The sequence below is a fragment of the Adiantum capillus-veneris genome, chromosome 16 (genome assembly GCF_014529385.1).
Source record: "Adiantum capillus-veneris isolate H3 chromosome 16, ASM1452938v2, whole genome shotgun sequence".
NCBI lineage: Eukaryota > Viridiplantae > Streptophyta > Polypodiopsida > Polypodiales > Pteridaceae > Adiantum > Adiantum capillus-veneris.
This window is the reverse complement of record NC_140946.1, coordinates 31,181,474-31,253,562: the sequence shown is the minus strand read 5'-3', so window position 1 is coordinate 31,253,562 and position 72,089 is coordinate 31,181,474. Positions and strand designations below refer to the sequence as shown.

The 72,089-nt window shown below is 41.9% G+C and overlaps 1 protein-coding gene and 1 pseudogene across 2 annotated transcripts; one reads left to right on the top strand and one right to left on the bottom strand.

Moving 5' to 3' along the window:
• Positions 1-41,893: 41,893 nt before the first annotated feature.
• LOC147438808 (uncharacterized) lies at positions 41,894-51,336 on the bottom strand. Of its 2 annotated transcripts, XM_086484780.1 has the most exons (14): positions 50,910-51,336; positions 50,603-50,715; positions 50,469-50,525; positions 50,300-50,395; positions 50,143-50,213; positions 46,652-46,694; positions 46,466-46,546; positions 46,288-46,347; positions 46,114-46,194; positions 43,755-43,852; positions 43,367-43,415; positions 43,244-43,288; positions 42,508-42,822; positions 41,894-42,437 (listed from the first exon to the last, which is right to left on the bottom strand). In XM_086484780.1, the coding sequence occupies exons 1-14, from the start codon at positions 51,271-51,273 to the stop codon at positions 42,216-42,218; spliced, it is 1,695 nt and encodes a 564-aa protein (XP_086340906.1). In that variant the 5' UTR covers positions 51,274-51,336; the 3' UTR covers positions 41,894-42,215. The 2 variants fall into 2 exon arrangements, with proteins under 2 accessions (XP_086340906.1, XP_086340905.1); XM_086484779.1 differs by having other exon boundaries at positions 42,337-42,822; positions 50,300-50,355; positions 50,456-50,525.
• Positions 51,337-70,031: 18,695 nt separating this feature from the next.
• LOC147438807 (uncharacterized) lies at positions 70,032-71,357 on the top strand (annotated as a pseudogene).
• The last annotated feature ends 732 nt before the right edge of the window (positions 71,358-72,089 follow it).

Genomic DNA, 72,089 nt, shown 5'->3' with positions numbered 1-72,089 from the left:
CCTTGAGAAAACATTGCATCATGGCAGATGTCCTCTCTTTGCATCTACTGAAACAGCCTAGAGCGTATGCGATTGCATCTGGGAAGACATCCTCGCTTTGCATCCGCTGAAAAATGCCCAGATCTCCTTGGCCTTGCCCAAATTGGGCATATCCTACAATCAATGCACTCCTTGAGACAACATTACATCCTGAGATATGCCCTCTCTTTGCATCAACTGAAAATAGCCTAGAGCATATGCGATTGCATTTGGATAGACACCCTTGCTTTGCATTCGCTGAAAAATGCCCAAATCTCCTTGGCCCTAACTAAGTTGGGGCATATCTCGCAATTAAGAATGAGAAGCAGAGACTAAAACTATCATTGTAAATTCTATAGCCCCTTGAGAAAACAATGCAACATGGAAGATGCCCTCTCTTTGCATCAGCTAAAAACAGTCAAGAACATATGTGATTGAATTTAGGTAGACACCCTCACCTTGCATCCGCTAAGAAATGCTTAGATCTCTTAGGCCTTGCCCAAGTTTTGCATATCCTACAATCTATGCACTCAATCCTTGAGACAACATCTCATCATGAGAGATTCCCTCTCTTTGCATCAGTTGAAAATAGCCTAGAGCGTATGCAATTGCATTTGGATGGACACCCTTGCTTCGCATCCGTTGGAAAACACCCAAAGCTCCTTGGCCCTTCCCAAGTTGGGCATATCATGCAATGAGGCATGAGAATCAGAGACTAACAATATCATTATAAATTCCATTTCCCCTTTATAAAACATTGCATCATGGTAGATGCCCTCTCTTTGCATCAGCTAAAAATAGCCTAGAACGTATGTGATTGCATCCAGGAAGACACCCTTGCTTTGACTGCACTGAAAAACGCTCAGAGCTCCTTGGCCTCGCCCAAGTTGGTCATATCCTCCAATCAATGCACTCCTTGAGACAACATTGCATCATGAGAGATGCCCTCTCTTTGCATCAGCTGAAAACAGCCTAGAGCATATGCGATTGCATTTGGATAGACACCCTTGCTTCACATTTGCTGAAAAACACCCAAATTTCCTTGGGCCTACCCGCATATCCCGCAGTCAGGCATGACAATTCAAGATCCTCAAATGCAACCACCACATTCAAAAGGGAAAATAAAAAAAGCAGAGATGTACAAGTGGGAACTACAAAGTTTATTGGCCATGAATCTGCTGAAAATAGCCCAGAGCTTCTTTGCCTTTCCCAAGCTAGGCATATCCCACAATCAATGCATATCAACAGATGTCATCCTGGACACGAATCTCCTACAATACTTTTTGTGCTTTATGAAATGCACCACATTAGGCATACATGTCAACCAAGGTAGTGCCAAGCACAACGTTTTGTTTCGCCAACCACTGTTTATTGAGGATGCATTCCCTTGATACGTTCAAGTCAAATCCATCTACTAGTTCATGTGGATAAGGAGACACATATATATCGAGTAGTGTATGCACAATGGATGTTATTTCTTGAAAGGTTTTTCAAAACTCTCAAAGATTTTGTGCAACTTGGACCCAACTAGAGGCATGCATGGCTAAAGGATGTATTGTGGAAGAGACATTTGTATATATCTCAGAGTATTTGGCTTCTATTGATCTCTCTATGCCTTGGATGTGGTCAGATGAGGAGGATACAAGAATGACTTCACACTTGTCAAGTGGCAAGGAAAAATTAATTGTCATTGGTCACCAAGTGGGTGGACTTCTGGACAATGGAAAAGGCAACACATTTTCAAGAGAAGGAGTCATAGAAGCAAGATTATGGAGGCAAAAGGACACCCCTGATTTCTCAACACCTTGCATGTTTTTCAGATCTCAACAAAGGTAGTGTTAAGTATGGAGCCTGATTTACCCTTGTAATTTTTTGTGGTAAAAGCGCACATTTGTAAGGCCCCCATTATGAGGAGAAGCCATTGTGCGTGAAGGAAAATCACTCACCGGAAACCAAAATTTTCACGGACAAGAATTAGGGGCAACTTTAGAGGCCCCTGAGACTTTTTTTCGCCGGAATATTCCTTTTCGTCGGAATATTATGGCCGGACGGCGGCCGGAAAGTGGTCGGAAAACAGCAGGTCGGTTGGCCGGTGGCCGGTAGTCAATGGCCGATGGCCGGTGGTCGGAAGTCAATGACCGGTGGCCGAATTCAAAATCGGACTTGTCTTCTCAAGGGCGGCCACACATGGGCGGATTGGAGGGTCCGATTTGGACTTATTCGCACAAGGGCGGCTACACATGGCTGTCTCTCATAAGAGAGGGCAGCCCTTTTGGCTTATAAAAGGAGGCCATTTCTACACACATTTCATAGTGTGAAGTTGATGCAACAAGGTGAGTGTGAGGTGGTGAGAGTGAAGCAAGGCGGGAGCTCCATTAAGGGTATAATCCCTTTGTAAACTACTTCTTGTTTTGAAGTACTAAAGCCATTGAGTGGCTGCTTTCCCGTGGAGGTAGCCCACATTGGGTGAACCACGTATATCGTGTGTACTCTCTCTCTCTCTCTCTCTCTCTCTCTCTCTCTCTCTACTCTATAATCTCGTGTATGTAAATCTGTCTCTCTCCATTAAGTAATCTACTCAATTATCTATTTAGCTACGTCTTATTTCCTAACAACTGGTATCAGAGCAAGGTTTGCTCGTAGCTAAATTATCTCAAGGAAAGGATTCCTTGAATTGAGTGGGAGTTATGGCGGAGGAAGGGAAGCTCAAGATTGAGAAGTTCAACGGCAAAAACTACCAACATTGGAAGATGCAGATTGAAGACTATCTCTACCAGAAGGACCTCTATTTGCCACTAGGCGGTCTTGCAAAGAAGCCCGCAACGATGGCAGATGAAGCATGGATTGTCCTTGATCGAAAGGCCCTGGGAACAATCCGGTTAAGCTTGGCGTCAACGGTGGCCTTCAATGTTTCCGAGATGAAGACCACGGAGGACTTGATGAAGTCACTTGACGACTTCTACGAGAAACCATCGGCATCCAATAAGGTATTTCTTATGAAGCGCTTGTTCAATCTAAAGATGGCAGAGAATGGTTCAGTTGCAGAACACCTAAATGACTTTAACACAAACATAAGTCAACTTCGATCGGTGAAAATCAATTTCGATGACGAAGTGCGAGCTCTCCTTATATTATCATCTCTACCGGATAGTTGGGACAGCCTTGTGATGGCTGTAAGTAATTCTATCTCTGGTATAAAAACTCTTAAGTTTGATGATGTTGTGGGTGTTCTCCTAAGCGAGGAAATACGAAGGAGAAGCACAGGAGAATCATCAAGTGTTGCATTGTCAGTGGAAACAAGAGGAAGGCCTAAGGAGAGGTTCAAAATCCAAAAGGGTTGTGATCGCTCAAGACGGAGCAAGTCACGAACAAAGTCAGTTCTTGAATGTTGGAACTGCGGCAAGAAGGGCCACGTCAAGAAGGATTGCTGGTCCAAGAAGAAGAAGGAGATAGAGCCTCAAGACAACAAGCCAACATCGGAGGCCAATGTGGCAGGTAAAGTAGAGTAAGATGCTCTAATTCTCTCATTAGACAATGTGTCTAATTCTTGGATAGTAGATTCCGGGGCTTCATTCCATGCGACACCACACAAGAAACATTTCCAAGACTACACCAAAGGTAATTTTGGGTATGTATACTTGGGAGATGATGAAGCTTGTGAGATTGTCGGCAAAGGTACAGTTTCTGTCAAAACTGCTAACGGAAATGAATGGAAGCTTAAAGATGTTAGGCATGTTCCTTCTCTTCGAAAAAATTTAATCTCTAGAGGACAATTGGACGATGAAGGTCACAACATTGCATTCGGAAATAAACGGTGGAAGATCTCAAAGGGATCTTTGGTGGTTGCCAAGGGAGAAAAGGTCGGTACACTTTACTTGTGTACTGTTAGCACGCAACCTTCAGCTTGTGCAGCAACTACAAAAGTTGATAGTGCAGTGTGGCACTATCGACTTGGGCATATGAGTGCCAAAGGAATGCAAATCCTTCAAACAAAGAAGCTTCTACCAGGTTTGAAAGAAGTGGACTTAGAGTTCTGTGAAGATTGTGTTTATGGTAAACAAAAGAGGGTAAAATTTCAAAAATCAGGAAATGAAAGAAAAAATAAAAAACTTGAGTTGGTTCATTCTGATGTTTGGGGTCCTGCAAGTACACCATCACTTGGTGGCTCATTATACTATGTAACATTCATAGACGATGCGACTAGAAAAACATGGGTTTATGTCATGAAGAATAAATCCGATGTATTTTCCATATTTCAAAGGTGGAAAGCCTTTATGGAGAATGAAACAGGTACCAAGGTTAAATGCCTCAGATCCGACAATGGAGGCGAATATTGCAGCCAAGCTTTTGAAAGCTTTTGTGCTAGCAATGGCATTCGGAGGCAAAGGACAACCCCAAGGACACCTCAACAAAATGGGATTTCGGAAAGGATGAAGAGGACAATCATGGAACGAGCACGAAGCATGCGGCTACATGCAGGCCTACCGCTTGAGATTTGGGCGGAAGCTGTAAGTACGTCTGTGTACTTAATCAATTGGTCACCCTCAACGGCTTTGGATGGAGGAGTTCCAGAAGAGGCATGGATAGGTAAACCGGTGAATTATGCATTTCTCAAAGTGTTTGGGTGTGAGGCTTTCATGCACATAGATAGAAGCCTAAGATCAAAGCTAGATGCAAAGTCCAAAAAGTGTTTCTTCATTGGCTATGGAGAAGGAGACTTTGGGTATCGCCTATGGAATCCTGAAGATGGTAAAATCTTAAGGAGTAGGGATGTAATTTTTAACGAACAAAATATGTACAAAGATTACTTGGAAAGAAAACAAACAAAAGAAATAGGTGATGAGTACATGGAGCTTGAGGACGTTGAAGACTCAAGGACTGCAAACGGTGACAATGTGCAACAACGTCAACCAAATGAGGAGCCTCAACCTATTCCCCGAAGATCTACAAGAGCAAGTAGACCTCCAGAAAGGTTTGTTCCTTCCTTCAACCATCTCTTGATCTCAGATTCTGGAGAGCCGGAATCATACGAAGAAGCTATGCAACATGAATCCAAAGAAGAATGAACTAAGAGCATGCAAGTGGAGATGGACTCACTACATCGCAACCAAACATGGGAGTTGGTTGAGTTGCCTAAAGGTAAGCGGGCACTTCAAAACAAATGGGTGTACAAGGTGAAGGAAGAAGAAGGTGGGAAGAAAAGGTACAAGTCTAGGCTTGTGGTAAAAGGGTTTTCTCAAAAGAAAGGTATTGACTTCAATGAAATATTTTCTCCTGTTGTAAAAATGAACTCAATTAGGCTTGTCTTAAGCCTTGTGGCTGCTCATGATCTAAATCTCGAGCAAATGGATGTAAATACGGCATTCCCTCACGGCGACTTAGAGGAGGAAATCTACATGCTTCAACCAAAGGGGTATGAAGTAAAAGGTAAGGAGAAAATGGTTTGCAGATTAAAGAAGAGCTTGTATGGTTTAAAGCAAGCATCAAGACAATGGTACTTGAAGTTTGATCGATGGATGTTGGATCATGGATTCACAAGATGCAACTCCGATCACTGCGTCTACACGAAGAATTTGGGAGATGGGAAATTCATCATCCTAATGTTGTATGTTGATGACATGTTGATTGCAAGTGATAACATGCAAGACATCAAAGACCTAAAAGAGGAGCTATCTAAATCTTTTTCAATGAAAGATTTAGGTGCTGCAAAGAGGATACTTGGTATGAAAATATCAAGGGACAGGACGAAGAATACAATAAAGCTATCTCAAGAAGATTACATCAAGAAGGTACTAGAAAAGTTTGCAATGCCAAATGCAAAACCAGTTTCTACACCTTTGGCTGGTCATTTTAAACTAACGAAGGATATGTGTCCAAAGACACAAGAGGAGATAGCCTATATGTCTAAAGTTCCATATGCTGCAGCGGTAGGTTCTCTAATGTATGCTATGGTCTGGACAAGGCAAGACATTGCACATGCAGTGGGAGTTGTGAGTAGGTTCATGGACAACCCAGGTAAAGAGCATTGGCAAGCTGTGAAGTGGATACTTAGGTATCTAAAAGGGATAACAACAAATGCTTTGTATTTTGGAGGAACTGATATTTTTCTAGAAGGGTATGCTGATGCAGATATGGCAGGTGACAAAGATACTCGAAGGAGCACTACTGGCTATGTGTTCACGGTTGGAGGCACAGCAGTAAGCTGGGCTTCAAAGCTGCAAAAAGTGGTTTCACTTTCTACCACGGAAGCAGAGTATGTAGCAATGACGGAGGCAAGCAAAGAAATTATGTGGCTTCACAGATTCTTAGAAGAGCTTGGATTCAAACAAGACAATTGTGTCTTGTACAATGATAGCCAAAGCGCTATCCATCTTGCGAAGAACTCAGCCTTTCATTCAAGGACAAAGCACATTGAGGTGAGAAATCACTTCATACGCACTCTTTTGGAAGAGGGACAACTAAAGCTAGGAAAGGTGCATACAAGTGAAAATCCTACAGACATGTTTACAAAGGTGGTCAACAAGGAGAAGTTGAGCTTTTTCTTATCTTTAATCGGCATTCAAGGATAAGAAGCCAGAATGGAAAGCAGTCACAGGTTTGGTTTGGAGATCAGTCTCCAAGTGGGAGATTGTTAAGTATGGAGCCTGATTTACCCTTGTAATTTTCTGTGGTAAAAGCGCACATTTGTAAGGCCCCCATTATGAGGAGAAGCCATCGTGCGTGAAGGAAAATCACTCACCGAAAACCAAAATTTTCACAGACAAGAATCAGGGGCAACTTTAGAGGCCTCGGGGCAACTCACCAACCAAGATTTTGATTCATAGTTCAAGTAACACCTTGAGCAAGGACCATTTTTGTCTCTAATGAAGTGGAGACCATCTTTGACCCTCTCCACCTACTACTTTGGATGACGAGAAGACGAAGGAGAGAGAGATCGATGAATCAAGTTTAACCGTCAATCTTAGTGAGGAGGATGATTTGTCATGATAATGATGATGAGATGGGAAATGATGAATTCAAAGATGAGGAAACCAGCACATCTACAAATGATGATTCTGTTTCTCCCTATGTTGATTTAAAAGCCATTGGTTTAGATTTCGATGATACCACTTGTAAAGTTCTTTTTGAAGATGATTTATAAATATATTTTTAGTTTAATCTATGAGTATTTTTTGTCATGTTGGCTCTCTCTCTCTCTCTCTCTCTCTCTCTCTCTCTCTCTCTCTCTCTCTCTCTCTCTCTCTCTCTCTCTTATTTTATCAAACATGTTAATATACATTGTTTCTCTTAGTTTGATAAAGAGTGATGTTTCTAAATGTAAATTTTATACTATGTATGTAGTTAATTCAATGATCAAATGTCTATCACTTTCTCTGTCCCTTTTTTATGAAAATATCATGCTCTATAAACAGTAATGGTAGAGGTAATAGTTGTAGATAAAGACACGATAATAACACCGATAATAATCGCAATACTAGATGCAAAAATGTTTAATTTACAAAAAACCTCCATCTCTTCTCTTTGGCCACTCTATTTTGAACTATCTTACTAAAATACACAGTAAATGACCGTGGCAAACTCTTCATTCTCTTATAGTGGATCTCTAGGATAGACCGTGTAGATAACATGCTTTAACAGACAGTTGAGGATGAGTGCTTGACTAGGAATACCCACATCTTTCACATCATATTATTACCCCATGTATCTCCTCCATTGTCATAATAGGTCCTCATTACACGTCTAGGAATCCACTAAGAAATATGTAAGATCGCACGTGCAAATGGTGGACCCCTACGTGCAAAAGAAAACGACCATGGACTTGGAAGTAAAAATCAATAGAATATGCATTCTTCACAATCCAATGAGACTACAATACAAGACGTGCTTAAGGCTTGTGCCAGCCTTAGCGATGAAAATACACGGGGATATTTTTATCCTCGGTGTTTCTATGAGTGTCACAATGAAACCATTGCTCTGAGCATCACTATGTAGGTCACTATAAGAATCTCTATATAGTGTTGCCCATAGTGACTCTATAGGTGCATAAGATAGAGATGTTGATAGCAACACTACAAATCTCAAACTAGCGACGCTGATAGCGATGCTTGAGGATAAAAAAATTTGGTGGTAGGTCATTGTGCCAGAAAATGTTATGTTAAAATTTGAGATTACAAATATCCAAAACTACTAAACCTAGAGAGCAATGCAATAACACTTACAAAGTTGGCCTCAAAGGATTCCCATCGGTCGTTGTCCAAGTGATGCGAGCTTCGTGCCTCTACTCGCACTCTGGCCGTCTCCCTTTGTTGCTTCCACTTTTCAGGATTCTCGCGTGCTTCTTGATTTGCAATCATCCAATCTTCTTTAGACAACCAAGCTGTCCTAGTCCGCCCATGCTTTATTGATTTTTGAAAAGCGCTTGTACTTGTAGTACCCATGCATTTGCGCCCTCATTAAGTCTTCATTGAAGCGCTCTTCTCAATTTTCCACAAGAAACTCAACATGCATCATACTGACAACGCTTTCTTTTGAGTTATTGGGCACTTCACTCCAGGTATTTAATATGTAGTGCCAAAAAAGCTGAGATCATAGGCCACGCATGCACAAAATCACATTCTTGCCATCCTCATACAAGATCAAGTTGCCATTGATGTCGATCGAGTATAGCAAGCCCTCTCACTTGGTGCTGTTGAACCTAGGTTTCACTGCAAGCATCTCCACAGGGGTCTTGAGTGGTGTCTTGATAGGGATCGCAGTTGCAGGTGTTTCAAGAGTTTGGGCTCCAAAGCCAAGAGTGTTGAGTGGGGTGAGTCATGATGGAGTAGCTAGTGGTATGTAGCCACAGTGTCAAATAGGCGCGCAAAAGCTGGAGTAGAGGGTGACACCGTGGCCTTTGTGGGGGCGGGCAAAGAAGGGGGAGGTAAGGAGTCTCAACGACTATGAGGTGGTGTGAAAGCGTCAGTGGCGCCTCCGCCACTAGATCATTAATGCCTAGAGTAGTGTGTGGCCCTTCTAGTTTACATGGATCTCTTGGACCACGCTGATCACTTCAAAGTAGACGGAGATTCCAAAGGAGTGGAACAAAGCGCCTCTGAGCCATTTCCGGGGTGAACATCATACCACCTTCTCTGCTCGGGGTCTTTTTGACAGTGATGCTCATTTCTATGTTTTTTCATAGTATAAGTCATACATAGTAGTGTGGTATTAAATCTATCACTTTAGGGTAGAACGGACTGACACAAACCGTTGATTGCAAAATCATGGCAAAAATTGAGGAATCTAGCCGATGATGATCTTTCAAATATTAATTCGATTGTAGCTATCGATGACAATCTACCGATGTAGATTCAATTGTAGTAGAACTCATGTATTCCAAAATGTTATATGAAATTTTGAGGATGATTTACAGTGAATTCAAGATGGAATTGTTTAGCATGCAATGATTTGAAGTAAACATGGAGGGTCATGCTACTGTCTTGCATAGACGGGAGTTTGGGTTTCTTAAGGTGGACTCAAGAAAAAGATGGATTGATCCTCCAAACACATCCGTACTAACTGAGCATTGCAAACAAGTAGGTCAATTATCTATGCAACCTTTTGTTACATCAGTTTCTCATGCAACATGCTTTCTCTTTATTTAGGTGATTTTATATCTGAAGGCTTCGCAACCAAGCTGGTGGTATGTCAATGAAGTAATTTGTATTTACCAAATTCCAATATGAATAACACAGCACACATAGTAAGGGTTTTGGCCTTTTAGCCTATGCATGTGTGTAACACCTCTAGTCTACTAAGATGCATAAGTGACATAGAAACATGTGGTCACATTTAGAAAAGGCACCCAAGATATGACACCGTCAATGATGCCAAATAAGAAACTTGCACTACCTCTATATAATGAACCTTTTTGTACACACTTGTAACACAATTAATCAACCTAGTATTGCGTCCATATTCTACTCTATTTCATTGTGTAATTAATATCATCATTAGTATACAAACACCATGAATGCTTCTCTTTCATATCCTCCCTAGTATTAACATAGTCGAAGATTTCTAGGCATTTTTTCAACTTCCCCAACTCTCTCTTTGCTATAACAATCGCTAATCATACTTCTAATAATACTCTAAGTAGATCTTGGTCATTTTATTGAGGACACATCCATGGGCTACTATCCTCATGAGACAATTGTAGCTAATTAAGACGTAAGATTGAACTTTGTTAATTATTATGTGTGTCTTTCTCGCATAATAAGTAGCTTTTTTGATCTCTCCTATCGGCATTGACATTCACAATTCATGTGTGGCTATAGCGCTCATCAAAAGCTATTCATAACATCTTTCGAGGCTCAATTTGGCCCATGATTGCCATCTTAATTGTTTGATGAAAATCGAAATTTTTGGTTCTTCTTGCAGCACCAAAGTGCATGTGTGTGTACGCGTGCGCGTGCGCGCGCACGCCCACTTGATGGTATTTAATGCCAGGAGTACCATTGGGAGGGCAAGAGGTCCAAATCATTCAATTATCTTCAAAAATGTAGGAAAGGTACCTATTCTATGGGTCCTTTTTTTACTTTTGAAGGGGCAACACCACCTAAGAGCCATTGCCCTAAGCTTGCATTCACATAGTTTTTTGGCCATCAAAGGCATATACACCTCATAAGGGTAGAGCCAACCTTTGTCGAGCAAAAGAGCCCATAGGCAAGCCTAGGCAACATAAGCTCGACAAAAGCTTATTTTTAAGGGCATAATCGAACGAGAATCCACATCATTCCAAGAAAATAAAAAATAAAAAGGAAAAAAAATAAGCTTATTGTGAAGAGTGACTTCAGTGTCATTGATGAAGGGTACTTCACATAGGAGCATCGAAGGAAATTTGTTTTCTTTCCCTCTCAAAAAAAAACTTTACAATTTTGTTCTCCTAAGCACAACAAATGTTTTGAAAAGATCACCCATTGATATTAAGTGTTTGTGAGGAGTTCAGACACTGGCCTTGGTATCAAAATCCAAGTGCTAAGACCGCTGCAAGGCACAATGGAAGAGAAAGGGCTTAGAAAATTGAACGGGGAGGGCTTTCATACTTGGCAGGCCAAGTTAAAAGGGTACTTAATAAAAAAGGGGATGTAGGGAATAGTCAAGCCGACCATCAATGACACATCTAGTGATGGAGCGTATGTATAGACTCGACCCTCAGGTTATGAGTGCACAGAACCTAGCCAAAGACGAGCAGTCTCATTAGGAATCATAATCACTGCACTACATGACAATTATGTACAGTTTACTGATGATTGTGAAACCTCATCAGTTGCATGGAAAGAACTGAAAAAGAATTTTGGGCTAGGAAAAAGAAGAGAAAAGTGAGCTTAAAGAAGAATCTATACAAATTAAAAATGGAGCCTAACAAAGATATTGCAAGCCTGGTTAATGTCTTAAAAGCATGACCACACAACTAGCCTATGTGTACCAGAGGAGGACAAAATTGCAGTTCTTCTAGCATCCTTACCACCTAGCTTTGAATTGATAGTGACCATCATCGAGGAAAAGGATCCGACACCATAGTTCAGAGATGTAATCAACTCTTTAATGTTTGAGGAAACGAAGCAAGGGAGGAATGTTACTTCACGAGGAGCAGCTTTTGCGATTAGTTCAAATAATAAAACTTTTTTCAAGTGTGTCAAAGAAGCGCACATAGCAAAGGATTGTTTAGCATCCAAAACTTGTAGCATTTGCGAAAAGAAGGGTCATCTTCCTTCCAAATATCTCGAGAAAGATAAAGGAAACACCAACAGAAAGATGAAGATGAAGAAGAAGACGGTACCAATCTTCTAATCTATGAAGACATTCTCTAGCTTCTGTTTTGCATTTACCTCTTAGTTGTATTTGTTTGGCGATAGCTTGGATTAGCTTGGTCTCAGTTTTATACATTTATTTGAGGGGAGGTGTTCAATGTCTTTTGGATTAGAGATAGTTTGTCTCTTGGATTGGCAATGGTATCCTGGATTGGAGATGTTGGGGTATAAAGCCCAATGTGGTCGCCCAGGTAAGTGGGCGGGCCGCCAGGTATATACACATATTCTTTTGTAAAAACCTAATAAGAACTCACTATGCTCTACACATTACAACAGAGCGAGTTCACCATATCGTCGTGCTCTTCTTCTCGCACTCTCTCTCGCGTCACACTTCCGCTCATACTCCTTCAACTGGTATCAGAGCTCAGATCGAGACTCGTGGCAGCATTTGCAGGTAGCCAGAGTCACTTGCTCAGATTGGAGTGAGATTCGACAGGCGAAGACACGGCATCTCGGCCACCGTTCGGCTTCGACAAAGTTCTGCGCAGGCCATTTTCGACTACGTGGTCTCAACAGGTGCAGATCCGACTCTGCAAATTTGGGGATTCTGCCTACGACTGCAGGTGCGAGGATATCGGCACTCCCAGAGTGTTGATTTGTGGTTGTCTACACATCGAAGGATGGCTCACAGTTCTTGGAGGCGTGTCACATACGACACGGGCGCATCTACACACAGACTGTAGGCGACATCCACTAGTTCATCAGGTAGCTTGTGTTTGCTGCTTGATATTCCAGATTTCATCCTGACATTGCAGGTACTTCCACATGGGATGTATTGTCAGAGATGATGTATGTCTGTCGAGGGTTTGCTGGCTGTGAGTCACGCAGCAAACAACCGCTGCAGCGGTTACAGCATATAGTGGGAAATTTGTGGATGTATGATTTTGTGGGAAGTCTATGTATTGTCAGATTTACTGCATCCTTTGTTGAGGGTTGAGTGAGGTTTTATTGAGCTGGGGGATTCTCGAATGTTGAGATCCTTTCGGTGATAGAGGTCTTGGAGAGATCCCACCAGCACCCTTAGATAGGCAGCTAGGATGTATTGATTGTGAGTTAGACAGTTGGGATTGCATCTTTGCTTTACTGCCGTTGAGGCATTGTCGCAGTCTATGCTTACAGGACAGTGAGAGACAGTACAGGTGCAGGATAGGTTTACCCACAGCTTACAGTGTCAGAGAGACAGTGTTTTTTGAGCTGTTTTTTGGTCAGTTTTTTGAGTACACCATAGCCATTTTACAAAGGAGACTCTGCCAAAATTTATGCAGAATCTGAAGCTTTCTTGGTTCATTTGACAGGTTGATATTGGTTCAGAGGTCAATTTACAGGGGAAACTCAGCCGAATTTTTCCCAGGAAAGTAAACTACTGTGAAGCGTAGATATGGCTGGATCACAGGACACTGCTCTTTACAATATCAAGAAGCTTGATGGAACCAATTTCCCATTGTGGAAGAAGCAAATTTGGTACATGTTGGTACAAAAGAAGCAGATAAAACATATAAAGCTCAAGGGGATAAAACCACAAGATATAGACGAAGATGAATGGAGCGAAATGGATGAATTGGCACTTTCTACCATTATGCTGACTTTGGCAGAAAGCGTTTACTTCAATGTAGCAGACAAGATGTCGGCTTATGAAGCATGGACAAAGCTGAGTGATCTTTATGAGAAACAGAGTGCAGCTTCACAGGTATATTGGCTTAAGAAGCTTGTTGACTTGAAGATGAAAGAAGGGACACCTATGTCAATTCATCTGAATGAATTCAACACAATCTATAGTCTGTATGGTAAGCAAACACAGCAGCCACATAAGCATAGAAGCAGTAGAAGAGATACACAGTTGGCACTTGTGCACCTATGCCTAACCTATCTCTAGGGGGAGCTTCTTACTTTATGACATTTATAGATGATTACTCGAGGAAAGTATGGGTTTACTTTCTCAAGCACAAGGATGAAGCGTTTAGTGTTTTCAAAACGTTTGTGACACTTGTGGAGAATCAGAGTGGCAAAAAGCTTAAATGCTTACGCACTGACAATGGTGGAGAGTATGTTTCAAAGGCCTTTCAGGACTTTTGTGAGTCAAAAGGTATAAAACGTGAACTTACTGCTCCTTACAATCCTCCTCAAAATGGTGTTGCTGAGAGGATGAATAGGACCATACAAGAGAAGGTCAGAAGTATGTTGTCTAATGCACAACTGCCAAATGGGTTTTGGGCTGAAGCTGTATCAACAACTGTTCATCTTATAAATAGATCTCCTAGCAACGTTTTGCAGAAGGATTCAGTGCCAGAGATGGTATGGTCAGGCAAAATGCCCTCATACAAGCATCTCAGAGTCTTTGGCTGTGAGGCATATACTCACGTTCCAAAGGAATTTAGGAACAAACTTGAGCCAAAGAGTAGAAAGTGTATCTTTCTAGGCTATGGTAATTCTGGTGAGATGGGGTACAAACTTTGGGATCCCGAATCCAGAAAGGTTATCCGCAGCAATGATGTTCACTTTAATGAATCCAAATATCATTTTAAACCAGAGAGGGTTGAGGAGATTAGAAGAGTTGTCTTCCAAGAAGATGGACCTGCACGTGCAAGACAAAATGTTAGGGCTCAAGAGGAGCAAGGATAGGATAGATTGGAACCACAGGTTGTGGCTGAGCCTGAGCCACCTATTTTGCGTAGATCTGGACGTATCACGCGACCTCCTGATCGGTTTGTTCCATCTATGAACTATGTCATGTTGACTGATTGCAATGAGCCTTCATGTTACAAGGAAGAAGTGCAAATGAAGGACTCCGGGAATTGGCAATTGGCCATGCAGCCAGAGATGACAGCTCTGCATAAAAACCAGACATGGAAGCTAGTTAAATTACCACAGGCCAAAAAGGCTCTACCTTGTGAATGGGTTTACAAGTATAAGATCACCGCTCATGATAGTCAGCCAAAGTACAAAGCAAGGCTTGTTGCCAAGGGCTTTAAGCAAGAACAAGGCATTGACTTTGATGAAGTCTTCTCTCCGGCGGTCAAGATGACTACATTGAGATGCTTTCTTGCATTGGTTGACATATTAGATTTGGTGTTGCATTTGCAGTGGGAGTAGTAAGTCGATACATGTCAAACCCAGGCAAGAAACATTGGGAGGCAGTGAAAGGAATATTGAGAAACCTGAAAGCTACAAAGAGTATGCGTATATGCTATGGGAGTCAGGAGCTAAGTGTAAAGGGTTTTACAGACTCAGATTATGCAGGTGACTTAGACAACCGAACGTCTACGTCAGGGTATGTCTTTACATTGGCTGGCGGAACAGTATCATGGCGGTCTAGATTACAAGATTGTGTTACTCAGTCTACTACAGAGGCTGAATATGTTGCAGCATCAGAGGTATGCAAAGAATCAATTTGGCTTAATCGACTAGTAACAGATTTGGGAATCAAAGAAGAGATGTACGTGTTATATTGTGATAGTCACAGTGCTATACAACTGGCTCGCAATCCAGTTTATCACTCAAAGACAAAGCATGTGGATGTGAAGTATCATTTCATCAGGGAAATGCTCGAGGATAAGCAAATTCAGCTTGTCAAAGTTCACACCACAGAAAATCCTGATGATCTACTTACAAAAGGACTTCCCTCAGAGAGCTTTGCGCACTTTCGCAAGCAGTTAGGTGTAGGGTAGTACATCACTTCTCTACGTCTCTTGTATATTAGCTTCTCTCACACTTAAAGTACCACATTGGACTTTCAGTGGGAGGTTGTTGGGGTATAAAGCCCAATTTGGTCGCCCAGGTAAGTGGGCCGCCAGGTATGTACACATATTCTTTTGTAAAAACCTAATAAGAACTCACTATGCTCTACAAATTACAGTAGAGCGAGTTCACCATATCGTCGTGCTCTTCTTCTCGTACTCTCTCTCGCGTCACACTTCCGCTCGTACTCCTTCAAGAGATGCTATTTTTGCTCCTGGATTGGAATGAGCCAGAGATACCAATTTTTCATAGTCTTAATCCCAAGGGGAGGGTTGTAAGGGTTTTGGACTTTTAGCCTATGCATGTGTGTAACACCTCTAGTCTATTGGGATGCATAAGTGGCATAGAAACATGTGGTCACGTGTGGAAAAGACACCCAAGATATAACATCATCAATGATGCCAAGTAAGAAGCTTGCACTAGATCTATATAAAGAGTCTTTGTGTACACACTTGCAACACAATTAATCAATCTAGTATTGCATCCATATACTACTCTATTTCATTGTGTAACTAATATTTTCATTAGTATGCAAACACCATGAATGCTTCTCTTTTATATCCTTTCTAACCTTAATACACATTACTTTTAAAGAAGGAAGACTTGTTAGGAACTTTGGACTTGAGCACTACTAAAATATTTTTTGAAAATGTGATTGATTGTGAGCAGCTTGGCACTACAAGATGGTAAATTCCTAGCAACACACGAATAGGATAGAAAATGTAATATTTTCACTTCAAAAATCAAAGTGGATGAGACAAAAGCGACAAAGTTCCGCTTCCAAATGCACTAGACCCAAAGTATGGCGCCCCTTTGGTACTTCTTTTTTTTATTGATAAGAACATAGTACAATTGTTGAAGAGAGTTTATTTTCTCTGTGTCGCCACACACTCAATCTGTAGAATCCTGTCCAAATGCATCTATTTAAAAAATCTTATCCAAAAGCAATCATCACAAAAAGCTAGCACTCCAAAAGCTCCAAAAATGGGCACTCCAAAATCTCCTAAAAATTTTCTACATAAAAATTGCCACATGGTAGCCAAAAATAGCACCTCAATTATGGAGGTGCCATGTTAGCACCACATGAACAATCAATGATAGTACTTGTGCTCTCTCTCTCTCTCTCTCTCTCTCTCTCTCTCTCTCTCTCTCTCTCTCTCTCTCTCTCTCTCTCTCTCTCTCTCTCTCTCTCAGTTGGTGTGTTATGCACCACATCATCACTTTTGTGACATGCACTCCTTATAAAAAGAGTAATCGCCCTCTATTATGTTTGCAAATAAGGCAAAAAATAGTGAATAGCTTTGTAAAAACTAACTCTATGCTTACATGCAATTGACCACTTCAAACCATGCACGACACAAAGACACAAGTTATTAAAAACAATCAATATCATTATCACATTGCTAATCCCATCAAGATCTTAGACATGGACCATGATCATTATGACCTATTTAGACATCACATCCACACCACAATGATCATTTATAGATGTCTTGATGCACTAAAATTCTTCAGGAATTCCAACCATAAGCCCACAATGTATGCAATTGTTTACGTACTAGCAGAAAGGCATAGATTATGAAGAAACTCTTGCTCCCACTTGTCGTATAACCACTGTTCGTTTTCTATGTGCATTGGCAGCTCATTTTGGTTGGGATGTACGTCAATCCAATATTGTTACTACTTTCTTGAATGGTGATATTCTTTAGGAAGTCCATGTAATGCAGCCTCGTAGTTTTGAGGACAAGAGGACAAAGTTTGCAGATGTAAGAAGGCTTTGTATGGGTTGAAGCAATATCCTTGTGCTTGGTATGAGAAAGCTGACACTCATTTTGTCAAACGAGGCCTTAATAACAATCCAATAGAAAGCACATTGTATGTCAAGCGTGAAGGCGATGTACTTATGATTGTTGTTCTTTATATGGATGATTTGTTGATCACTAGTCCCAATGAGGCACATAATGCTAAATTTAAGGTTGATTTGAATGCTACTTTCAAGATGAAAGGGGATGTTGCATCATTACTTGGGCATATAGTTTAAGCAGTGTGATGGTGGTATTGCCTTGTGTCAGAAAAGTTACATAGAGACATTGCTATGTAAGTTTGGACTTGAGGATTGCAAACCTACTCCCATGGAAACAAGTTTGAAATTGAGTCTACATGATGCTAGTGATCCTGCTAATGTCACTCTTTACCAAACTGATGTTGGCTGCCTCATTTATGTATGCAACACGAAGCCGGATATTCAATTTGTAGTCTCACAGGTCATCAGATTTATGCATAGCCCAGGGTCTAAGCATTGGCAGGCAGTCAAGAGGATTTTTCACTACTTGAGTGGCACTTTGTATCTTGGCTTGTTTTATCCCAAGGGGGGATCATTGCCGCCAGATTTACATGCTTTTTTGGACTCGGATTGGGCTGGTTGTTATGACACGCGAGTGTCCACAAGTGGTTTTTGTTTCATGCTTGGTAGTTCATGTCTTTCATGGTTGAGCAAGAAGCAACCTACTATGGCCACTTCCAGTTGTGAGGCTGAGTTGTACATGGCAGTCTTCACAGCTACGATTGAGTGTGTATGGCTCGGACGTATTATGGCTGATTTGGGTGTTGGACAAGACATTGCCAGCATCATCTAAACTAATAGTCAGAGTGCATTGGCAGTTGCAAGGAACCCATTTTTTCATGCTCGCACAAATCACATTGAGGTGCATTACCACTATGTCAGGGAGAGGCTCTCAGCAGGAGAGATCAGCTTGGCTTATGTGCCAACACAGGACAACCTTGCAGATCTTTTCACAAAGACATTGTCTCGTGAGAAGTTTGAAGCTTTCCGCAAAGCTTTGGGCTTGCTTCCCTTTGTGGACTGATCTTTTCCTCCAGGCATGGCACTTCCATTTACTCTTCATGCCAACCCTCATTCACCGCATCACTCCCATGGGGGATTTGTTACCATAGACCTATGGTATTGATGTGTGTGAGCATACTAGGACCGCCGGGGAATTTTTTTCCTCTTTAGGAGTTTTTTGCCCCCCGTGCATTGTATATACGCCTATCACTCTAGGGCTATCTATCTTTCCATTGCACACTAAGTAATACACTCTCTGGTATGTCCTTGAGTTTCCTTCGTCTTCTCCAAGCTATCATTTTTCCCTCTTTAGGAGGGTTTTTCCCCCATGCATTGTATATACGCCCATCACTCTAGGGCTATCTATCTTTCCATTGCACACTAAGTAATACACTCTCTGTTGTGTGCCTTGAGCTTCCTTCATCTTCTCCAAGCTTTGTGTTTCCCTGCAACCCTAATTCTAACAAATATTATCTCCTTGCTTAAGCTATACTTTTCTCCACCTTCATCTACCTCCATCATTGCAATTCTTTCTTCCTACTATGGTGTTTAGGGCTTGGGAAGGAGGGTTACACCATGTCCAAATCATGAAGCTCGCCATATTCATTGGTTCAAGGAATCTTTGCAAGAGCAAAAGCTTGTATTGTAATCAAAGCTCTCATTGAGAAAATTGTAATTGAGCACATTTTCAATTTTAATATGTTTCTTTCTCTTCAAGTTATGTACATAATTTGGTGTTTTAGTGTGTAAAGGATATTGTGAAATCAACCCTTGAACTATTTATGATTCTCCTCTAATGAACCCTCTCAATGAAAAACTCTCCTTTCATAAATTAATTATGTTGTGATTATATAAAAGTATGAGATTCTCTAACATTGGTATCAGAGTTAAGGTTTCTCTTTTCTTGCCTGAAAAGAGAGGTCCTTGAGTAATCCATGAAAAGTTGGAGTTTTTCATTGCAATAGGGTAAGTGGAACTAGGATTTATTATCTTGGTTAGTATGCATGCTCCGTAGGGTACGGGGGACACCATTGGATTTTATGGTCTTAATAATGGAATCTCTTTAGACTTGCCATATGGCTTAACCATTATTAAGCTATTAGCAAGCTTGATAGGAATCGTGCCAGCTTAACACTGTTAAAGCCACTCCACTACTCTTTGCAATTAACAATATTCTAAACCACGGGTGTGGATACTTGAGTGCTTATTTGCGAGGGTAAGAGGGGTAGTAACTCAGGTTTTGAAAGTGCCAAAGAAAGAGCTAGCATACACATAAAAGAAACTCCAATCATGGCACAACATAATCAAGAGAATATGATTAATATATTGACAACTTGAATCTAACATATGATGTAACCACGGATGATACTTGAATGTTGGCAAGCTTCAAGAAGCCATGGGTAATCCTACCCAACAAGCAGAGGCTCAAAGACAACTACAAGCTCTTCAAGTTCCCAAGAAGAGAGAGCTCCTATGAGCTCCTAATGAGACCTCCAAAATAGGAACTCCTTTGGGTAATGAAGAGGAAATGTAGGAAGAACCTCCTATCCAAGAAGATGCTACACAACAAGAAGTTTCAAGGGAGAGGTATGGAAGTGATAACTTCCATTACCTTTGAAAGTGATACAACCTTGAGAAGGCGGCAGACAAAGCGGTCACCAAGTTATCCCAAGAAGAGTAATTCATCAATCACTTCCTCCCATGCTCATTCTAAGAAAGGAGAAAACAACCCAAGAAGCAAGAAGTAGAGAAAGTGGTCACCATCCTCTCCTTCTTCTTCCTCCTCCTCTTTGTCATCCATCATCTTCATGTATGAATGGTGGCTTGTCATCCAAGAAAGCAAAGAGGAGGGGTAAACAAAGAAGTTATGCAGCATGGAAGAGGTCACACAAGATTAAAAGGTTTAAAGAGGGAGGAAAGAACATTACTTTTCTTACCTACGATGGAACCTTTGGAGTAATTGATAAAGTGTTGGCTTTTATCCAACAATTTGACATGGCTTTTGTGTTAAAGTTTGTAGCATCTCAAGTGAATAGCCCAATGTAATCCCAATATTATTTTGGCTTTAGGTATTTATTTTACTTATTTGTCAAATCTTGGGTAGGGCAATTTTTTGATGTGAGTATATAAGCACACCTAGCCCCTATTGTATAACCATCAATTCATTTCCGAGGTTGGTTGTTTGAGAAGTCTCTCTCTCTCTCTCTCTCTCTCTCTCTCTCCTTGGTTCATTGCTTCCATATCATCAACTTTGACATGATATCAATGCTTCATGCTTGAAGACCTTGGCATTAAAGTGCAAGCATCGAGAGGAGAAGTCTCTTGTGACATTTTACTCATTGCTCCATTATGCATTTTAAATCATGGTTGGTGGAGGCAGCATTGTCAATTTTCTCCCTCCTCTCACACCAAAACCTTTCGCTTTCTCCTCCTCTCTCATCCTCTCATTCTCTTTCATCCTCCCTCCACCTCTATACCTTCTATCCTCCTCACATTTGCATTTTCTTGCTCCCATATACACACCCTCTCATTTACACACATAAACACATGTATGCTTCACAAATATGCATAGAAACATAGAGAAAACACTCTCTCTTATACTCTTAAATGCATATTGTCACACTCCCTCATTTCCCTCATGACTACAAGTGCAGGAGCAAAAGCTCTATTTCTCATGATCATACACACACATGCATACTAGTAGCACAAGAATATTGCACTGGCTCTTGGATCAATCAATAAGAAGTAAATTAATATCTCCTAGTGGACTAAGATGGTGATGACAATGATGACAAATGTACCACTTGGAAAGCTTGTACTACCTCACTGCCATCAACACAAGCTCTTGCTTTTCATCATGATTATTTGCTTGATCTCTACCTTATTGTAGAAGCTCCAGACTCTCTTCATGATGGTTTGAGTAAATCGCCACTTTTTTCTCTCACTGCTTCTACCATGGATACTTGTGTTGGTTGAGAACCAATCATGTAAGAAGCTTAAGGCTTTGCATACTAACAATGAGGAAGAATATGTCTCCATAGAATTCAGGGATTTATGTAGCAAATGAAGCATTAGGAGGCAATACACTACACCATACACACCTTCTCAGAATGGTGTACCAATGTATAAAATAGAACCATACAGGAGAGAGTCACAACAATGTTATCTATGGAAAACTATCCCACAAAGTTTTGGGGAGACGTTGTTCTTACAGTGGTTTACATTATCAAAAAATCACCTACTATGCCATTGAATACAAGATTCTGTGGACTAGCAAGATGCCAAACTATGACAAACTTTGTGTATTTGTGTGTGAGGATTCTTACACATGCCTAAAGATCTCCATAGAAAACTAGAGCCCATATCACACAAATGTGTCTTCATTGGTTATGGTGTCGCGACGGAGAAATGGGATGCTACCTCTAGGATCCAAAATCTAGACAAGTAATTGAAAGCTCATACGTTATCTTCAATTAATCAAAGATGCACATGAAGTTTCTCAAAGAGGTGGAATATTGAAAAGTTAGATATAAAGATGTAGACTTTATTGACGTTAGACCAACATTCCAGTTTACTGATGACATTCCTAGCACTAATAGTGAAGTGCGTGAGTGGGAGCGTGTGTAAGTGTGTGTAGCAATGAAGAAGAGAGGAGACCTTGTGTTTGCAGGGGCTAAAACTCACTCACAATATGTGAGCCCCCTTATTCTATATGTACATAATGAATAAGTGTAGTGGATGGGCGCTTGACCTAACTGGCCACATGGGGCTTTACCCCAACAACCTCTCACGTAAAGGGAAATGTGTCTATGAGAGAGAAAAGAAAACCGTACAAAATCTGTACAAGGCCATCCCAAGTATGACCTCAGCCAACACCCACTGGCTCACTAAATCTGTGTGCATCCAACTCTAATTGTAGAGAAAGTATAGAGCGATCGACTACATACTCCTCACCAAAGCCGCACACATCCTGCAGGTATCTTATCATACACTGCAAAGAGCCCCTGTGCTCAAGGCCAACATCAGTCACTACACTGCTGACTGCTCCCACTACAAATGCACCTATCACAAATGCAATCTTGGGTCTCCAGATCATTATCTCGTACATGAGACTCCCAAATGCTGATGCAATCCTGGCAATCTCTGTCAATCTGAACATCTCAGTCAAATATGGCTCGAAACTCCACTCATGGAAATCACCTTGACACCCAAACTATGATCTCTGGAATCCATCGCATGTCACATGCGCACCAAGAGCATCTATCTGTTATGAACCCTGTGTGGCAAGAGCAATGCCTAGCTCTAACTCACATGCATTAGCCTCTGGCCTACCTCTGGCCTAAGTATATCCATGAATGACTGAATCACGACTGAATCGTCAGTACTCAAGCCATCCATATCCGACATCGTATCCACAAATGACATGCCCTGCTGCACAATTGGCTCAACATGCTCACAAACTAGAGCATAATGCAACTTATCTGCAAAGGAGACATGCTAGTCTCTTTGCATGGCTGTGTACTCACAAAGATAGTGCCATCTCGCATGTCACGTACTTGCATCACATGAATCATGCCAACACTATCCACGATGCAATCTAGAAATATGCTCATCCAACACTACCTGTATCCTCTATCTCGTAACTGATTCACAGAGATCAAGCTCTGCATCAAACCTGGCACATGGCGTACATCTCGCAACACATATGATGCACCACTCTTCAATGATAGCCTGATATCTCCTGCACCAACTATGTCATATACTAAACCATCAGCTAGACACACACGTCCAAGCATACCACTAGCAAAGGTGCTAAACCACTCACGACTCGGCCTGACATGAAATTTAGCACTCGCATCTAGTATCCAATGCGAAGGTAATGTGTCATCAAAAACCGACAAAAGAAAGTAAGGAGTAAACATGGAAGCAAAGTCGACATCTTCGTCATGCGTAGCCACATACGCTACATCTGCTCCCACATCATCCAAAGCGATAGCATCCCTCTTGTGATGTCTCCTGCACTATCTTATCCGTAAAAAACAACACCTACATACATGCCTTGTATGACCACAATGCCAAAACACAACGTCTCTATGTCTGCAACATTGTCCTTTGACTGTAGGCATCTCTCTAGACTCATTTGTGCCAAAAGCATTGCACAATCTTTTCCATAACTCTCTAGTTGTACATGCATCCAAACCAATGCGATAGACAGACTCACCAAGGTGTAACATGATCGTCGAATGTGCAAGCTCGTCCAAGTCCTCCCACTCATTGTCAGTCATAGACCCTGGCCTAGCATCCATGCCCTACAGTGGCAACACTTAGCTGAGTCAATGCATCATGCATACCTACTTTCCAATGCTCAAAGTTTGAACAATCAAACTTTGCATGGAAAAGCATAAACCCTGACAATGATGTACATCCCAAATCCATGGCAATAACCTGTGTGACAAGATCAAGCACAAATTGATCAACTGACAATAGCCAAAGCCTGGCTAACTCACACACCAAGTACTTTCAAAATACAACATAAGTTGTCTAAGAAAACTATTATCAAATATGGCAATCAATTTCATGAAACAAGTGAGCAAGACCACTCAAATGATGCCAAAAAACCCACTCTAAGTCAAGAGAACTATGTGGTAACCGATGAAACTATCATCAAAAATCTCCCTTCTGAAGAGATTATCGTATACATATCAAATGACATAATCCCGTGAGCAAACACTCTCATAATGCGATGTCAAAACACTATGGAAAAGTAAAAATTGAGTGCCAATTGCAATCAAAACACGACTGCAAACCATGCGCATAAATAAATAAACTTGCAAGGAAAATCCGACAGATTTTTGGCATTATTTGGCTATCTAACCCCATGATAACCATACATGCCATAAACATGCTCAAAACCATGAGAAAATCATACGCAAAATCCGCACTCAAGCATACATGAGTTTCTCCAAAGTCTTAACTCCCTAAACCTGAAAACAATCATGTAATCAGAAACACAAAGTGCATCAACCGCACTCTACAAGCGAGGCATATACTAGTATAAACTTGGATGCAAAGCAACCAAAATATGGCACAAATTGATGCTCAAATCAGCTGAGAATCAACCCACATATGTCATTACAAGGTGAAGAATATCATCTGCCAAAAAGCGCACATCCTGTGCATCTACTTGGCAATATAAACGAGCATCAAGCATGCACCAAATGAACATCCAAATCATTTGAAAATTCAGCTCAGAATCATGCCAGAAATGCTTGCAAAATTCTCTGCAAATTCATGCACCACACTCTCAAAATCTGCTTAATCGCATAAGTCAATGGACATAACCTGTGATGAATCCACTCTCGAATCCTGAGAGTCCACAAGAATGTATACATCCACAAAGTGTTCTCAACGTATGCACATAAATTTGTTGAAAATCTTAACCCACACTCTTCACTGAGAGCAAAACATCAATGCGCAAAACATGAGAATGAAAAAGCTTAATCAAAGCTTTCTGAATGTAGCAAATCACCACAAAAGGCATACATAATCTTCAACTTTTTGAACACCCTGCAAACCGACTAACCCATATCTCTCAAACCGTTCAGAATTTGCAGAAACTTCCTTCTGCAAAGTTGTGATCTCAAAAAAATGGTTAGGAATAGACGTGAAATAGATTGTTTTTGCAGGTCAAAACAGATCTATAAAAATCTACATCTGTGTACCCTATACGTGTAGGCAATATGCCAAACGTATAGCAAAATTAGTGCTAAATTTAGAAAAACTTTCAACTGGAAAGTTATAGAACATTGCGTTTTTGGTAAGGAGGCAGAGAATCAAGCTAAAAATTGATCTTTTTCTTAGCCAAAATTTTGCTACAAAATAGTGCTGAAAATTTAATAGCTTCACCGCAATCTCCACCACAATGTTGTCGTGCTCTCTGCAATCGCCAAGAGCTCTGATACCAGTTGTAGTACGTGATCGAAGCGTGTGTGAGTGTATGCAGCACTGGAGAAGAGAGGAGAAGAGGAGACCTTGTGTTTGCATGGGCTAAAACTCACTCATAATATGTGATCCCCCTTATTCTATTATGCACATAATGAATAAGTATAGTGGACGGGCGCTTGGCCTAACCAGCCACATGGGGCTTTACCCCAACAAATAGTTCTCTAGAGAGAACGGATTCTAGCAGTCAAGTAGTGAGAAGATCTTTGGAATCTCTTGTGCACCTGAGCGTTTACAACCAGGGTTAGACCATCTCTTAGTCACTTACCCCAGGGAGACAATCTGCTACCAAGAGTTTATTCATATATGGAAGATATCGTGAAGTGGGAGCACAAGCTATGCAATCGGAATACAATTTGATTGTAGAAAATGAGACTTGAGAACTGACAAAATTTCTAGAGAGAAAATAAGCCTTGTCTTGCAAATGGGTGTATAAGAAGAAATACACGACATACGATTCAAAGGGCCCAAGTATAAGGCTAGATTGGTTGCTAAGGTATTCAAGCAAAAGAAAGGCCTGGATTTTGATGAGATTTTCTCTCTAGTGGTCAAGATGACTACATTACATCTTATGCTTGGACTAGTAGCCATTGAGGACATGGAACTTGTCCTAATGGGTTTACAAGGATGTGAAGAGGATGTTTACATTAAGCAACCAAAGTGTTTTGAAGTTAAACCTGACAAGGATAGAACTAGTGTGTAAACTACAAAAGGCATTGTCTAGCCAAGGCAATGGTACCAGAAATTTGACAAGTACACAAGGTTATGTGAGGATCCAAGAAGACCATTGCTTGTATACCCGAAAGTTGAATGATGCTTCACTAATCATCTTAATACTTTATGTCGATGATATGATCATTGCCGGGAAGTCTAAGGACGAGATTTCCATCTTGAAAAAATCACTTACCATGGAGTTTTCTATAAAGGATTTGGAAGATGCAAATCACTTTTTTGGTATGTGTATCAAGAGGGACAAAAGGCGTGGAATAGTAGAGTTATCTCAAGAGACGTATATCCACAAAATTTTGCAACGTTTTAGCATGTGGATGGGAAAGGCCTCATTAAGTATCCCAATACAGGCATATGCAAAACTTAGTGGATTATGCTCCCAAATCTGATGCTGAGAAAGAAAAAATGGCAAAGGCATCATACTCTTTAGTAGTGGGTAGTCTTATGTATGCCATGGTAGCCACCAGACCACACATTGCGTCTGCAATAGGAGCGGCTATGACAAAAGGCGTGGAATAGTAGAGTTATCTCAAGAGACGTATATCCACAAAATTTTGCAACGTTTTAGCATGTGGATGGGAAAGGCCTCATTAAGTATCCCAATACAGGCATATGCAAAACTTAGTGGATTATGCTCCCAAATCTGATTCTGAGAAAGAAAAATTGGCAAAGGCGTCATACTCTTTAGTAGTGGGTAGTCTAATGTATGCCATGGTAGCCACCAGACCAGACATTTCGTCTGCAATAGGAGCGGCTATGGCAACTAGAAAGCAGTGAAGCACATTTTAAGATACCTTAAGGATACGGCGATCAACTACTTATGCTTTGGGAATAGGCATGCATCCATAGTGGGTTGCACGGATGCAAATTATGTATCCGTGCAAATTATGCAGGTTGTGTGGATAGTCAAAATTCTAGATATATATTCTTATTTGTTGTAGGAGTCATTTTGTGGGGGTCATGTCTCCACGATTTCACTTTATCTTCCACCACAAGGCAAAGTATATTAAAGTTTTTAGTGCTAGCAAGGAAGCTGTATGGTTAGCTCGTCTAGTGGGAGATCTTGGCATTCATTGAAGTCCATAATGGCTTCAAGTTTTCTTATACTCTTTTCGTTTCTTTTTGCGGGCTCCATACTCCAAATATATTTAGTGTGGAGTATTAACAACTTGTCAAGAATTCTTAAACATGCATGAAGAGTGCACACGTGCATATTTGGCAATGAAACGTGTAGAAAAGGATCCCAATTTGGTATTTCATGTCCCAATCAGGGGGTACACTCTTAGTACCTTGACACCATTGTTGTAGTGATTTGCTCACTGTTTACATAGAGGGCACACCTTTAACAAAGTCGGATCTTTCTTTGCCACCCTTTTCCTTTCCACCCTTTGACTTGTTGGCCTTTGCACCCTTGCCTTCAATGGTCGTCGAGACTTTACTAAGGTAGCAATAAATGCATGGAAAGGTTCATAGCACATTACTTGTACCCTAATAGTTTTTAAATCTCCTACCAAGTTCCATTCAACTTGGAATGTACCCAAACTTGAAAGTTGCAATCTTTGTGCAACGTGTTGTTACCAAATAACATCAACAATCGGAGTGTAATTGAAATATCACCTAAGGTACTTATGTGTCTCGAAGTTGTGAGCCATCAAATATTCTTATTTGATAGAACCTCAAAATACGTATTTCCCTTCTCGTTGGCATTTAATTTAATAACAATGCCCACCAAGGCTCTATTCATCAAGGTAATGCTTACCCTTTCAAGAGTTGTGACCTCTCACAACCTGACACTCATCAAGCTTCATAACAAAGATGAATTTACCGTCACACTCTTCATGTGTCAACCCATTAAACATGGTAATTGATTCATGAAGCTTCAACAAGTCAATGTATACATTGTTGAACTCATTGTAGTGAAAGGATTTGTTGTCTTCCATGGGCATGGTATCATCTATATAATGAAACCCTCCTAATAAGCTGGCAACATCATTATTGGTAAGTTTTTTATAAAGCTCGCATTGTAAGGTGTTGGTAGCAATCTAAATAGTCCCTTTGCTTTGTGTTCTATCGCAATGGCTCTATACAAGGCTTTGTAAGCTTTGAAACTTATTATCGTACTTTCACATATCTCCATCATTTACTAAGGCGACACATTGCTCTACAATGAAGAGAAATACTTGTTCTTCAAAACTTTGGCAATGCTAGCATTGGATGGGTCATCCAATCACTCCACAAGATCCCTTGTCTTGACGATATGTTGCAATAGTGTATATTCTATTCTTGAGCATTAAAATCGATTCCGATCATCATGTGTGTCGAATGCCTTGAGATTAAAATAAAGTTTCAGTAGCATGCAAAAACTATAGAAAACGTGTCAAAAGTGTACACCACTCCCTATACTTGGTTTATCAGATACATTTCTTTTGTAGTCCGCCACCTAGAGATAGCATTGACATCGCTTCTCTTGCATTGGCAAATGTGAAAGCCAAGGGGAATATGTGTGAGATGATGCCACATATCACATGCAATGTACTCGAGTTGAACGTAGTTGTTCAGTTGTCGCTCTTGCTCTTGCTCTTGATTTTGCTCGCTTAATTTTAGTGTGAGCTTTGCTATTTTCCCATTGAGCTACTTGGACTTCTCATAGCCTTCCGTTTGGACTTCTCATTACCTTCCTCTTGGGCTTTTTGAATGTTCTTGACATACTTATCTTGCAAAGAAGAGTATGCAGTAAATCGTTGATTTCTTGCTTTCATTTTGTTGAAGAACATAGAATACAATCTCTTGCAATACCCAAATGGGCCTTCTTTTCCATCATCACCTACAAAACACAATAGCTCAGTGACATTTCAAAATGATGATGATGCATTGGTTAGAGGATTTGTCAGATAAATATGACCATCAACCCATAAATTGATTGTTTTGCATCCAATGCTCCATATTTGATATGCATCATTAGGATTAGATATGCCAACTTGCACGGTTACATATTCTTGCTCCGAATCAACGGTTAGACGATGCCTTTTTGTCTTGTTACTATTGTCTATAAATGAAAGCGGATTGAATGACATCTAGAGTAAGATTTATCAAACTAATTAGAGGGACAAGGTGTAATGGTGATTCACAATGCAGCAGTGGCTACATCCAAATGGTGTTGGCTATGGAAGCAAGAACCAAAGAGATATCAAAGATAGGAGATTTGGATGATGTTATGAATGGAGGAAGGGAGGGAATACTAAATAGACTCCTTTGAATTCAAATGGTTGTTGATGGTTATGCTAGGGGTATTCCATGGGTTCGTGAATGATTTTCTATCTGTTGGTACATGGTGTTAACCTCATGAATTTTTATCATAAAAGGTAGAATAGAGTCTCCCATTGCTCTAAGCTTGAGGTGAGGATGGAGAAGCATGAGAGAGAGAGAGAGAGAGAATAAAAGAAGAGAGAGCGGGAGAATCAAAGAAGAGAGAGTGGGAAAATCTGCAACTTTAAGAGATCTTCAACTTTTTTTCAAATCTACACAGCATAGAATGTCCCTTCAATGACTCAAAGAGGGAAGTAAGTTTGATATACGAGAGAGAGAGAGAGAGAGAGAGAGAGAGAGAGAGAGAGAGAGAGAGAGAGAGAGAGAGAGAGACAGAGAGAGAAATGAAATGAAATGAAATGTTATATTAATGTCTTCAAGAGGCCAGAATGACCTATGAGACCAAAAAGTTACAATTGGTGAATCTGATACCATGTCTGAGTATGGAAATTACAAAGTTACAAAGACCTAACACTAAGACACTAATACCTTTTGGGGGGGGGGGGGGTTGTTGGTTCAAATGAAAATCTCTTATCGGTCGTTGTCAGATCTCATCGACCTCCTCCATGGTCAGTACACTGGTTGGGCATCTTGCATGTTGAGCTAGAGTGACCTGTATCTTCTGTTACAGCCTTCGTTGATAGTGGGAGACCCCCCTAGGTCGTGGACGTTTGGATCTGCCAAGCTTAGTGGCTCGGTCAAGCAGTGTACCTCTAGTATGAGTAGGTTCTGAGTTCTGTTGTAATGACTGCTCCGTTGGCTCTCCTCTGGCTAGTGTAAAGAAATCTATGATTCATCTCTGAGGCTGTCTTTCCCCTGATGTCCTCAGCAAGCTCTCCCTAAGTCTACGCAGCTCTAGGAGGAACAATCCGAGACACCTCTGATCCTTGCATCTCATGACTCTAGAAAAAGGTTCGAACCCTTCTCTGAACAGGCAGTGGAAGCGGCCACGTATTTCATAGTATGTTGGACATTGACATGTGTAGTGGAGCTCTGTCTCTGGCTCTAAGTTACATAGGTGACATATCCTGGCTTCTGCCGGCACCCTTCGAAATCCACCAGTCTCAATCTGGAGCTAATGTGAGGATGTGCATATCTATCCAATAGCGCATCTTATCCCATGAGATAAGTGTGTATCCATGTATGCAAGCCTAGTTACAAAGCCGTCCTCCGTGAGTTGGAGAAGATGTTCTCTGTAGAAGGCCATCTTCGTGCCCAACTCCTGTGTCGGATGTATCCATGTGCTCCTAGTATTTAGCTGAATCAGATCCTGACGTATGAGTCTCGTGATCTCTATCCGGGTGAGAGACAGGGAGGGTGCATCCAGGGAGTATTGAAGCAGAGGTAATCTATCCATGTTGAGACCATGCGACTGAAACCATGATGTCATCTGTCCGTACCAACATGTTGTATCGCCTTGTAGAGCTAGTTGTCGAGATGACTCCAGGGCAAGTCGAGCGTATCTGTCCCTGGGGAGATCCCATAGATCATGCATAAAGGATACTGATCTCGTCAATGCCTCCACCACGGAGAGGGGGGGGGGCGGGGGGGGGGGGGGGGGGACAGCTAGCTCGGCTCAGATAATCTCATGTGGTACTGAGGCCTTAGCCTGAATCATCCAAGCGATCATAGAGACCAGAGGCCTCTCCATACATCTCCATCCATCTGTGTTGCCAGATCTCCCATGGTGGTCTATTGAGGGTCCCCATACATGAACTCCATAGAGCATAGTTGGAGTCACTAGAGTGTCAAAAGGCCAAAGCTTTGTTCGTGGTTCCTGTAATTGAACCTGCGACACATCCTCTCCAGTCCGCCCAAAGTTGCATATGCTCTTGTCAGTCTAGTCTCTGATGCTCTCCTTAGTGAAAACACCGGTCCAACGAAGACTACCCCAAGATAATTATATGCATTTGTGTACTCCACAGTCTTCTGGCCATACTTAAATGTGGGTGTCGACCTCCTAACCCACTGTGGTGTGGTGTTAAACACCATAACCTTGGTTTTCCCCAGATTGACAGACAATCCACTGTCACGAGCAAATGTATGCAGAGCATCTAAATGACGTTGCATCCCCTCTGGAGAGTCAAAAATCAGCACAATATCATCAGCGTATAGTAACAGCGGAATCCATGTCTCTCCCCTGACGCTCTACATAGTCCAAAAACTCATCCACATACATCCCAAAAAGAGTCCGGGATAGGGGGCATCCCTGCTTTACTCCAATAGTGGAGTGGACCATGTCAGGCATTCCCTCAGTGGTGCGTACCCGCCCATCACTATCCTGTATAGAGCCAGAATACCCCATATCAACTCTATAGGCACCCCCATGTCCTATCGTCTGCGTATAAGTTTGGCTCTCAGCACTGTGTCAAAAGCTTTGCGGAAATCCACAAAGCTACAATACATCCTCGTACCATGGTGTCTACCCTCCTCAATAATAGCTCTGAGTATCAGAATCTGGTCAAGAGTGGAAAAACCTCTCTTGAAACCTGCTTGCCCTGGTGCTCTTATGCCCTCTCGCTTTGCCCATCTACCCAGCTCCTGCTCGAGAACGGATGCATACAACCTAGCTAATGTGTTACCAACCATGATGGTGCGATAATTCGTGAGAATCATGGGATCTCCCGACTTGAAAATAGGCACAATTGTAGACAAACTCCAAGTCCCCAGGAAGCCTTCATACATGGCTCGATTAAACATCATAGCCAAGAGATCTGCAAGCATATCTCCGGCATGGATGAAGTGCTTTTCTACCAGGCCATCATGATCATGTGCTCTCCTTGTCTTCATCCTATCAATGGCTTTCCTTATCCTCTCAACAGTAAAGAAAGAACACGTCTCTGGGCATGTCTCTAATGGGTCCGACAGAGGTGATTTCCTTGATGCTGTGTAGAGAGATGTGGCATATTCCCCCCATGTCTCAGTGGAGGTGACCGTTGGTGGTGGTGAATGCTTGTGGAATAGCCTCCATGCTTCACCTGAGTCCTGACTTATAAATAAATGATATAGATCCCGCTCTAGCTGAGATAGATGGGCCCTTTTCTTTCGTCGCACTAGGCGGCGAAACATAATCCGTGACTGTCTATGTGTGGTAATACCCATGAGCACTTCCCTCTGTAATTTGATCATCGTCTCTCTGCACTCCTCATCATACCAGCTGTTCTGGGGCATGCTCCTAGATCGCCTCCATGTGGGTTGGATGTGGGGGTATGTCTTTGATGTTGCATCATGGAGCACCTGTGTCAGTATCTGAGTGAGTTCATCTAGTGGCCGTCCCAGCTCCTGGGTGCATAGTTGCCTGTATATCTCATCCATATACACGGAACCCGTCTCCCTCATGAAGGTGTATCGAGTGTGTATGGGGACCTCTCCTAATGGAGCTGTGCTGAACTGAAAGGTCAGGGTGAAAGACACGATAGCATGATCAACTGCTACTCCAATTGGCCTAGTGAAATCCTGAAAGAATGGAATGAGACCTGGCTAGGCCATAACATAATCCACTATGCTGGCACCATGTCGGTGTGGAAAGCAAGTAAAACCTCCAGCTGTCAGAAATCTTTGTAGGCCATTCACAATGGCCAATCTATGTGCGGTTCCCATAGCTATCAAGTATCTGTTATGTTCAGTGTATTCCTCATCTTGTGATAGTCTGGATAGACCCATCTCTGTGACATCTTGCTCCCTAAGCATCTCTTCGAAAGTATCATAAAATATTGTCTGGTGGTGGGCAGTCCTTGCAGTGAAATCCCCTAGTATGATAATGTCACCATCCTTGGAGAACTCCCATATGTCATTATCCAAAATAGCAAAGGGGGATTGTCCTCTAGGTGATGCATATACTGACGTACTAGGAGGAAAGTAACAAATAGCAATGTAGAGGTATCTTCCCGTCTCTGCCCTGAGCCTCACCCACATGTACCTAGCATGTTCATCCTTGCATGCTATATATATCAGTGGCTGCAGTTCCTCCTTGAATAGGAGTGCCACTCCCCCTGAGCCCCTTCCTCAATGCTCCAATCTGATCTCCTATCTGTAGGCTCTCTCCCATCTATATCCGCTCACATGTGGCATGGATTGTCCAAGTGCTTGATGCGTCTAAGAGTAGAAAATGATGTCTCTCCCCTTGAAGCTGTCGTCAAAGGCCACTACATCAAGACGGAGTGACCCATTACAATTCCAGGTTGCCATCTGTAGTGTGGTCCCATAGGTCTCGCACCGTCATGTGGGGCGTTGCTCCAATATCACCACCTTTCCATCCCTGTAAAAAGCAATCTTCCCTTTTCCCTTGCTGCTCTTATTTCCGGCATTACTTCTTGCATATGAGCAATCTGCGAGGGGGTGAGATCATCTCCAAGAAATATGCCAGTCTTCTTTAGAGTCGGTCTCTTCTTCAAGAAGTCTTTCTTTGCTTCCATGGAGGGGAAGCGGAGAATGAGTGCCCTTTCCTTCGAGGTTTCTCCGTTGCTCCCACTTTTCTTAGTGCCCACTCTCCAAGCCCTCACATGCGTCTGCTCGCTGACTCCCACCAGAGTCATGAGTTCTTTCACCTCTTTATCCACATTATTTTGGTCTTTGAGGCCACATATCCTTACGTGTAAGGCTCATACACGTCTCCTTTGCTCTTCTTCTAGTGTCAAGTTGATGATGGTTGGCGTGGGAGTGGGGGTTATTTCCTTGCCTTTCCCTTTCTTGACAATCTCGATCCATTTTTCAGCCTTTTCTGCTTTTTGTTGGGTCTTTGTGATGACATCTACCCACGAGGTCATCATTTCGTTTTGTTGCTCCCCACCTTCTTTGATGGCTCGCACTTGTTCCTTTAATCGTGTTAAGCTCTTCAATGACAGAGGGTTGAAGCTCTCCTTCTTCAAGGACATTCTGCGATCGCACCTCTGTAAGCTCTTTCTTGAGTATTGCGATTTCCTCATCTTGGGCCTTCACGCGATCCTCGAGAGTCTGTATCGTGCTTTCTTGTACTACCACTCTTGCGTCGAGTTCGTTAATAGTACCTAAGAGGTGGTGGTTGATCTGGCTGATGGACTCGCTGAATTCTTCTTTGCACTTTTGGATGGCATCCTCCACCGGGTAATCCTTGCTATTTTGCTTTCTCATGATTGAGAGGTCGCAACAAGAGGAGGAGAGGGGGAGGGGGACAGAGGGGAATTTTCGTTTCTCTCTCTCTCTCTACGCGTGCAAGCTCTCTCTCTCTCTCTCTCTCTCTCTCTCTAAAGAACTCCTTCTCTCTCTACGCTCTGGGACCACACTCTCTCTACGCTCTTGGATCACATTCTCTCTCTATGCTGGGAAAAAATGCCCATTCTTTCTCTCTATGCAAGGGGTGCGGAAAGAGGCAGCGAGCATTTGGGGGGGGGGGGGGGTGTGGGGGGGTCCCGAGCCAGGGCAGGGGGGCAACGAGCAAGCGAGAGAGAGAGGGGGGGAAAAGCCGAGCAAGCAGTGAGGCGGGAAGGTGCAGCACGCACGAGCAGGGGGCAGGGGAGCAGGGAGCGAGCAGGAGCATTGAGCGAGAGAGAGGGGGGGTGAAAGGCGAGCAAGCAATGGGGCGGGGTGGGTGCAGAGCACGCAAGCAGGGGTGGGTGCAGCGAGCGAGTAGGAGGCAGTGAGCCGCGGAGAGAGAGAGAGAGAGAGAGAGAGAGAGAGAGAGAGAGAGAGAGAGAGAGAGAGAGAGAGAGAGAGAGAGAGAGAGAGAGAGAGAGAGAGAGAAGAAGAAGAAGAAGAAGAGAATTTTTAATGTTGTGGGAACCTATCCCAAGAGAGAGACAAAGAGAGAGAGAGAGAGAGAGAGAGAGAGAGAGAGAGAGAGAGAGAGAGAGAGAGAGAGAGAGAGAGAGAGAGAGAGTATTAGCTCACATTTAGAGAGAGAATACACAGAAAATTTGCTTTTCTAGCAAGTGGAGACTTAAAGAGTACTTCCTTCACTAACCCCCAAGTGAAAAAAAGTGGTTTCAATATAAGAGAGAGGAGAAGAGTGGAAAAAATAATAATTTAAACTTTTAAAAAATAATTATTTTAAACTTAAGTTATTCACCTTCCTTTTGGTAAAAACTGCCTATTTTAAAAAGCCAAAATATAGATATAGTTTTTTTTTTCAAAAAGCTCGACATAATTTTTTTCCCCCACTCTTCTAAGCTTGGTCAAATGTGGATTAAGCCTTAAGAATTTCCTTAAAATGCCAAATGAAGAGGCCTTCCTATACCCCATTTACTTCCTAATGTTAGCTGGGAGTGTAGGAACATTGTGTCGTGCTAAATCCTTGGAAGACATGGTCACACCAATAGCAACAAATTGAGATTGGATCTCTTTGATGTGCTCGATAAAGGCCTCCTCTCTCTCCTTTAGTAAGCTTTTTAGTAGCTAGTCAATTTTTCAAATTTTAAATTCTAATGTGATTATGAGCCTCATATTAGCACGCCAATATTCTCTGAGCTTCATGTGCTTTGGTGGTGCGACGAATAAACATGAGTGGAGAATCACTCACACATATCAATGGCACACAAAGCATTCATGTTTTTCTCTTCCATGCAAATAGAAGGGCTATATCAGCAAGAGTTATTTGACTTGGATTCGTTAAAATCAACTCAAGGTCTGCCCCTTTCATTCCCAATACAGTATCAAACATGTAGGAATCTAAGATTGCAAAGATTTTAAAATTTCACAAGGTGTAGTTTGTGCCATCAAGTTTGTCTTCGGTGAAGGCTAGTCGACAAATACATTATGAATAGCACCGGCAACAACAACATTTAAAGAGACGTCATAATTTAACAAATACTATAGGCAATAATAAGTATTCTTGCATAATGTTAGGTATGAGAAACTCTGCCTCTAATACCATGCAAGATAAAATAGTAGCAAAGTATGTTCTTGTATGAAATGGAAGCAGAGAAATAATCCAAATTAGACAATCAAGAGAATCAAAAAATATATATATCACCAAGATTATATAATGTGATGGCATTGTTCACCCATCTTCTCTCAAGGGAGATTTTTGAGGGTGACTTAAACAACCTAAGATAATAAGGTGTACAAGTAGCACCGGCTTCATATTCATAGCATAGAATGCCTTGTCTCATGGCAATGGCCTCTTTTTATGGTGTGTAGATTGGTGTATACAGTATGGACAGTTCGTGCGACATAGATTGTGCACCATCTACGGCCATCGGCCATGACCACTGGCCACTATCCACACTAGTCAAGGTCCACCGACCATCATTTGGCCGGCCACCGATCAAGCATGATCCACTATCCACTAGTATAAGATATACTCATGCTATAGCATTATATAATATTCTTTTAAAAAATCCTGATGGAACACCTGAATTAGCTCGCTACCATCAATGATTACAACAATCTTTTTGGCAAACTAAAATCCCACCAAAAATATGTACACTAAGGGCTGGGGACCTTACAAATGTGCAACATACAACGAAGTGAAACTTGCTGAGAGAGTACGTACTAACAAATTCCATCAATGGAGAGCTAAAGGAATCCTTGGCTGAGATGGTACCCAAAGATGATGGCAATGGTGAGGAAGTCACCCAATGGTTTCTTTTCTTCTTTCTCTCTACAATCCTTGTTGTGCAATGAAGGATGCTAGCATGCCCAAGTACTCTGTCAAAACTACCAACTTGTAGCCTTTTATTGCCATGCAACTCTTGCTAACATCAACCACCACACACAAGTCAATGGAGAGAATGAAAATGAAAAATTACATTCCATATAGAAAGTTTCAGTAGCATGCAATAACTATAGAAAACGTGTCAAAAGTGTACACCATTCCCTATACTTGGTTTATCATATTCATTTCTTTTGTATTCCGCCACCTAAAGATAGCATTGACATCGCTTCTCTTTCATTGGCAAATGTGAAAGCCAAGGGGAATATGTGTGAGATGACGCCACATATCACATGCAATGTACTCGAGTTGAACGTAGATGTTCAATCACTGCTCTTGATTTTGCTCGCTTAATTTTAGTGTGAGCTTCGCTATTTTCTCATTGAGCTACTTGGACTTCTCATTGCCTTCCGTTTGGACTTCTCATTACCTTCCTCTTGGGCTTTTTGAATGTGCTTGACATACTTATCTTGCAAAGAAGAGTATGCAGTAAATCATTGCTTTCTTGCTTTCATTTCATTGAAGAACATAGAATACAATCTCTTGGAATACCCAAATGGGCCTTCTTTTCCATCATCACCTACAAAACACAATAGCTCTATGACATTTCAAAATGATGGTGATGCATTGGTTAGAGGATTTGTCAGATAAATATGACCATCAACCCATAAATTGATTGTTTTGCATCCAATGCTCCATATTTGATATGCATCATTGGGCACCGTTACATATTCTTGCTCCAAATCAGCGTTTAGACGATGTCTTTTTGTCTTGATACTATTGTCTTTAAATGAAAGCAGATTGAATGACATTTAAAGTAAGATTTATCAGTCTAATTAGAGGGATAAGGTGTAATGGTGATTCACAATGCAGCAATAGCTACAACCAAATGGTGTTGGTTATGGAAGGAAGAACCAAAGAGAAATCAAAGATAGGAGATTTGGATGATGTTATGAAGGGAGGAAGGGAGGGAATACTAAATAGACTCCTTTGAATTCAAATGGTTGTTGATGGTTATGCTAGGGGTATTCCATGGGTTCGTGAATGATTTTCTATCTGTTGGTACATGGTGTTAACCTCGGGAATTTTTATCATAAAAGGTAGAATAGAGTCTCCCATTGCTCTAAGCTTGAGGTGAAGATGGAGAAGCATGAGAGAGAGAGAGAGAGAGAGAGAGAGAGAGAGAGAAGAGTGAGTGGGCAAATCTGCAACTTTAAGAGATCTTCACTCTTTTTCAAATCTACACAGCAAAGAATGTCCCTTCAATGACTCAAAGAGGGAAGTAAGTTTGATATACGAGAGAGAGAGAGAGAGAGAGAGAGAGAGAGAGTAATAGCTCACATTTAGAGAGAGAATACACAGAAAATTTGCTTTTCTAGCAAGTGGAGACTTAAAGAGTACTTCCTTCAGTAACCTCCAAGTGAGAAAAAGTGGTTTCAATATAAGAGAGGAGAAGAGTGGAAAGAAAAAATTAAAAATATTAAAAAATAATTATTTTAAACTTATGGTATTGACTCCTCCTTTTGGTAAAAGTTGCCTATTTTAAAAAGCCAAAATATAGAAATAGTTTTTTTTCAAAAAGCTCGGCATAATTTTTTTCCCCCACTCTTCTAAGCTTGGTCAAACGTGGATTAAGCCTTAAGAATTTCCTTAAAATGCGAAATGAAGAGGCCTTCTATACATCATTTAGTTCCATATGTTAGATGGGAGTGTAGGAACATTGTGTCATGCTAAATCCTTGGAAGACATGGTCACACCAATAGCAACAAATTGAGATTGGATCTCTTTGATGTGCTCAATAAAGGCCTCCCCTCTCTCCTTTAGTAACTTTTTAGCAGCAAGTCAATTTTTCAAATTTTAAATTCTAATGTGATTATGAGCCTCATATTAGCACACCAATATTCTCCGAGCTTCATGTGCTTTGGTGGTGCGACGAATAAACGTGAGTAGAGAATCAATCACACATATCAATGGCACACAAAGCATTCGTGTTTTTCTCTTCCATGCAAATAGAAGGGCTATATCAACAGGAGTTGTTTGACTTGGATTCGTTCAATCCCATTATTAAAATCAACTCAAGGTCTGCCCCATTCATTTCCAATACAGTATCAAACAAGTAGGAATCTAAGATTGCGAAGATTTTAAATTTCACAAGGTGTAATTTGTGCCATCAAGTTTGTCTTCGATGAAGGCTAATCGACAAATACATTATGAATAGCACCGGCAACAAGAACATTTAAAGAGACATCATGATTTAACAAAGACGGTAGGCAATAATAAGTGTTATCGCATAATGTTAGGTATGAGAAACTCTGCCTCTAATACCATGCAAGATAAAATAGTAGCAAAGTATGTCCTTGTATGAAATGGAAGTAGAGAAATAATCCAAATTAGACAATCAAGTGAATCAAAAAATATATATATCACCAAGATTATATAATGTGATGGCATTATTCACCCGTCTGCTCTCAAGGGAGATTTTTGAGGGTGACTTAAACAACTTAAGATAATAAGGTGTACAAGTAGCACCGGCTTGATATTCACAGCATAGAATGCCTTGTCTCATGGCAATGGCCTCTTTTTATTGTGTGTAGATTGGACAGTTTGTGCGACATAGATTGTGCACCATCTACGGCCATCGCCCATGACCACTGGCCACTATCCACACTAGTCAAGGTCCACCGACCATCATTTGGCCGGCCACCGATCAAGCATGATCCACTATCCACTAGTATAAGATATACTCATGCTATAGCATTATAAGGAATATAATATTCTTTTAAAAAATCTTGATGAAACACCTGAATTAGCTCGCTACCATCAAGGATTACAACAATCTTTTTGGCAAACTAAAATCCCACCAAAAATATGTACACTAAGGGGCTATTGACCTTACAAATGTGCAACATGCAACGAAGTGAAACTTATTGAGAGAGTACGTACTAACAAATTCCAGCAATGGAGAGCTAAAGGAAGTGAGTAACTATGGCCACTCCTCAAAAGGGGAGCTAATCCAACACATCTTTGTATCCATTCTCAATAATCACCCACTTTGAGTTTGATTCTCTAACCTGTTTGTGGGTTGATTCAAACTATAATCAAATGAAGGCGGGCCATCAATCTACATTTCATGTAGACCAATTGTGCCCATCACCTATTTTTTGCTAATTGTCTAGAGAAGGGCAACTCACCATGACGCATGCATTCCTTGGCTGAGATGGTACCCAAAGATGATGGCAATGGTGAGGAAGTCACCCAATGGTTCCTTCTCTTCTTTCTCTCTACAATCCTTGTTGTGCAATGAAGGATGCTAGCATGCCCAAGTACTCTGTCAAAACTACCAACTTGTAGCCTTTTATTGCCATGCGCCTCTTGCTAACATCACCACCACACACAAGTCAATGGAGAGAATGAAAATGAAAAATTACATTCCATAAGACTCCCACCATCAGTTGGCATGTGCATCCTCCCCCTCGTCTACTTCTCCCACTAGTAGATGTAACATAGTACCAGCTGGACCATCACGGTCCAATGAGCTTTAGTCACCATCCCATGCCACGTGGAAGAGAGCAGGAAGTGGATCCACGTTGCACACATGACACAGGTCATAGAATAACCAAACAACATATGGATCATCATGTACAAATTGTCAAGCCACATGAAAGAGCAAAAAGATGCTCTAATACCAATGCTATCCTGCTTGTTGCCTACACACATGATATAACACAAGTCAAACAAACATAAACAAAGGCATTGGGTCACCATGTTGGCTCACCCCTAAGCCTAGGAGCCTGCAACTACCCAAGCGAGTGCAACACCTCAATGACTTACGTCCTACGGCACTAACCAATAGGCTAGCTTGGGTATCAGTGCAAAAACTGCCAAGGTCTATACAAGATAGCTCACAAGTGAGACCAAGGTCCTTGTCATCGCCCTAACCTACGAGCCTGCCTTGCACATACACAACTTAGACACCTACCCTAAAGTCTAGGAATGTAGCACTAGTAGTCCTCAATGATGTGCCTTTCTCAGCCCCTCCACAACCCACATCCATAACGCAATCATTTTCGCCTTTGCCTCTTCCTCAAGTGTAGCGCCGATCATTTCAAACTTACTTGCCTAACTACCTCTATTGTTTGGGTATATCCCTCGATGTATGCTCCAAAGTTTCCATCTCTACAAATTAATACAGATTATATAACTACCTCTATTATTTGGGCATGTCCCTCGATGTATGCTCCAAAGTTTCCGTCTCTACAAATCAATACAGATTATATTTTTTCTCTGCTGGTAATTTATGGTCTTTCAATTACAGACCCATTGTAGAGATGAGGCTATGCCAGTCATACTAATTTATAAACAAATGATTCAAGATCTTTGTGAAGCTCCTTGATCGAAGGATCTGTCTCATGTTGTGCAATTTTTCCTTGATTATGACGTGCACTTTTCCATACATGAGCTGCTCTTTGGTGAAGGATAACTATCCTGCTCTCCATGAGCCAAGGGACTAAGTGCTCTCACCAATGCATCCATTCCTTCACTCGCTGAAATGCATACATAGATAGCTCTCTGTGCAGAAAAGATGATGAAAGCAAGGAGAGCAAAGAAAAATGCACAACTCTTCTTTCATGAAGAAAGATAAAATTCTGCTATCCAGAAGAGAGTGCCTTCCAGGCTATACTTTTCACAGCTGCATGCTACCAACATGTTTCAACTTCGATGAAGAATAACCAATCTCCCACATTCGGGTAATAGAAAGGCTATTTCAGTTTCCTCCTCCTCCTCTCTCTCTCTCTCTCTCTCTCTCTCTCTCTCTCTCTCTCTCTCTCTCTCTCTCTCTCTCTCTCTCAGATCTCTTGGAATTATGACGTCAAAAGTTTTCTCATGTGTGTGTGTAAGAAGATAACTTTTGACGCCAGTCTCGTGTGTGTGTGTGTGTGTGTGTGTGTGTGTGTGTGTGTGTGTGTCGATTTACAAAAAAAAAAGTGTGTATGTGTGTGTGTGAGAGAGAGAGAGAGATGCCTCGAGATCAAGAATGAGTACTTTTGTATTACAAGGGGTTTTCTTTTGAAGAAGAAAAGGAGTACTGCAGCAGCAATGGGGCTCAGTTATCTTCCTTTCTTCCAAGGCACCACAGGGATTGAACTCCCCACCTCGGGGCTCTAACCAAAGCCAGCTTCCCGAAACACAGACGGTCCAGCTTTCCAAGTATTCTCTTCTGTATCCATAGAAGTCCAAAAATAGTCTCTGCTCCCTCAAATTCAGCATCATCCTTTAAGCCATCTCCATCCACGCTTCCATAGGCTCCACAAAGTGTAAGCTTGCCCTGATGTAGCAGTGTATGATGTACAGAATAAGATGGTATGAAGTGAAGAAACAGTGTCTTCTTATCTGACACGACTTCGCTTTCTGTCGCTTAGCTTTCTGTACTTCTTTGATCGGTACTCTGCACTCCTGCTCCTCTTATGTACCCCGCTTTCTTGCGAGCTCCCAGGTTCAACCTCAGCTAATGTGCTTTCCTTACTCCGCTTCTGCCGGACTTTCCTTACTTTTTTCTTTCTTCTGTCTGCTGGCAATGGAGGAGCTGAGACACTTCGGGAAGCAAGCTTCTCATCCACTCTGACAATGCGAGCAAGCATGCCAGCATGGAGTGTATTGTCACCACTCAAATTTGTAAGCTGTCTGTAAGCCAATAAAAATGCAACCCGTACCTACATGCATAGTAGAGAAATCTATGTGCTGTAAAATGTGAAGTGTGCCAACACAACAAATTCAAGAGATTGTCTTGCTTTCGAGCATTCACGCAAAGATGGACTCTAATTGTAGCACGAAACAAGCTAAGCTGACAATCAGTAAGCTCATTAAATCTTTTTTTTTTAACGACTTGCAAAAGAAAGCACAATTCAAGTGATAGCAGCAAGTAGTGACTACTGCTTGAAATGGGCATAGGCTCATCAACTGCTTCCCTATAAGATGTAAATTGACATTCCGCAATAAACACTGTTGCAGACACAGCTGTAGTATTTGCTCGTGTTTCATAATTCTCAAAAATGTAGATCATTAAAAACTTCGCAATTATGCACTCTCTAATAGCTGTTTTCTGAGAATGTGTTGACCATGTAAGAACCATACCTTTTGAAAATTGTAAGAGCTTTTGGCAATATCATTTTGTGGTGCCTGCCATAAAGCACGGAAGGAACGTGATGTTGAATATATTTTAAAAACATGAAACTGAAAATTTGTAGGCTTGCTTACTTGGGGGTCCTCCACTGTCAACATGAACGGTTTCTTTGAATCCAAAAATCTAAGGCAGCAACAAAGCCATAGTAAAAACCAAATGCAAGTGTGCTTGTGTCGTGTGTGTGCGCGCGAGTGCATTTGTCAGGGGCCGGGGGGGGGGGGGGGGGGGGGGGGGGGGGGGGGGGGGGGGGGTATATAAGCAATAGTATAAACACACAAAAGAGAGGGAGAATCAAAGTATATTTATACACCTAAAGCACTCTAGTAAAGGAGCAAAGGTACAACATGCATTACTTTTCTTTTGCATATGCCAACTTGACCTAGCGTTGGAGTAAAGACATTGGGCAACATAAATGACATTTCTCAACAATGTCTTCATAACATTGAAAGAAAAGTAGCATACCCTCGCTCTTTTTTCTTGAAAAAGTGCCCTCCATCTCTACATGAAATTCCCACATCCTTGAAATTTAAAGCACGGCCATAGAAATCGAAAAAATCCACCTGCACCAACATAGACATCTTGAGCAGACAGACATACTTATGAGTGGAGCACCACAACAAGCAAGGCACTCATCACAAGTATCCAAGCATATTCATAAAAGGGCATTCTGCAGCTTCAACTTCTTTGAGCAAAAATCAGAGTTATACATTTGCATCCCCTAGTAGGTAAGTTGTCTCGATTCTTGACCCTTTGCCAACATGTTTCCGTCCTAGTAAAACCAGCTTTCAAAAGCCCTAAAAATCTGGTGCCAGGAAAATCAAAGAATTGCGCCAAAACTCCACAACTGCCCATGAAATACCAAGCCGGTGTGATAACATGATGATGTGGCGGCAGTATGGACTCATGACATGGCAGCACAATTTACAACGGGGTTGTATGAACTGACTACGTTGACCAGCAAACGTGACATGTTTTTCTATGCATGCTTTTTGCTACCATTTCCCTTGCATTATGGGCCTAGTAGCTTTTGGCCATCAACTGAAAATACCAACAGCTTTTAAGATTGCTTTTGGGCCCAGATCTTATAAGAAGAGGCCAGGGTCTTCTCCAATTTCCAGCGTAGAAGTCTAATTCTGTTCCGGTTGTATCTAAGTACCGCCAAGGGCACCTATTTCGGGCTAATACTCTCTGAGAGGAACCCCGCCGCTCCTGTGTAATCTCCAGTTTCCAAGATCAAGTGTATTTCTAGTTCTATACCAGTTGTGTCTAAGTCTATAATAGCATCTTCCCTCTTGGCACATGGTGCCGGCCAGTTACAGCTGGAACTCCATATCAACCTGCATCAAGTCCTCAATAGGGATAACTCAAAACTTAACATGTACATGCAGCTGTAGGAGACACAACAATCAGCCAACCAAATTCCTCTCTGAAACACAGCCATAAGAACCTGGTCCAAACCTGTAAGAGAAGATTCCAGTGAGCCAGATAAGATATCTCCCTCTCTGGATAACAAAGTCACATACTCAATCACCTTGCAAGAAGGCGTGGCTATATAACTCAAACAGGGGAATCTTGAACCAATTCAGCAATGCTACACATCCTGAATGCTCGATAGCCTCCACCTCAGGGGTAAGTAGGAATAGAAGATCGGAGAGTCGTAGAAGCACGTCTACAACCTTCATGCACCCAAATCAGCTCCAGACTCCAGAAAAAGAAGCAAAAGACCATCATGTTTCTTCCCTCTCAATCGAGCCCAGCACCATACTGGATCGGCCTAATACAACCAAGTTGATACTGTGTCAGAATAGGCAACGGAAGATGAGGTGATGACAGGACTAGCCTCCGATCTAGTAGACACTTCGACTCCGATCTTGCTAGACTCCAGTAGAATCCTCGCCCACGTGACAACACTTGCAATGCCATATACAAGGCAATGGTGGAGAGCAGAGATCACAGAGGTAGATAAAGACAAGGCAACTGCAGAGGAGAAAGAAAGAGGGTCCTGTGGGAAGGTACCATGAACTAGTACGTTTTGTTCTGCACTCGTCCGATAGTTTTCAGGTCAACGTTGGGGACTCTGTTGACAAACCAAAATGACCATTCTTGAACATTATGGGCTGCTTTTTTGGCCATGTTGGGCTCTAGAATTTTAAGCCCTTTTCCCTCGTGTTTTCTGGAAAGGCTCTCCATGCTCAAAACAAAGCTGCATAACAAGAGCCTCATAGGGTAGGCCCAGCATGGATGAGGCATGCGCTCATAGGATGACCCCGAGAACGACAACAGCTACAACTGCCTCGCCCATATTGCTGACAAGGCCTCAACATAAGCAGCCATCTTGATAAAGCTAAAGGAGCAAGACAACACTGCACTTCCTCCCGAGTGCAAGGCCGAGACTAAGAGAGGACACAGACACGGACAAAGAAAGCCACTCCTCGATTCATGGCCACACATGACCAAGATGGGCAGTATCTACCTCACTCGGTCGGGCACAGCCACAGTATAGCTGACTTCCATCCCCTGGGGGACCATGAGGACGAATCCAGAGAGATGCAACAACCCATGGGCATGTGCACACACTCTCCTTAGTATTACTTTTAAGGGTTAAATTCTAATTTCTTCCCCACTATGAACATACAATTCAACTTCTGTAACTGCTTTAACAAGAATGGTAAGGACACTTTGAAGATACAAACCACTCTTACACTACTTTGTCCCACAGATTTGCATATAGAAATTAGTAGCCAATATGAGCTAAAGGCGCGGTAACAGTGCCTAGCACAGAAATTTATTTTCCTTAATAAGGCATAAAAACAGTCCTTACCAGAAGAACTCCAAGATTCTGTTCGAGTCTGCTTTGTTCATGTTGGTGCGCAAATATTGATTTGTTTGTCTTCGCATGCGTCTACAGTAAAATTGCAGAAATTAGCAAATGACTTGCAGGGGTAATAGTCCACCCAGGAGCTCTAAACAGAGTTAAAGATTTCTAAGGTATTACCTGTAGATAGGTCAAAAGCATTACAAGCAGAGCATAGGACCCAATCCCACCAGTATAAACCTGTCCATGAAACCCCAGAAAAAAATCAGGTTCTTACCCTGGACTGTATGGCAGCTCAGTAGACACTACAAACACGTAATTTCAGTGTAAGGACATCATGTCAGAATTACAGAAGTACCTCATTAAGCTCTCGCTGCTGTAAATATGTCTTCAGCACTAAGCAGAGAGGCCTTAGAGGAGGAATGGCATTTAAAGCATCCTGTAAAGCACAACAGATTTTTACAGGCACAACAAATTTGAGCATGTCTCAGTTCAATCAAATTCATGGCCAAGATCATTACCAAGTATGAAATTAAATGCTCACCTTGATAAATATTGCAGCTTCTGGTCCATTTTCCAAGTCAAAACTGAGGTACAAATAGATGCACATGAGTGAGTAATTTAAGGGTCACATTTTGCACGAACTATTTTCCAAGCAAAAGGCTTGAAATATCATGTCTAACCTCAATTGACTTTGTGATAACAAAAGAATAACTACAATTCACAATGTCTCATTTTCCAGCTTTTATAGTCCCCCCCTTGGATTTCTGTTTCAAGTAAGATAATAGCAAACCTTGATACCATACACCACCAATGTCATACTTGCACCTATGTAGAGAAGGTCAAAATCCCATTTTCTTCGTGCTGCGAAGCGGGATGGAACAATTGCGATGACTCCTGACTGCCAAAGATGAAGTTTTGGAACTTAAAGAACTCACCCCTTATAACCTTGCCAAGGATCAAGGCCCCAAGTTCCTGAGCACAGCCTGATTTATGCAATGAGGAACTAATGGAGGCGCTACAGGATGACCACTCTTAAATTCTACTCACTTGGATTTTCAACCTCTTTCCAGTGGTTATTATTTTCGTTGTAATTAACCCTATGGCAAGGGTGTAAAGATTAGACAAAATAAATGACAATCTTAGGCTTGAGAAAATTGTCAATACCTTCATAAGGTCAGAAAAAGTAAATAATTTCAAGTTACAAAAAGGGCGCCAAAACACTTCCACAAAACACAAAATCAAAACACGCAAAAACCTACAAAACAAAGATAGAATTAAAGAAAGACAGCTTTAATATCCCATTTATTAAAAATAGAACATAAGCAATAACTAATTAAAAATATTTCAGGCAAAAGGAAAGATCAAAGAAAAGGGAAAAATAAAAATGTTACTTGAATGCAACTTTAAAGGTACACATCACCGTCCCTATGACTGCGTATGTGCAACCGTTTGCGCCAACGGGTGTGTTACCTGCCATCGGCGCCTCTTCGATCCGAGAGGGGTGCTGCCCTTACCCCTTTGATCTTGAAAGGTGACCCCGCTGATGTTGCTTGTGGGCACTGATTCACTTCTCTTCTACGGATAAGTCGCATCCGCTTTTACAGCCACAAACACCCACATTCACCCGTGCTCCCCCCCCCCCCCCCCCCCCAACGCCATACAAGCACTCAAGCACCCATTCGCGCTCCTCATCAAGCTTCTTCCACTCATGCACTCCTTTCACACACACACTCCCTTTGGCCGAAAATCCCTACAGGTTAGGGCAGTGGTACAGGTTAATCAATTATGTGGGTAGCATAGCCCCCCTCTGGTTGCAGTTGTTTACTGACACAATTGCGGTCCCACAACAACACCACAGGCCTTCCATCGGTCATTGCATTGAGTTTCTGCAATATTCTAGGGAGCTATCACGTTAGTTGTCCTTTTCATCGGAGCAGTTCAGTGCTGGAGACACGTCTTCTAAGATCCAGGCTCTAGTAACCCAGCTTTTGAGTTGCTTTCGGTTTGTTCAATGAAGGTGAGACAGCTCCTCACAAAGATTACCCGTTGGGATTAGACTTTCAGCAAAGACAATTCGATCCCATTCACAATTTAGTGGCTACAGTAGAGGCATGTTGTTTGGTATGCAAAGAGATGCTATCAGCAAGCCAGCTTCTGAACTTTCTTAGAGCTACCTTCCTCATGCTACCTATTCCCAAGATTGTGATTTGTCTCTCCATTGGGGGGAGCTACATGGTTGAGGTTGAGACATCGAATGAGGCTAGTATAGCATTGGCACACAATTCCCGCAACTTCAATAGAGCAAATTGTTACTTGTATCGATGCAGACAAAGGATGGATCTAGCTAGCCTCGGCGAGGGTGTTTTGCAGCTATAGCTAGATTTCCAGGATTACTACTAGAGTTCCAATGCATGCTACAAAGATTGGCAGTAGTCTTTGTGTGGTTTTGAGTGAGAGTGACGCGCCATACGATGGTGTCTATTCTTACAAACCTCTTCCAATTGTATCACCACTACGAATTAGAAGACCACTTACTTTAAGTATCGTGATCCTTGTTATAAGAACAAATTGAGAATCCTTCAATAATATTCAATGGTTGCTTTCATCAACAGAAGCTTCTTTGTCAGAACCTCACGAAGAAGAGTTCTTGATGTATCTTTGCGCGTTCTTTCATTAACTTTGAAAAGTCAATGCAGATACAACTCGAATTCACTAGCCCTTGGACTTAACAATCAATAAAAGATCTTTTTTTTGTCAATGAGTGCTAGCTTAGTTGATAGAGCAAGAGCCTCTTGTGTCTAAGGTCTTGGGTTCAAACCTCCTTGACAGCTCGTGTGACATGAAGCCCTTAGGGGCTGTTCCCCCCTGTTCCATATGATGGGTTGGCCAACCTTATCCGGCTCGGATGCTCCACCTCACGGAGTCGAGTGTGTGAGTTGTAATTTCAAGTTCTACTCCCTCTATGAAAAATAAAATAAAAAATAAAAAAAAATATCTTTTCTTTTACTACGAGCATTCGCTGTGGCTGAAGAATCTCCTCCATGTCTTCATAAAGTGAGCTTTCCCCAAGCATATTGTGCGCATCCTGAGCATGGGCCATCATTTCCTAGATGCTTGTAGCCTTTTGGTTAAGGCAATAACGTTTGAGCTCTTGAAGCAACCCACAACAGTAATTTTCCAACTATATTTTCCGATTGCTTTACCAAAGTAACTACTAACTCGTCATGAACAAGCTACAAGAAAATAATAATTCTAAAAGTTCTAATCATAGTCCTTAAGGAATCCCCTCTTCAAAAAGCAATTTGTTACATGCCAAGAGAATATCTGCTGCAAAGAACGGTGTCAGCCAAACAGATATAGAAAGGTTGCTTGAATTCACATCATGTTTTGGGAGCTTGGCCTTACAATAGGCGTATGTCCACTTTCCATGCAAGTGATGTCCGTGTGTCCACCTATGTGTCCACCTGCCATACATGAGGTGCTAATGTAGCCACCTATTGCTATTTTTGAATCGCCACTTCAACCAACTTGTATTTTTGGATCACCAAATCAGCCACCTACTTTTTTTGGGATCGCCGAGTCCACAACCTGCCACTTTTAAATCACCACCTCAATCACCTGCTATTTTTGGGTCGCCAAATCCACCACATGCTTTTTTGGATCACCATCTCAATCGCCTGCCATTTTTGGTCAGCAAGATCCTCTTCAATAGACGCCCTTTAAGCACCTCAAGCTGCTTAAGCTCCTCAAAGAAAGTTTCCTTAGTCAGACAAAACTGATATGAGAAGAGGACATGAGATAGTTTTGTTCAGGGATAGCATCGGTAGCAAGAGCCACCTATATGGATGGCAAACCCTACAAACAAAGGGACTCGGTTCCCTCTCTCACGGAGATGCATGCACATGCGTGCTCACCACCTCAAAGGCTCTTAAAAACCCAAGATATCCACTCTCCACTAACATAAAGTGTGGTGTGCACTTGTATGGTGTAATATTCATCCCTTAAAAATAGAATGTTTGCATGTATGCGTACCTTACATCAAATGATACATTGCTCTCTACTTCTACAAACTTTATGATTGGAACTCGTGCTTTTCCAATAATCTATACACCACAAACAAAAAAAAATACCATGTATAATAACCACAGTGCTCAATAATTTAAAAGTCAAAAAATAGGCTTTAACAAACCTGGACATTCTTGGAAACTCCAGCTTTGGCCAAAGCTTTCGCAATAGCTTTCAAGCCTGATTGAATGTCATAAGAACCAGAATCAAGAATCACCATCTACACCAAGCAAAGTCCTATGTCAATCTCACATAAGGTCTTCCACGAACCCAAACGTACAAAAAGGCCTCACATCAATATCACTGGTGGGCAAGTACAATCCTGTTGCAAAAGATCCGAAAACATTCACCTGCCATCATAGAAGGGGTTGTGAGGATACAAAGACAGAGGTCTCGGTTGACGCTTGCAGTGAAAAGCAAGGCTTACTTGGCACTTCTTAAAAATGGACTTGACGACATCCGAAACTCGTCGGACTGCTTCCGTCCTTAGATGATGGTCTTCTGGAGTAGGTGACACCAGGTCACAGAAGGTAACAATTTCTGACAAAAAAGGTACTAGGTTGAGCCATGAAAAAGCAATCAATCCATATTGCAACACTAAATGCTTCCTTTGCTAGGGTCACGACCTTTACACTGTTCACCACTGATGAAAAGCTCGCAAGGCACCACAAACTACACAAGATGTTCATGTTCCAATTTCCAGGAGCTGAGAGCAAACATAAGCAGAGACTAACCTTGATGAAGCTCAAGGAGAGGACTGCGACCAAGTTTTTGAGGAAGCACTCCTCGACGAAGCCATGGAGGGTCTTGAGGAGCAGTGGGTTGCTCAGGGGGTTTACTGTTTGTAGGAAGGTCCTCTTCTTCGTCCGCATAGACGGAGAGGGACAGGAACTCAACCTCCTCTTCAACGGCGAATGTTGAAGGGAGATCATTGTCCTTGTCAAGAATCACTGTGCGAAGAACAAGGGAGCGTGAAAAAGCTTCCTCTGCTGCAGAAGAGGAGGCGGTTATGGTGGAGAGGTTGGAATCGTAGAGCAGAGGAGAGGCTCCTTCTACCAGTCCCGTGTGCACAGCTTCATAAGCTATGGCACCGTCCATAGCGACAAAATCTAGCGCGACAGTTTAATGGGGTACAATTAAAGTCTTATAAATCATCCCTGCCGATGCCCGACCTCATGAAGTAACTCCAACTTAGCTATAGTAGTAGTAGTAGTAGACTCTAGTAGTAAGTTCTAGCGATAGTAGTAGTAGTAGTAGACTCTAGTAGTAAGTTCTAGCGATAGTTTTTGACGCCCTTCTGCCCTACTTAGCTATAGTAGTAGTAGTAGTAGACTCTAGTAGTAAGTTCTAGCGATAGTTTTTGACGCCCTTCTACCCTTCAAAGGGCTCTCAACCTTGCGTAGAAAGGGTTGACTCGTGAAAAACCCTCCACTTGAAGGGATCTAATTGTAGCTACCCTTTAACTCCGAAGATACTTTGTCCGATCCATCATTAGAATGGTTCCCTATCCAATTGCCCTTCAAAAACCGTCGTCAAAGTGAACTATAGAATATTGGGGATATTTTGGGAATTTGAGGGGTATTTTGCTTATCGAGATTCAACCTTTGAAGTTTGAAGTCTGGGCGCTAGGTTTGTCCAAACTCTATGGCCGTGTGAGGTTTGAACACGTATACAAGTCACAACCCCTAAAGACTAAAGGGCCAACATATAGTTTTGCCAAATTTTTACACGCCGCGCACATTGCTCAGTTCACATAAATTTCTCCCTTCCTCAGTGCTCTCGAGTCCCTTCGGCTCTTCGTGCATCTCTTTCGCCTACTCAGTTCTCTAAGCACTTCGCTATGGGGCCGACCTGCTGGTGCTGAGTCTCTGACGTGTTTCGTCTGGTGTTGAGCCAGTTGCACTGCAGCCTACTATGCCTACCGCGAGAGCTCCCGAGTCCCAGCTCAGGACCTACTGCTCGATACTGCGTCTTGGAGGCTTGGAGCATGCTGCGCGTGCTGCAGCTAAAGAATCAAGAGCAAGCTCTGCCCAACCCGCCACTGGTCACCAGTGATATATAGCATTGTGAGTATTTAAATTGGTACCCTTGACTCTTAGGTAGTGTTTGGGAAAATTTTGTCTCAGCTTAGCCTTGAGCTCCTTAGAGTGAGACCATCACAGACGGAATAATTCTACTTGAATATTGCAATAAAGTAGTGTTAATATAGTTTGATTTCCAAAATTACCGCTCAAGGATTGGCTCAAGGAGATTTCTGTACGTTTAAGTAAGGGTTTCCCCCGAACACTATCTTGAGTCTTTATAATTGTGAATCGTGATTCAAGACCTAAACCAGCGCGACAGTTTGTGGCCCTGTGGTAATAGTCTTTTCTTCGACTCATGGCATTTTCCCAACCAAAAGAAAATCAGGGCAACCTGGGATTCTCCCGTTTTTTAGGTCAAAATTTGAAGCTTTTGCGCAGTATTTACATTATAGGTTATGTAAATTTCTCAGTTCTCTTCAAGGCAAGCTCAAAATCTAACTGGGATTTTACGATATTAGTCAGTTAAAATACACTGGAACCCGATTGTTTTCTAACACTGTTAAGCTAGGAGTAATAGTGTAGTTACTTCAAAATTGAGCGACCTTAAGGGTTGGTGCACATTGCAGGGCTTGCCATAAACTTTTTTCCTATCCGAAGAAAATAGGGACAAATAATAAACTTAAAACTATTTCAGTTTTTAGATCACAGTTTGTATCTGTTGATAATTACACTAAATCTTGCTATATTTTCAACAAAAAAAATCAATGCAAGCTCGAAACCTAGCCGAGATTTTGCAAGTTAGTATTAATTAGGACTAGGTGTCCAGCTAAGTATATAGTTTGTATTATTTAGGACTAGGTGTTTAGTGAAAAAAGTACTTGGAGTTTAATACGTCTTAATCTTTTGAGTGGTAGTGTTGTATTAACTCTTCAAAGAATGTACATTAAGTCTCAAGCTGGGTGTGACATCGTATATATTTTTTCAAAGACTCGCATATCTTTTCTTTTCAAGCAGAAGTGGTCATTCTGTGTGTAGACCAAAATGTATTAAAGTTTAAAGAGTTTCTTCTTGTAAAGAGTTTCCTTAGCTATTAGGGACAACCCAAAATTGGAATGGATTTACAATTAAAATAATCTCAATTCAACGCATGGTCATATGGTTTGACTGGGTTTGTTATCTTGAGCTATCCATTCTTACCAAATGTTAAGTTGTGCCTCTTTTTACATTAAAAAGTGTTATAGATATTGAAACTGTTAGTTTCCTTTCGATGTAGTTACAAATTTTATAGTCTCAATTTCCCACATGGTCATATGGCCTGACCCGGTGTGTTATCTTGAGCTATAGTTTTTTGTCAAGACACATCTAGCATACCTTGGGTCTATGCGGCACACATACACATTGTCTTTATTTAAATATAGTCTCAATTTGTCACATGGTCATATGGCTTGATCGGGTGTGCCATCTTGAGCTATCAAATTTTACCTTCAGTTCTTTTAGCTATCCATAAAGCTTTCTTTTCTTTGTAGTTACAAATTTTATCGTCTCAATTTTCCACATGGTCATATGGCTTGACCGGGTGTGTTATCTTGAGCTATAGTTTCTTGTCAAGACACGTCTAGCATACCTTGGGTCTGTGCGTCACACATACACAGTGCCTTTATTTTGTATATAATTACAAATATAGTCTCAATTTGTCACATGGTCATATGGCTTGACCAGGTGTGCCATCTCGAGCAATTGATTTTTACCTTCAGTTCTTTTACCTTTCAAAGTGATATATGGGTCACATTAGGTTAATGTAGGAGCCTTACTGTGATAAATTAAAATAGACTTGAAAATATGTACACATGTAGGTTGACTACTCATTTCCTTTTGTTCATAGGATATCTATATAGTCAATATGGCAGAGGGTAAGAAGAAGGCATTTCTTTAGACTCTAAGGTCAACTCTCTGTAAGATGATTAGTGAATTACAAGAGAAGCAGGTACAAAGTATCATGCAAAATGAAACGCTCATAGAAAAAATGCTTGAAAAAGCAATTGTAAGTGCAGTCTTCAAGGAAACCTTTGTTATAAGTAAAGACAAATCTCACCAGTCTGCTTATAGTATCATTGGTAACATGGTGTTAACCCTCACGGCTCATGGACACCCTATCACCTACGAGACGGACGTTGTAACCTACGGTGGACATTGTATTATTTATTTGGTAGAGTCAGGTACCGGGCTTGTCGGTCCAATAGGAAAAGGGTAAGAGTGATCGCCGATGAGAGGCGCACTCTAACTTGGACATTCAAGGGATTAGTTGGCTAAGCATGGGCACCCAAGTGTGAATGGGGTGAGCTCATATAAAAGCCAACTAAACCTAAAATTCACTTATTCTCTCATTTGTGCAATAGAAGAGTGCTCTTGCTCCATCTCCATCTCCATCTCCATCTTCTTCTTCTTCACCTCCTTGTGTGTGTGTGTGTGTGTATGTGAGAGAGAGAGAGAGAGAGAGTGCGATCGAGCATTGCGGCGGCACGTTGGCGGTGAAGCGGTTGAGCGCGACGTAGCGGCGTCTCCTTCTTCTTCGCGGCGAGGAATCCTCCACGGCAGGAGCATAGAGCGGTGAGTGACACACCATTGCCCTCTTTTGAGCTTACTAGTTAAGCTAGTTGTGTGCTTGGAGCCGTCCGTGGCTCGCACACAGTGTTAGGCAAGGCCCTTGCTTCGACAGTGCGGCAAGGAGCGCACATTTTTGGCGCCGCTGTCGGGGAATCGCCCTGCACTAAGCCCAAGAGGCACCTTTTGCTTCTCCTATGCGTTGTTTGTAGTAGGAAAGAAGAGGAAGAGGAAGAGGAATGAGTTATTTTTTTGCAAGTTGTTAATTTCTGTATTGTCTGTAAGTTCTGTGATTTCTGCATAATGTTGTGTTTTCTGTTTGCACACAGTCTTTGCACAATTAGTAGTCGTTAGCTTGTTCGCAGTGAATGAATAAGTAGGTAGACAGTTAGCAATTTCTATTTGCACACAGTCTGTACACAGTTTTCTGTCAAGGTTTGCCTGCACACAGTCTTTGCACAGTAAGGTAGTGAGAGAGGAAGTAGGTAGACAGTTAGCCCACTGTCAGTAAGCAGTTAGCAGAGTGGTTAACAGATTAGTTAGTAGATTAGTTAGTGATTAGCAGCACTGTTAGTAAGTAGATAAGGTAGTGAGCTGTCTGTGAGCTGTGAGCTGTTGACAGAGAGGTTAGGTAGGTGTTGACAGTGTGTGTGGCCAAGAAAGGGTTACCTAAACCGCGCGCGGTCGTCACCTCAAAAAAAAAACGAAAATATTTAAATTTTGATCGGGATCATTTCCCCAAGCCCAGGCCAAGGCCTCAGTCCTCAGTCCTATGATATATACTAGACTCACTCTTATATATATACCCTACCCCCTCAAGAGGGAATGAGAGCATGTGGGGCAAGTCCTCCACTCTCCTCCCTTCTCTTCCCACTTGCACCCTTAGACTTTCTAATTTGGGCCTAGTTCCCTACTAGAAATTGACGGTTTTAGGGATTCCTAGGGCATAAAGTGACCAAACGGAGGGCTGTAAAGCACGGCACGTCCCTCTGACCGAGACGCTCGTTTTGAGCTATCATACATTCTATTCTATAGCTGGGTCACAAAAAAAGGAGCAAAAAATCAATAAATAAATAAATAAGAAAAGACTTGGGTTGCAAAACACCCAAAATTACTAGGTGAGCAGCCTTCACGGGCACTCACTGACACTTCTAGGGGATCCAAGTCATATGAACCTACGCTCTGGACGAGTGTTAGAGCACGAGCATATTGGTAGTGCCTCCATTTACGCGGGCACCCATTATTCCTCCACCCTAGGTTCTGGACCTTCGGCCGGGACTCAAGGTAGCGCGACCCGAGATCCTCATATCGCGTCTAGTGATTCTTCCTCTGACTACGAAGTCATGGAGGGGTATCCTACACCAAACCCTGATAGTTCAAGTCAAGACATGCATGCCATGGGCCCACGGCCCGGGTCCAGCGTGTTTAGCCGCTTAAAAGAGACCCTTAGTAGAGCTACTCACTCCGAACATGCGGTTAATGAAATAAATGAAGGGAGTGGGGAAGTAAATTCGTCATTCATGCCTAAAATAGACCCTATGATTCTTGAGAGTGTGCATGTGAATGTTCCATCCACTGCACCTCCTGATCCTTTAGGACTATCTCCCTCTGAGGTTTTACTACCCGATGGTAGGAGTCTCGCCGAAGTACAAGAGATCGAACACTATATGCAAGCAACAAGGGAGAGGGAATTTGAGAACCTATGAAGGCTAGAACAAAGTCGAGCCCTGAAAGCAAAGGCTCCTATGAAAACAATCATGCCAGCCGAGCAACCGAGTGCTCCCAAGGTAGCAGTCACGGAGGAGCAAGCGATGGGGAGCAATAATGCTTCCACTTCGAGGGAAACCTCCAGCACGCCTGGCCTAGATGGGATATTCCTAAACGAAAATTGGGAGTATGACCTACAAGCAGAAGCTTCAACTGATCGATACACAGGACACACCTATCATGTGGGTTGGTTAGATGTTCTACAATCCACATCGGCTGCTACTAGCATAGATGAGCAACAACAGAAAGTCTGTGATGTCCTCCATAGGATTGTCGAGTTAGAAAGACAGAACACAGGGATCAACATGCCTTCAACAAGCCTAATGAGATTCTTGGATACGGGAAAGGCCAACCAACCAACCCTATCACAAATGGAGACTCCCTCAGTGAGCCCCATTGATCCTCCATATGTTGTTTCGCCAGGAGCCTCAGTACAATCTGAGCCCACAAGTGGCAGCTTTACCTTCCCAGATCTAGCTCATCTTTCTCTTAATGACACTACGGCTACCATGCATATCCCAGTGGTGAGCATGACAAGAAGTACACCATGGAGTTCATTTGTTAACACTGCGCCGATGCCTAGTAGCACAGTGCCCCCAACTATACCTACATGTATGTATCAATCATGTGCACCTGTCGTACCTCAGCCTCATGTAGCTCCTACACCTCCGATTATTCCAAGAGCTTACAATCCACAATGGCATTATCCAAGCTCTTATACAAGTGGAGCCATGCCATTTAATAATAACATGCCATATCAGGCACCCCCTATGCCTAGGGCCACGCCTGTAAACTTTGGACCACCGTCTGGTACACCACCATACGAAATATGGGACCCAAGAGCCGCGCGTATGCCAAGGCCAAGGCCAACTCCCATCTCACATGTGGTTCCAGGAGCACATACACCCATTATACCTGCTCAAATAGGAGATTTGGCAGATTTGCTCAAACTATCGGTCGCTCTATTGCGAAAAACATGCGTAGTGCACCTGATAGAGAGCCTAGGAGCAAGGCAGTTCAAGTAGCTAAGCTCACACAGAAATTCAGTGGAGACGGAGATGCTAGAAAGCATATGGAAGTCTTTGAAAATGTGTGCGATTCCTTGGAAGAGCACAATGAGCTACATAAGTGTAAGGCTTTGAGTTTGACCCTAAGCGGAAAGGCTGGAGATTGGTATAGAACCTTAAGAGTAGAAGAGAAAACGATCTACTCTACTCTTAGGAGACTGTTCTTAAAAGAATACATACAAGAGGGAATACTTTGGGGTGTAGCCTCTCAGCTCCAGAAAGCCCAACGAGAAGAAGGTGAATCCGTGAGAGACTTCATTAGTCGCCTAAAGAATTTGAATTCTCGATGCAATCCAAACGAGCGATTCAACAACAACCAATTGCTCGATAGATTCATTAGGGGACTATGACATGAAAGTATTTATAATGGCCTAGTCATTAGAGGTATTACTACTTGGGAAGCAGTCACCATGAATGCAATCCAATTGGAGGATAATTTAATGATTGCAGGAGAAAGAGTGTCTGCTGAGCCGAAGTCTAGTAGCTCGCAAGTGTCAGGGCATGAGCCAATGAAGATAAAGCCAATCGTGAAAGAGCAAACGATATCTGAGATGACTTTGGCAGATCTCACAAAGGCCATCCAAGAAAGCTTTAGGGGTAATCGTGCTCCACAAAACACTCATATGTATCCAAGAAGGGAGCAACAATGGTGCTCAATTTGCTTGGGCCCACATACTACGAGTGAATGCCCTACTTTCAGAGTAAAGTTTAACGGGACTTGTAACGCGTGTGGTAGGTATGGCCATCAAGCGAAGGATTGCCTAATGCTTAAACGCATCATGGAAAATAGGCCGCCTATAGCTTGGGCAGACTCACCTCGAGTTCCTGCATTGATGCCTACCCCACCCATGGAGCAACAGTTGCCATTACAGCACATGGTCCCTAGAACCCAAAATGTGGTCCAAACCACACCGTTGCCACCTCCAGTGCTAGGACCGCAACCCCCTCATCCAAGAGTTACACCTATGAACCAAATAGGTTGCGAGTCATCTAGTACTTATGTAGATTGCGAAGAGGACATAGACTCTAGTATCACCTATGGAGTCGACATGCTTGAGGAGTGTCCCATGTACTATATGGAAGACCATTGGGGACAAATCAAACCGGTATATCAAGCTACTACGCTAGCAGCAAGAGGCCAAAACATTAATAGTTTTGCCAGGAGACCACCTCTTCAGTGCTACGAATGTGGTGGACCACATCAAGTAGCTGAGTGCCCCATTAGAATGCAAAAGAATGCTGCACTAATGCAAACAAGTTAAGGGAGTGCATTGGCAATGCCAATACTCACTTGTAATCGTTGTGGCATAGATCATTTGATCGCACAGTGTCCTAACAATCCAAACGCACCGAAAATCACACCATTGAACATAATAGAGATTGTTGATGGGACACCACCAACTATAAACATAGCACCAGTGAATGCACTCACACGGTCGATGCTCCAAAAACAAAATTACATCCTCGAAGAGAGAGATGCTGCATCCATTGGCCGAGCGAGAAAGAAGAAAACACGACGAAAGAAATCCCTTAATGCTTCTAGCTCAAAACCTAGTTCAAAGACTAACATAGGGACAGGAGAGGATCCCGTGTATATGAATGACCCTGAGGATGACTCAGATTCGATAGAGACCACGGAGACCAAAACTATTACTACAAAGGAAAAAGCCAGAGAGGAGGATCACGAGAGGGAATTACGACGAACACCAAAAGAGTATTCAAAGTTAAATCACCCAGTTGCGAACCCCCAAGATAAGCCACGAGAGACAAAAAATGAGGATTGCAAGAGAAAGATTGGAACCTATCCAAACCCAACAGTGGAAATTGAACAAGTCCAACAATTGAGGGGTTTGGTGGAAGAAACTCAACGAACATTAGAACCTGAACCCAAACATATCCAGATGTCGGACACAGTGTTTCCCACACAAGTTCAACCTCACAAGAACTACAGGCCGTTATCTATACCCAGTATCATTCGGGAAGAGAGTGAGGGTAGGACATCTGAAAGTGGACACACACCTTTCCTACTAGAGAGAATGTTTGGTGAGGGAATGCCCGACCCCCTTGCGGAAGTGGAGATTCCATCTTCACCATTCTCTTGTCAGGGTCCTACGTCCCACAAGATGCCATTAAATGTTGCCAAATTGATGGATTTCATGTCTTCAGAAGTTAGAACCACCATCATGTCGAAACTATATAAAGACCCCGAGCTAGTCTCAGCTCTTCGAACCTTCCTCAATGGAGAATTACAGGCCAGATTACCATAGTTTGCACATATGAACAAACCTGACTCGGTAATGAATGATGAGGAACATTTAGCACCACCATTTGACCTAGCGGGACATGAATCTGTAATTGAAGTACCCGTTAACAAGTTGGGGCAATACTTTGAAGGTGATGAATCTAATGCTACTCTACCAATCACTACTAAAGGATTAACTGTAAAGGGGGTCCTTGACGGTGGTGCGGGAGTCAGCATGGTGACAAAGAGTTGTTGGGAGTCTATGGGGCGACCTCACCTTGAAGCCACAAGCATAGTGGTAAAAATGGCTAATGGATCTATTGTTACGCCTATTGAAATGCTAAAGGATCTCAGAATCAAGGTCTTGGGACACAAGGTAAGGTAGACTTTCATTGTTATGGATTTTTCCAAGCATCCTATGTCATTTGAGATGATCTTAGGGCGTCCATTCATGAGGGAAGCAAAAATGGTGCATGACTGGTCCAAAAACCACGTCTACTCACAGTTCCAAGACTCTGTCATTCGAGTTGATCTTTTAAGTGGTCGAACGCATCCTCTAGGAAATAAATTCATCATTGATAATCGATCAGACACAACAATTCACTCAGCTCCATTGCAGTATTGTTACATGTGTAACGAAGACACGGATATTGGGGAGAACTCTCCTTATATGGATATCCTACCCGGAATGGCTGAGTCAGACAATGTTGATTGGGTACACCTAGCGGCAACTATAGATACATGGGGAGCTAGAGGAACAACCTGGGTAACACCAGATGGGGAAGAGATACCACACATTGCACCAGTAAACATGTTAGGTGTAGCGCATGTAACATTCGATGATAAGAAAGAGGCACACCTATCTGAGAGTGAAACCGATGATTCCTCAAAGGCTTCAGGCCAATACACATCAGAAACGGAATCTCAGGGAGAAATGGATTCAGAACCTGAGGAAACATCGAGTGAACCAAGTATAGAAACTGAACACTCAAGGCCTAGTACGACCATCTATGGTAATTTATATGAGAGTGAAGAAGATACAAGCGAAGACCTATCAGGCGAGTCGAGTTCAAACATTTACCAAAATCAAAACCTTAACAAGAAACAAAGGTCATATAAGAGACGACGATATCGAGTAAATGTGAGAGCTAGGATAAACAAGGAAAGATCTACTGCAGAATGGCTTAGCTATCTAGGGGCATGTGATGCTCATCGAAAGCTAGTAGACAATTGGGGTGAACATCTCCAGAGTGTCATGTGGTGCAGCCTGCGACCCATTGACCTCGCTCAATTGGAGGTTACAGAGCCGAAATTGAGTCTAACGATAAGAAGACGTCAAAACCGAGAGTTAGCACAACAACAAAAGGAGGCAAAACTAAAAGAAAGGTCTCCGTCAGGACAAGAGCCTGCTGACTTACATACGGCTCCTGAACATTTTAAATCTTATAACACGGGGGAGCGAAAGGTTGTGTATGCCAAAGCCCAACGAATACCTACCAATGGAAGCAGTGGAGTCTATGATGGTCCAGCGGTAGTTAAAGAGATAGAATTAGCAGAACCAGGTGAGGAGTCTAAACCAGTCTTTATTGCTCAAGACCTTACCGAAACTGAAGAGGCTGTACTTAAGGAGCTCCTCAAGGAATACAAGGATATCTTTGCTTGGACATATCATGACACGAAGGGCGTTCCACCTTCTGTGGTGCAACATACAATTCCCATGATCAACACTGCTAAACCCGTCCAGCAACGACCATATCCAATGAATCCTAAGTACGCCAAAATTGTACAAGAGGAGATTGAAAAACTTATCCAATGTGGATTCATATACCCTATTGAGCACTTAGAATGGGTTTCTCCAATAGTCATTGTGCCAAAAAAGAATGGGAAACTAAGAGTGTGCGTGGACCTCAAGAAAGTTAATGCAGCTACTAGGAGAGATCATTATCCCTTGCCATATTCAGAACATGTGCTTGAAAGAGTTGCGGGCAAGGAAGCTTATAGCTTTTTAGATGGGTACTCTGGTTACAATCAAATCACAATTGCATTAGAGGACCAAGCTAAAACTGCTTTTATCACAGAGTTTGGAGTGTTTGCATTTCGTGTTATGGCTTTTGGCTTAACAAATGCCCCTGCTACATTCCAACGATTAATAAACACTACGTTAAATAATTTCTAAGGGAGTTTTGTGAAGCTTTCCTAGACGACCTTTGTGTTTATTCTTCTTGGGAGAAGCATTTGTTATATCTACGAAAAATATTTGAAAGGTGCAGATTTTATCGCATCTCATTGAACCCTTTCAAATGCCAATTTTGGGTTAAGCATGGAGTCATTCTAGGGCATATAGTGTCCAAGAACGGGATATCCACAGATGAGAGTAAGATTAAAGCCATTGCCGATTTGCCACCACCTACTAACTATAAAGGAGTTCAAAGATTTATGGGCCATGTTGGTTATTATCGAAGGTTTATTTTAAACTTTGCCGAGATAGCGCGTCCATTGTACAAGCTTCTTATCGAGTTTCACTGGACGGAAGAATGTCATCAATCTTATGAGTTATTAAAGAAGGCCCTAACAAGTGCTCCAATCCTACGAACACCTGATTGGAATATACCTTTTCATGTGCATATTGATGCATCAAACTTTGCTATTGGGTGTGTTCTAACTCAACCAGGAGAACATAAATTGGACTACCCTATTAGCTTTGCAAGTCGCCGATTAAATGATGCCGAGATGAACTACACTACTACAGAGCGCGAAGGTCTAGCTATGATTTACGCAGTAAAGAAATTTCGCTATTACCTTCTTGCTACCAAGTTTGTGTTTTATGTTGATCATCAAGCATTGCTATATTTGGTAAACAAGCCGTGTTCCACAGGTCGAATTACACGATGGTTGTTAATTCTTCTTGAGTTTGACTTCACCGTTGTTGTGAGGCCTGGGAGAAAACATGTCATGGCGGATCATTTATCTCGTATCCCTAATGGCGAAGCTCCTACGGGGGTTGATGATGAATTGCCTGATACTCCTTTGTTCATTGTTGAGACAATGCCTGAATGGAGTGAAAAGATTGTTAACTTCTTAGTTAATGGTTTTCCACCCAAAGAGCTGCGAAAAGATATAGCTCGAAAATTAATCAAGGAATGCGGACCCTATTGCTTACTGGCGGGAACTCTCTATAAGAGAGGAAAAGATGATGTTCTTAGACATTGTGCCCGCGAGGATGAGTATTTATATATTTTACAGGAGGCACACATGGGCGTAGCTGGTGGTCACTTTTTAGGAAAGTTGACTGCCTGAAAGATCTTACAGTCAAGCTATTGGTGGCCCACTCTGTTTAAGGATGCATCACTTCTTGCAAAGGAATGTGATGAATGCCAACGCTTCAAGAAGCCACAAAGAAGTGATAGGATGCCTCTAAATACCATCAAGGTAACCCAACCATTTGAAAAGTGGGACTTAGACTTTGTAGGAACGATTAGTCCGGCTGCACGTAACACGCAATCACGATATATCATTGTGGCTACCGACTATGTAACCAAATGGGCTGAAGCAAAAGCAACACGGAAGGCGGATGCAAAAACAACAGCTAAGTTCCTCTTTGAGAACATTATCACACGTTTTGGATGCCCTTTTGAACTTGTGAGTGACAATGGAACTCATTTTATAAATGAAGTAAAAAAAGAACTCACATCAAACTTCATGATATCTCACCACAAGTCTACACCCTATTATCCCCAAGCTGAGAGTACCAAAAAAACTCTCATCTCCATTTTGACAAAGACAGTTGAGGCTCATCGCATTGATTGGGACCTAAAGCTTACATCAGCTTTATAGGCTTATCGTACTGCGTATAAAGTTGCTATTAATTGCACACCATTTAAGATGGTGTATGTCCAAGAAGCAGTTATGCCATGGGAGTTTGTCATTCCTAGTCTTCGAGTAGCTTCTCAAGAAGGTTGGGATGGTAACCCCTTATTGGAGCGATTATATATCCTGGAAAGGCTAGATGAGGAGAGGCAATTAGCTGTGCGAAATGCTCTAGTGGAGAAGGATAGGAGAAAGAAGTGGTTTGATAGCCATTTAAAGGATAAAGACATCAAGGTTGGTGATAAAGTTCTTATGTACGGGGTACGTAATGAAAAGAAGAAATTGAAATACGCTGGCAAGGGACCATATCGAGTGTGTGAAATTACCCCGCAAGGTACCATTCGTGTGGAGACTCTAGATGGAGTTGAAACCATTGGATTCCTTAATGGGAGTAAATTCAAAAGATATTATGATCCTCTAAGCCAGGAAGAGTTGCAAGCCATCCATCAAAAGAAAGCTGCCAAGGAAGAAGCAGAGCTTAGAAAAATCCAAGCAAGAGTTGAGGCTCGAGAACGACAACAACGTCTTAGACGCCAACGAGAGGCTAATCTGGGAATCACACAAGCATTTTTCGAGGACACAGATGACGACTCATTAGAATCTGAGCCACCCCTATGATACCCAATTGAGCTAAATAGCCCCTATGGGAAAGTACTATACAATGCCTTATTAGATACGGGAGCTAAACACAATTTGTTATCCTATGGAGTTTGGTGTCAATTAGGGAAACCGACCCTATCTCCGAGTACGATGCAAGTCAAGGGCATTAATAAAAAGAAAACTGCTATTCTTGGAGTCCTTCAGACCCCTGTTGTCTATGACAATGGAAGCATAGTGCAGAGGTTTCTAGTCATGCCCGCGGGAGCTATGGAAGGCAACGTAAACCTGGGACGCACGTGGATGTTGGCAACCAAATGCACTATTGATTGGGATACTGGTAGTGTCACGACGCGACCACTGACTCTTACCCCTATCATTCAATCAAAGTCACCTACGTTGCAAACTCTAGCAAAGTTGAAGGATAGCCAACATTCACAAGCCAAAGTGGTTAACTCGTCTTTGCCGGCTACCCATGAACCTAGCACTTCAACACTTGTAGTTGCAGCAAGCAGTAATATTGCAAGTACTCAACCTGCACGACCTAAGAGTACATATCAATGGGTCCCCAAGGCCTTACTTCCAACTACCTCAACCCTCCCATCCATTTCAAGAAAAAATTTCCCTGGAGAACCAAGAGCGCGCTCTAGGAGAGTCAAGACCAAATCACGATGGATTCCAAAACGACTATTAGAAGCCCAAGGCTACTATGATGGAAATGAGCAAATTTGGGTACCTAAACGTAAAATGTGTCCTTCCCTATCGACAACAAACCCATATGAGTCAAACAGTGTAACGCTAAAGCCAATGGCAGACCGTGGGAAGGGAAAGATCACAGAATGCTACACACCTAGTCCAGAGCTAGTTTGGGCTCCAAGGCAAAACCAATTTATTCCACCTAGCTCAGGAAGGGGGGAGTTCCATGAAGCTTCTAGCTCCTCATGTAATACATCCATAGAGGTAAATGCTTCTACACAGCCTCCATCTATAGTAGTGGACCTCCATGAAGCTACAAAAGAATCCACACCTCCCAGTGTTCAAGAATCACCTGATGAACCACTTCAAGTTCGATCGTGGGAGAGTACCTTACCACCCTTGCAACTTGACGAGGCACCTAAGGTAATAGAAAACTACTGGCAAAAATCCTCACCTATTACCAACTGGAACGATTGGTTTCAAAGGGTGACGAGCTCATTTCAAACGGTATGATCTACCCAAGGAAGGGGGGAGTGTTTGTGGATATCCATTATTCACTTGCTTCCCTCTCAACCTTTCTCCCTGACCTCTTAATCTCCAATCTTCGGGAATGTATATATAAAGCCTTATACTCACAAAAACAAGATAAAAAAGTAAAAGAGCAAGAGCCATAACACAAAATCATAAAAACAAATTATGCACAAGAACACGACCCTTGTAATATTTGCACTCTAACCATCATCTATTTGCGTGTACAGATATGGCTAGTACGCTAGAGTCATCCACTCCTGCCTTGGGTGAGAGGTACCCTCGTTACTTTTCACAAATATTTCACATGGTCTTTCCAGTGCTTGCATGTGAATGGGATTTGATAGGTACGCTAGCATGTGAGAGGAATTTTGAGGAGTTAGAATGGCTGATACGTCTCTTGACCACGTCTGATCCATACTTAGTAGAGAGTGTTTCTCCCATTGCACAAGCCTACCCTTTTGACCAAGATGACTATAGACGTCTAGTGACCTTCTTAGTAAACATGGGTACCTATGATGAAGAAGAAAATTTACAGGACTACACGGATGGCACATATGGTCTCATGGATGATGAATTTGTTTATCTCGACGACGAGGATAGGGGTTAAGCCTTAGGGTTTCCCCCCAACCTCTACAATATCCTATTCCCTTGACTCTCTAGGGGAGTGCAAATAATTAGGTTAGGGTTCCTTATGTTTTTTGTTGTGTTCAATAAGTGTTGGTACCTTTTCCCACTAATGTGCCTCCTGGAGGTATTCCTTTTGTTTCCTAGTGTGTACAGGAGCGTGTTGCTATTGATAGGATTTGGACCTTCATGGAATCTTTATCTCAACTCACTCTTCAAATCAAGCGCGACCATCGACACAAACAGGTGTTTCTTGTTCATTAGCATTGCCCCTTATCTTTTTTGCATCTATGATTGTCTGCTTTAATTGTGATTGGTAGCCTAATATTCACCGCATTTGCTTAGTATCAAACATTTAATTCAATGTAATGTTTTGTCATAATCACTTGTCTAGGTTTAAAAATCAAGCAGTCCGACTAAGCTAGTTTGACCAAGTTAGGTGTTAGAGATCTTCTCTTAATACCATGGGGAATGCCTTCCTAATAATCAATGGTTACTTAGGTTCTTAATCCGATTTAGGCAGCATTGTGTGAAATGTACTAGGGCTTTCTAGTGGGCTTGACCCTATTGACCTTTCGCTTAAGTATTATAAAGGGAGTTTACTAGTGTGATGAGCCTAGGGAGGTGTATCAGTGTTATATGACCCCCCAAAGTTACAAAATTAAAATGCTGAAAATGAACAAACAAAAAATCAAAGTGCCACAATGTAAAATCTTAAGCTGGAAGAGAAATCTCAGCTTGATTGGGTACTTCACTCACATGTATCGCCTATGGTACTAGAGCCCTAGAGGTTCCCAGTATGGGCGCTTTTTCTTGAAAAGAAAAAAACCCAAGGCATAAGAAATAAGCACACACATCAAAATTGAATCACTGTGAAAAGAATTTGGGGGGTCAAAGAAAAAGTAATCAGTCAGGCGATGATTTCATGAGAAATTCCTTTTATGGTAGCTTAACTACAAGGTCTTCTAGATATAGCCTCTAGTCAGCCCTCGAACATGAATACTTGGCTCTCGCGATTAAACAACTTAATTGACCACAGAAAATTAAGAAGCTTACCCATGGTATTAATATTCGATCTCTAGTGCCTTTCGACCGTCAAATTAGCGACCCCAGACTTGTTTAATTTTTTACCTTTACATATGTTTATGGATTTGATTACATTGCAATTTAATGTTCATTGCTGACAAATTGTTTGAAATTCTTTTACCAATCAATTCGTCTACCTAAAATTGCATATGCTTTTTAATCGCTTATGAAAATGCAATTACTGTGCAATGTTGTTTGATTTTGCAGTGACTAATGAAGGCTAAGGACATTCATCTCAAATGCTCTTCCACCTCGGCCAACGAGCTTCAACTCAATAGCTTCCGAGGATGGAATCTACATAAGGAAGGGGGGCATGTTAACCCTCACGGCTCACGGACACCCTATCACCTACGAGACGGACGTTGTAACCTACGGTGGACATTGTATTATTTATTTGGTAGAGTCAGGTACCGGGCTTGTCGGTCCAATAGGAAAAGGGTAAGAGTGATCGCCGATGAGAGGCGCACTCTAACTGGGACATTCAAGGGATTAGTTGGCTAAGCATGGGCGCCCAAGTGTGAATGGGGTGAGCTCATATAAAAGCCAACTAAACCTAAAATTCACTTATTCTCTCATTTGTGCAATAGAAGGGTGCTCTTGCTCCATCTCCATCTCCATCTCCATCTTCTTCTTCTTCACCTCCTTGTGTGTGTGTGTGTGTGTGTGTGTGTGTGTGTGTGTGTGTGTGTGTGTGAGAGAGAGAGAGAGAGAGAGAGAGAGTGCGATCGAGCATTGCGGCGGCACGACGGCGGTGAAGAGGTTGAGCGCGACGTAGTGGCGTCTCCTTCTTCTTCGCGGCGAGGAATCCTCCACGGCAGGAGCATAGAGCGGTGAGTGACACACCATTGCCCTCTTTTGAGCTTACTAGTTAAGCTAGTTGTGTGCTTGGAGCCGTCCGTGGCTCGCACACAGTGTTAGGCAAGGCCCTTGCTTCGACAGTGCGGCAAGGAGCGCACACATGGAAAAGTGCGCCCATGATTTATATGAAGCTCTTCCCGAAGGTGTTCAGTTGATAAAGCTCAAGGCTTGGGATTTGGCTTGGCGTGCAGAAAGAGAGAAGAGTAAGCGTGCCAAAGATATAGATACTCAATATGTGTTATCTAAAAAGCTACAAAGGGAGCAAATCAAGCATGCTTAAGAGAAGACATAGTTAGAGACAGAATGCCATGGACATCAAGCTGTGAACTCTCCGCAGAGGTTCTGCGAGAAACTCAGAGTGTACCTTGACACTTGGCATACCACATGATACTATCACCTATTTATAGAAGTTGGATGTTAGATCCATTGGTACATGCTTCCAAGTAAGAATTGATGGTATTTCGTATCTTCCAAGTGAAAATACGTAATGCAGCGAAGCAGTATCAAGGAATGCCTGGACAGAAATTGAAGTCCTTCAAGGAGAGGTTAGCTTTGATCTTCGACACAGGGGGATTGTCCGTAGTATTGCACATACATGCAATGAGCCTTTGATAGACATTTTTCCTTACTTCAATGGAGGAAGCATTGGGAAAATGATACATAGTTTACCTTTTGAGAAAGGTACCTTTAGTCGAATTGTGAAGAAGGAAGAGAAAGATGGCACAGGTTCAAGTAAAGGTAAGGTAACTAAGCTTAATCAAGGAGAATTAACTTGAGTCATGGCCTTTTTGAATAATCTACCAAATATCATAGCTGCCTTAGTACATACAATGGCCTATACCCATCAATTGGGTGTTGTTCATTGTCCTTTCAATGTTATGTTGGATTTAACTAGAGATTCAGATCCTCGAGTTGGCATCATTGATTGGGGATTAGCGAGGCGGAAGTCACTCAATTGTTGTCAACGCAAAGCCAATAAGCCTAAACCTTGGATTGCTCTAGAGCTATTGAAGGACACACATAATGACCATGTGTATACCAGAGAGGTTGATATCTATGCATTAGCATGGCTTATTGATCAAATGGTCAAGTTTTGTACGAAGTTTTCTATGGAATACAATACCGATTGGCTAGCATCTCATTCAGCAAAAAGTGAAGTATACCATATTCAAGAGATTGTAAAAGTTGGGTATCTTCCACAAGAAAAGAATAGAAAATCATTTGAAGAATTGTATGCATAATTAACCCACATGCACTTGGCCATCAAAGGTGTAACTTTTTTCGGACTAGATGTTGGCCATCAAAGATGTATTTCTTTTGTTTCAATCATTGTATCACAAGTGTTTTTATTCTAAAATATTCGTTTGTATATTTTGAATGTATCTTTTATAGTCATGAAGATGGTTTATACTTTGTTTTTGAATTTATTTGTTGTTGGCTCCTATTGGACGACCTAAGAAAACTAAAAAGCAGAGGACAATTCAACAAGTCCTTGGCTTGCATAATCCCCAACTTTCTCTTGACAAAGAGGCTCGTGAGGTGGCTACTAAAGCTCTATATAGCCATGAGACCGAAGGTAGTTCTAGCAAAAAGAAGTATACACGATGATGGTTAGAAAGTTGGAAGATACCTCATCCTTGGGCTTTTCCAATTATTGATAATGATGGAAAAGAGAGGGTGAAATGTAAGTGGTGTATCTTCGCACATAGAAAGACTCAATTTAGTGGAGAAGGTTCTTTAACCTTACAAAGGTTTGCATTAGATGAGCATGCGACGTCAGGTCTGCACTTAGATGCGAAGACAATGTGGGATGCTCACACTAAAAAAACTACAGTTCCCATAGAGAAACACATTGATGTGCTAACAGATGAGGAGAGAGAAAGGATTATCTCAGTCATGCGAATTTTGTGGTATGTGGTTCGTAGAAGTTTGCCTTTTTATGAGTTTTCAAAGCTTTGCAATTTTCAGCGTTTCATGCAAACACCGAATATGCCAATTGCAAGTGAATATTCAACTTATACAAGCACAAGTGCTGGAAAGGAGTTTGCAAATGCCATCAAATAGGTCTACTGGGAGAGATTGAAAAGGGAAATTGTTGCTAGTCCCTTTTATTATTTGCAAATTGATGAGAGTACAGATGTCAACACTCAACAATACATGATTATTTATGTGACTTACATGCAGGAGAGTGGCAATGGATCTATATGCACAATGTTTGTGGATTTGTTGCCTATAAAAAATGATGAGTCTGAAGGCTTGTATACCACCTTGATGGCAATTCTGGTTAAGATGAAGCTCCCATTGCATAAAATGATAGGCATTGCAACTGATGGTGTTATGGTAGGTGCTAATAATGGTGTGGTTTCGAGATTAAAGAAGGTTGTGCCGCATCTTTTGATTTTTCATTGTGTTACACATAGGGAGTCCTTAGCTGCAGGTGATGCATTCAAACTATAGAAGGAATTCAAATTTGTGGACAAAGTGGCTAGGAAGTTGTATGAATGGGTTTCCAGATCCGCAAAGCGACATCTATCATTGGCAAAAGTTGTCAAGGACTTCAATCTTGGCTGCAATGGAAAGTTGAAGTTGTTAAAAATGCACGATGCTTGTTGGCTCTCAAAAGGGCAAGTTATGATCAAGGTAGTGCGTTTAATGCCAGCTTTAGTGACTTTCTTGAAGGCAGAAGAAGCCGACTTGTATGCATCTCTCACAAACTACAAAATTCAGTTTCTTTTGCACTTCTTTGCAGATGTCCATGGAGAGCTCAATGTCTTGAGTTGTAAACTTCAAGAGAATCACATTGATATTTCTACTATTGGTAACCATGTGAAGGCTGCTATAGAGTCTTTGCAAATGGCTTTTCTAGGGAATGTATTTGGATGTGAGGCCAGGTATACTCAACATTTTTTGTCAAAGGCAATAAATCAATATGGTATCATTGATTATATTGATTCCTCAAGAAATACACATTCTCATTCACTACATCTTGGCCCTATGTGTGACAAGGATGTTCTTGATCCACATGAAACTTTCCAAGGGGTGGTGAATAATCTGGCATACATGGCAATTATGTACATCAAAGGCCTGGTGGATTCATTGTCAAATCGTTTTAAGGTTGATTTTGATCTCTTTGAGGCAACAAAGTACTTTAGCCCGAAGGATTATGATAAGGAGTTACAAAAACTAGATTTGTTTACGATAAGGTGGCTAGATATATTGTGAGAACATTTTGGAAAAGGAGCCAACTCTTTCATCAATGAAGAAGAATGCAAAGGAGAACGCAAATCTTTTATCACCACACGCATTTGTAATTGCTTCAAAGGTAAGAGTATGCATTCAACTTGTAAGGCCATAGAGGGAAGTGAGCAATGGTAGAGCAAAATTTGGACTAGTGGATTAAGCTTTTGGATGTGAGCCATGTAAGCTAAGCCTCACTTCTTTTAAATTTCAATTTAAATTTTCAGAGTTTGTTTACTATCTTCTTTTTTTTGGTAAAACTCACAATAGTGAGTGAAATTGAATTAAGCAGAACAAAAAAATTTACATAGGTAGCCCTACTCAACATCCCGAGCCAAGGCATCAACCATCAAAGCCATAACCACCAAGACTAACCGGAGATACAGTCCGAACAGGGGAGACAAGCCACGACCACAGCAAGATCCAAGTACAAACTAGAATAAGGCCACCTAAGGGGGCATCATAACATCTCCATCACCTTGAACATAGGGAAGACAATCAATAGGCTTTCACGGAGATCCAGGCACCATCAAAGAGAACTGGGCGTTAAGGGGAGCCCACCCCGCCGAAGAAGCCACCAGTGCCACCAAGGGCAGCGAGCCCTGCCCACAGTTCGTCGCCCCTGTCGGAAGCCACCAAAAGTTACAACCATGAACCAACAACATGAACTGGCAAGGAACCAAAGCTCAGACAAGACCATAATGCAAAGCATGGCTG

Coding starts and splice junctions, on each gene's coding strand:
- LOC147438808 (XM_086484780.1), bottom strand. CDS start 51,273: ATGGACGGTGCCATAGCTTATGAAGCTGTGCACACGGGACTGGTAGAA. Junction 46,195..46,287: donor TGCTTTTGACCTATCTACAG/GTAATACCTTAG, acceptor ATTTTACTGTAG/ACGCATGCGAAGACAAACAA. Junction 42,823..43,243: donor GCTCTTACAATTTTCAAAAG/GTATGGTTCTTA, acceptor CTATGCATGTAG/GTACGGGTTGCATTTTTATT.